The sequence below is a fragment of the Rhodamnia argentea genome, chromosome 11 (genome assembly GCF_020921035.1).
Source record: "Rhodamnia argentea isolate NSW1041297 chromosome 11, ASM2092103v1, whole genome shotgun sequence".
Classification (NCBI taxonomy): Eukaryota; Viridiplantae; Streptophyta; class Magnoliopsida; order Myrtales; family Myrtaceae; genus Rhodamnia; species Rhodamnia argentea.
In genome coordinates this window covers 12727863-12799951 of record NC_063160.1, presented here as the reverse complement: position 1 = coordinate 12799951, position 72089 = coordinate 12727863, and the positions used below count along the sequence as shown (strand labels likewise).

The window sequence follows — 72089 nt, the reverse complement described above, 5'->3', positions numbered from 1 at the left end:
ATTCTGCAATAAAATCTTAAAATCACACGTTATCACCTATTCACCCCCCTCTACGTGAATTCACTAGCCATCAACAGACTTCACACCTAGCGTTCAACACTCTTTGTACACCTCCACACAATTACAATGGATGGATCAAGAAGTGTGTTTGAAATGGAATACACTCTATCTAGGAATTATGAGCACTTTTCTCCCTTTACGCCGATCTCTCTTCCCTTCATCTTCGAGATGTCTTTTATACTCTTCCGCCTCCAATCTAGCCGTTGCAAGGCATCCCGAAGAGATCTCTCCAAATCTACCCTTTTGGACGAGATGTTTGCAAAAAGAAGATCTCTTAGCCTTTGGGGATCGCCAAAGGAAAGTCTTCCCCGTTTGGATCAAATCACCCCTACAATTATGATCCCGGGTTTCCATAGATGGTTTCTTCCATTTAGAAAGTCTTGAATTGTCTTCTTGGTTCCGCATTCTTGATTGATCTCAATCAATGAGAATCTTTCAAGGATGATCCAGCTCGATGGCGTCCGTTGATATGCATCAATTAAGCTCGGTTTGTATTCCTCTTGAAATTCTGATTCATGCTAGTGAAGTACTTCTCTCGGAGCTTGAGCGTCATTCCAACGTCCGAGCTCGAACCAGCATATGAGACTCTCAGAAACAACATATGAGCCAAATCCTTTTGCTAGATTTAATCCTGTGCATCCCCGCACCAAAGGATAATCTGCAAAACATGTAAATCACAGCATTATCTCAAAATACAAGAGTACTAGGATTGTTTTGTCAACTTCAAAACCGTCTAGGGATTTTTTCTCAACAAGCTCCCCCTTTTTGATGATGACAAAACGATCCACTATAGGAATGAAGAAATTGAATTTAGAAAAGGATGAGCAACTTCAACAAAAGTTACTCTAGTGATAATCTTGCTAAGTAATAATTTTGGAGTGTCGTTCCTTGTACTTTTAGCAAGAATTAGTTCCGAGAAAGAATGCATTTATATGCTATGATGAGTAATCTTCAGAACTTGTGTTATCTCAATCGATAAGTTTGTATTCTAAGTGCTTTGAGATATTAAACAGTTTCAAATAAGAACAAGTATGAAGATTGTAACTCCTCAAGTCATCACACTTTATTAAAAACTCAGAACTTGTCCTGTTCGATCAGAGCTTTCAAATATGTGATTTTGAAAAAAAATGGAACTTGTTCACCTGTTTTGTTTAAGAGAAGATGAGAAGATGTTCCTTCTCGGATGATGTCTCCAACGTTCATGCTTTTGTATTTCGCAGAATATACTGAAATCCCGTATTTAAAGGATACTTGCTAGAATACACACGCATATAACAGATTGATTTCACACAATCATATACGATTATGAAGTGTATTAGTGTATATCATAACACCATCAAATATATCTCAATTGAATCATAACACCATCAGAACATTATCACAAATACATAACAATTATATGTCATTTTTCTCCCCCTTTTTGTCATCAACAAAAAGAAGCATGCTGCATAATCAGATAGTGATAAACATTGCTCCCCCCGAATTCAATGCTTATTCAGGTCATTTATGCAATCTACTTAAAACATACTAACATTCAGAAAATAATGAATCATTCAATCGGATGCTAGCATTCAAATTGTCGATCTTTCAATCAAAGAAGAATAGAGTGTGACAGATGAGGTTCTTATTTAGTGCTACGAGGTTAAAAATGAAGAAAATTGGAAGAGAGCTTTAGTAGATTTGAAACACAACAGCTAGTGTCATGTGAGACAGCTTTTCATTGACTGCAATTGCTAGCCTGTGCAGATCCTTTTCAGCCTGTTCGAGCTCAAAGCCTGTAAGATGGTATTTGTTGTTCATATTTTCTTTGAGGATCTGTCTCTTCAAACTTAGCCGATCTTTGATTGCAGTCATTTCAATGTTGAATTCTATGCTGAACTTCCTCGGATTATCTTTGCATTTACCCTACTTAAACAGAATATCGTATAATTTGTCGTTGTCGGAGATTTCCGGTTTCTTTGTGTCCCAACAGTGACACCAATCTCCCCGAATGTGATTGTTTTTATCTTGTTGAATCTTCCGGACGATATCCCTGTTTATCTCCGTAGATAGCTTTTCAAGAGCCCGTATTCCGGTCAAGATGTAGCTTGGATCTAATTTTCGTTCTTCCACCACTGCTCTTGCACATTCCGCTCGAGCAAAGTCTTGCTCATTTTCCATGCAAAAGCAAAGAAGATCATGAATGTGGAAATCGTTTAGATTCAACTCGTTGTCGGTTTGAACTCCTTGCGGTGAAGCCTTCTTCAATTCTTCCTCGGTTGGCTTTGTTGCATATTCAATCACTTCTTGCTCAGAGACAAACCCATTGTGCCTTATCAAGGCTTCCACGGATTCCGCTTCATCTTCTTTACGTCGAGCTATAAGAATTGTCTTTCTAACAACTTTGGCCAATCTTATTTTCCTTTCAAGATAAAAGGCAGCTCTTTTGGCGGTGAGAGTCTTTACCGGTTCAGAATGTTGGTTAGTTTCCTTCCTTGTTGGTTGTAAGGAGCTACGTGGTGTTGTGGATAATTTGAAGTCTTGTGGGAATTTCATCAGCACCGGTTTTAAGAATTCTTCCAACTTTTAGTTGATGGATTCTTGAAGTGTATCCACCGTCTTGATTAATCAGTCGGTTTTGAAGAGAATTTGTCTTGCTTTCTCCGAGAGTTCCGGTGCCGGTGCACCGAACTCTTCCATCAGCCTTTCTCTCATTTCTCCTGTCTCCCGAAAAAGAAAATTGTACATTCCAGTGATTTGGTATTTCATCTCGGTTTGGTAGTACAATACGTCCTCCAACAGCCCTGAATCATTATTCCGATTCATTTCTTCTTCTTCAATGCCTAGTTCTATTTCCATGTCCTCCCCCTGAGATGTTTCTCCTTGACTTACAGACAATTGCGTTGGATCAGCAATTTTTTCTTCACGATTCTCAACCGGAGCGTCATGGTATTCTGCCAACATCTCTTTATGATAGATGTCTTTTTCTTCCAAAATTCCATGTTTTGGTTTTATGACTGCTGTTCCTTCCTTTCTGACTTTTTCAACGAACTCGTTGAGAGAAAGATGATCATCATTCTCTATATCACTTTGAGAAAGATCGGGGTAGTTTGTTGAGGAAGGGATGTTTTTGGGCTCCATGAGGATTGTATGGCGATGAAAGTTATAGGAGACTGAGATTATGAAAGAAGGTATTGGGAAAAACAAGTGTGAAGACCACCCCTTTTAAATATGAGGAAATGACTTCGATTTAGAAAGAAGGATTCTGTAAAAGATGATCCTAATCTTGATAAAATAAGAAATTCTTTTGATAATAATTTGAGAATATTTTCAATTCAACCAACTTAAAATCAATCAAGGCAATCAAATATTCAATCAGAGCAATCAGCACAATCACATAATATTTGCCGAATATTTAGGAAGATTGTGTTGATGCGTATCTTATTTGTTGCCAAAAATAAAAACGACTTACGCGCCAAGATTTCGAACGATCAAATCTTTTGTCGTATCTGCTCAGAAGATGTTGTCTACAGATGATTTTCCACTTTACGAGATCCGTAAGTTCTTTTAGAAGATGCTTTCAAGCTCTAGAGCTACCGAAGGTCTTCGGATGATACTTTCTAAGTTACGAGGAAATTTTTCCCGACTAGATCTCAGCTCAAATAGGAATCATGGTTATACCCAACTCTTGTCTGATGTACTCAAATGTATTTTTATTGAGTGCCTTAGTGAATATGTCAGCTAATTGATGTTTAGAACCAACAAATTGAATGTTGACGTCACGATTATGCACATGATCACGAATAAAATGATGCTTGATTTCAATATGCTTAGCTCGTGAGTGCAAAACTGGGTTCTTTGTGAGGTTGATAGCACTTGTATTGTCACATTTGATTTCCACATTGTGAGCTTCAACACTAAAGTCCTTCGATTGTTGCTTCATCCATAGTATTTGAGTGCAACAGCTTCCTAGTGCAACACATTCAGCTTCTACGGTTGATAGAGCTACGGTGTTCTGTTTCTTGAAGAACCAAGACACCAGCATTGATCCCGAAAGTTGACATGTACCCGAAGTATTTTTTTTATCCAACTTACAACCCGCAAGATCAGCATCCGAATAGCCATGTAATATAAGATCCGAGGTTTTGGGATACCATAATCCTAGGTTTGGATTAGTTTCTATATACTTGATGATTCTTTTGACAACGGACATATGCGATTCTTTAGGATCGGATTGAAATCTCGCACGCATGCATACACCGAATATAATATCAGGTCGAGATGCAGTAAGATATAACAAAGAACCAATCATGCTCCCGTATAGCTTCCGATCAACCCGTTTGCCCTGTTCATCCTTGTCTAGTTTGGATGAGGTAGACATAGGTGATTCTATTTTCTTGCAATTGTTTTGACCAAACTTCTTCACTAGTTCCAAGGCATATTTTTCTTGATGTATGAATGTGCCCCGATTAGTCCGATTTACTTGTAGCCCTAGGAAGAATTTAAGTTCACCCATCATGCACATCTCGAACTCATTCTGCATGTTCCGAGAGAAGTTCTCATAAAGATGTTGGTTAGATGAGCCAAAGATAATATCATCAACATATATCCGGATAAGCAGAATGTCTTTACCTTCCCTTCTGATAAAAAGGGTTGTATCGACTTTACCTTTTTCGAAACCTTTTTCGGTTAGAAAGTTACTTAACCTTTCATATCAAGCTCGAGGTGCTTGCTTCAGCCCGTAAAGAGCCTTCTTCGGTTTGTACACATGATCCGAGTTCTTTGGATCTTCAAAACCTGGAGGTTGTTTGACATAAACATCCTCCTTGATGTACCCATTGAGAAATGCGCTTTTAACATCCATCCGGTACAACTAGAAGTCATGATGGCAAGCGTAAGCAAGTGGCAACCTGATAGCTTCCGGTCTTGCCACTGGTGCATAGGTTTCATCATAATCAATCCCTTCTTCCTGTGAGTAACCTTGTGTAACAAGCCTTGCTTTGTTCCCGACTACTTTTCCTTTGTCATCCAACTTATTCCGAAAAACCCATTTGGTTCCAATGATAGGATGATTCTTTGGTTTGGGTACAAGTTCCCAAACTTCATTTAGTCTGAATTGTTGTAATTGTTGTTGCATAGCTTCGATCCAGCTTTCATCTTCGATAGCTTCTTCAATTCTTTTGGGTTCAACTTCAGAAACTAGAGCAAAAGCATTTATTGTATCCTTGAGTCTAGATCTGGTTCTGACTCCTTCATCTATAATCCCAATAACCTGATCTGCGGGTGACTTGATTAGTATTTCCAGCTTCTATTTGATTTGTCATGTTCGGTCTCAGTGGGGTCTTCATCATTTGATCCTTTAGATGATGTGCCTTGCAAGGTGTTTTCCATGTTCTGAAACGTTTCGACTAGTTCTGCGTCTTCAGATGATGGTTTTTCTTTTTCAAATGGTGTGTTCCGAATTTCAGATCTTGTTGTTTCTTGAGAATCCATCGTCCGAGTAATCCACTCTTCTTCAAATTTCACATTCATTGATTCTTCAACTGGCTAAGAGTTCTTGTTGAAAAGTCAGTATGCTTTACTAGTAGTGGAGTAACCCAAGAATACACCTTCATCTTATCTTTCATCAAACTTACTAGTCCTATCACTTGCATTCTTAAGAATATAACATTTACTACCAAACGCATGAAAATATGAAATATTTGGTTTTCTTCCCTTGTAGAGTTCATAGGGAGTTTTCTCAATCAATGGTTTGAGGAAAACACGATTGATTACATAACATGCGATCGAAACGACTTGAGCCTAGAAATGAGGTAGAGCTTTGCTTTCAATTAAAAAAGTTCGTGCCATTTCTTGCAAAGATCTATTTTTCCTTTCAACTACTTCATTTTGTTGAGGTGTATATGGGGAAGAAAAATTGTGTTCAAAACCATTTTGATCACGAAATCGATAAAAGTAGTTATTTTCAAATTCTCCTCCGTGATCGGTTTTGATACTTGTAATTGAATAACCTTTTTCATTTTGAACTTTTCTAGAAAAGGTTTTAAAGAATGAGAATGCATCACTCTTGTGAGTAAGAAAGAATACCCAAGTGAATCTTGTATAGTCATCCACAATAATAAAGCAATACTTTTTACCTCCAATACTACGTGTTCGAGTGGGTCCGAAGATATCCATGTGCAATAGTTGCAGAGCATAGGTAGTGATGACTTCATTAATGGGTTTGTAAGAATTTCTTACTTGCTTTCCGAGTGTGCATGTTTCGCAAAGTTTTGTCTTTTCAAATCTGGCATTTGGAAGTCCTCCACCAGCTTCTTTTTTGAGAGCTTGTTTATCCGCTTGAAGCTTATATGTCCCAACTTTCCGTGCCATAGTTCCGGATCTTCTTTGACGGATAAAAGACATTTTTCATTTTCAGATGATGTGTCTAGAAGGTACATGTTCCCATATCTTCGTCCGATAAATGATGACTTGTTGTCTTGGCTTGTACACGAGCACTTATTTTCTGCAAAAGAAACTTTGTATCCAATATCGCATAATTGGCTAATACTAACAATATTGAAATTCAAACCCTTAACTAATGAAACATCTTTGATGAGTAGATTGCTAATCTTCACGGTTCCTTTGCCGATAATCATTCTTTTGTTGTTGCCTCCAAAGGACACGTTTCCTCCATCAAATTTTTTGAAATCAATAAACATGGATGAGTCACCAATCATATGTCTAGAGCACCCGCTATCAAAGTACCATTTGTTTCTTCTTTTGTTTGGTACCTGCAATGATCAAAGATTCTCACTTTTTCTTTGGTACCCAAATTTGTTTGGGTCCTTTGAGGTTAGTCGTAGAAGTGTATCTAAGAATGTCAAGTGTTGATTGATTGATCTTTGAGTAGTAATCGTGACATTCTGAATTCCGACCCCATTTCGAAGTTTATGAATAAAATGAGCATTGATGCATTTCAGTAATCTCACTCAGAATTGATCACTCTAGAGACGATCGACCGAAGGGGAATGGCCAAATAGGATAGTACGCGGACTAAAGAACTCGGCTACGGACTAGTAACCCGACCATAAGGATCGCCGAGGGTACCTTCTAGGCCATGCGGGTCGATCTAAGATTAGTGTAAGAATAATCTGCTAGCGTCGTGCAGATGGACCGCGGGTGATTCCGCTTTACCATAGCATGATTTGCGGATGACCCCGAACCGATTCCTGACGATCGCGCCCTGCCAGGATCGACAGTTTCCCTCGCGGTTACATGACAACCAAGATCGCCGTGGTCCGAATAATTCTTAAACGTGATAAAAATCACGGGTCGATACACGTAGCTCTTGAGAGCCGCCCGTCGATCCGAGATGCACCGAAACCGCGATCGGCTAATTTTAGCGCGAAGTGAACTTCGAAATCGGCGGCCGGATATTTGAGAATTCCAGTGCAAATAAATTGGACGTCGCCTCGCCGTAGTTAATAAGGATTTTTATATCGCAGTATGAGTCAGAAAAAGTGGAAATGAAACCGCGAAACGGGAAGTGCACCCCGGTCCCGAATTTCGTTCAGCATCTTGAGAAACCGCGAAGGAAAATTCGGCCACTTCACCTACCCCATCACATCAGCCGAAATATTAAGATTGGATGGGAAAAAGTGCTCTTGAAAGTTCAAGTTCCAAGGAGCAATTAAAACCCCAAAAATCCCTTCACCTAATGCAACTATTCACACTATTATTCCATACTATTCATGTCATAAACCTAAACCACCATCTCTTCTTCCTTGGAAATTGGAGAAACCACTCCCTCTCTTTCCCCATTTCCCTCTCTTTCCCCTTAGCCATTTTTGAGCTCTTCTTCCACTCTCTCCCCATATACTTGACCGAACACCTCCATTTCTCTCTCTCTCATTTTTGTTCTCTCATTCACTCTCACAAGCTCATCCCCTCTCTCTCGGCTCTCTCTTCTTCGGCGTGCAAGGAGGAACACCATCGCCGCCCCTTCCTCTTTCCTTTACGGCCGTGAACCACCGGAGCTCCATGTCGGCGGACCACCGCCCTCTCTCTCCCTTGGACGTCGGAACAGCAGCCCGTTGGAAAAAGGGGCTGCCTTGTTCGGTTCCTTTGACTTTCAAGGAGGTAAATGTCTTGGATTTGACCATAGATTATGGAGGAACGAACGAGGATGATTATACGTGAATTTTGTGAGAGTTTCATGGACTAAAGTTGGTGTTTTCTTACTTAAATCGAAGGGGACATCTTTGGACAGATTCTGGTCGCGCACGGTGGAGGCTTGATCGCCTATTTTTCTTCGCCAAAAAGAACTCGTAAGTGGCTCTAATCCTTCCTTAGGACTATGGGTTACTAAGGAGCTTGGTAGTTTATGGATTAGGTTGCTTTATGGGCTGTTTTGGGCATGAATCAAGGGAGACCGGTTCTGAAAACTTAACTTGTTGTGGTTCAAAGTTTCGGGTGATAAATGAGCATGTTGGGGCTGGATTGGGTATGTAGTGATGGTCCAAAATAGTGAAGACCGAATATTGCATGATGAGTTAGAGTTGGGTACCATTTGGATGCAATTGTGCTAGATATTGCGTTGATTGTTAACATCGTTCGAGTTGTGGAATTGCGGAAAATTATGTACTTTGGGAACCATATTATATTCGGCCATGTGAGGGAGGTGTGGTACCGTAGGTTAAAATGTGTTTCGGACCGGTGAGAACTTGATTGGAACAAATTGAGGGGTTATGTGACTTAAATGGGGCTGAATGGAATTGGTGCATTATGGGTGTGTCATGGTGCCTTAAATTGATATGTGAACCTTGGAACGACTCAAGGTGAGAATCGGCTAATTTGTGATGCGCGAACCATGTGTTAGGTAGCGCGATTGAAACGTTGTGTTATTGGGCTTTATTTGTTACACTCGATCATGAAGTTTATTAACGAAAGCCTCCGGATGTGAATTATGAGTACTGGTACCCTGATGCGTTAAACGCGGGGTTTATAGCCGATTGTATTATACTATGACATATTTGTATGCACTCATACCCCGATGCGTTAAACGCGGGATCGACCCGATGCGTTATTACGCGGGTCTATGAATTGAGCTCATTAATATGCATATGTTAGCCCGATGCGTTATTGCGCGGGCCAGATTATGAAAATGTATATTTTAAGCCCGATGCGTAGTTACGCGGGCTAAATGACCGAGAGTATGTGTTATGAGCCCGAGGCGTTGAGACGCGGGCCCGAGAATGGATCGCTTGATATTGATGCCACGTGTGATTGAATTGCGGTAATGCCCGAAGTCTAAAGTGCCATAGTATAGTCGTTTGATTGCTGGATTAAGAACTTGTGTGTCGCCAGATTTGGATTGATTTCTTATTGATTTGGGTTGTCTGTGTGTGCTGGGTTGTTTATCTTAGTTTGATTTGCTCGGAGGTACCATACCCTAAGGTTGGCTTAGATCCACCTTACTGGGATTTTTATCTCACCCCTTCATGGGACCCACTTTTCGGACCACCGACCTTGAGGATGCCGACACTTTTTGGACTGCCGAAGGATTTTGAGTCCGTAGTCACCGAGTATCCAGTAGGGCCGAAACGGGTGTACTATAGGAGGGCTAACACGTTATGGGTTGACGAGGGAGGTGAGAGTTGGATACCGCACACCTTCTCGTCTTGGACGTACAAGGATGGGGACATACTTTTTGGGCCATTGAGGGACTGCGTCATACCGAACGAGGTCTTGAGAGCCGCGAGACGGATGGAGGCCGTTGTTCTCGAGGGCGAACCCGTCGAGCCGGAGCTTCCGGAGCTTGAGGACCCCGGAGACGCTGGAGAGATCGTCGAGCCGAGGGATGCTAAGGACAACCCCATGGACACTTCTGAGTCCGAGCTAGAGTTGGAGTTCGAGGAGTCAGAGTCCGAGTACACCCCACCTGCCGCCGAGTCCACGGATGGCGAGCTTGACCCTTAGGATAGCATTTTGGATGTTTAGGTAGTAGTTACCCCCTTGAGTTGTATCACCCTTGTCGAACCCCCTTTTTATGTGTATTGCTATGTTATTATGTTGTATGGATGTTATGCCTTTATATTATTGAATCTCTGGTTTCTTAAGTCATTCTGTTGAGTTTTATTGTTTGGGTGTTGTATCGCTTCCGCATGTGCATATCGCATTACGTTAAGTTTATCGCCGTGTCGATCCCGGGAGAAATAAGGCGAGAATGAGGGATGTTGGCGCGCCACAAGGACACGGGGCGTGACATTAACTCCTAGAGTGTTTTGAATCACCACAATTTCAACATCCCGAGGGATGTTGTCATTCAAATCTTACAAATTGTTTCCTAAAATGACTTTGATAAGCGTGTTTGGAAGGTCGCCGCTTGAGTCTTTCTTTTACGGTTGGAAAATAATTTTTCTCATCACTTTCCTTTTGAAAACCAAGTCCCGACTTATTATAGTAGGGAGCTTGTATGGAAAGTATATGCTGCAAAGATTTTGAACCAGATGAGAATTTTTTGTGTATTTCAAAAACTTCCTTTTTCAAAACAGAATTTTCTTTTCCGAAAATATCTTTTTCTTTTTTCAGAGAAATGTTCTCCTTTTCAAAATGATTTCTTTCCTTTTTCAAGAAATCGTTTTATTTTTCGAGACATTCTATCCTTGATTTTAATTGCGAATTTTTGCAAGATATAGAATCGGATTTCTCATTTAGTTGACAAAATTCCTTTTCGAGAAAGCTGATTTTATCTTTTTGCGAAATATCCTTCTGTCTAAAGACAACAACTTCCTTTTTCAATTCAAAAAGTCTCTTAAGAGTAACCTTGTATTCTAAACATAACTCATCTATATACGCAGATATTTCAAGAGAGATGTTTGGGTGAGTTACCTCGATATCATCATCTAAATCTGCCATTAGACAAACATTTGCGTATTCTTCATCACTTTCACATTCGGTGTCGCTCCAAGTTTCTGCTTTCAAAGCTTTCTTGGATTTTTCATCCTTGTCTTTCTTCTTTAACAGAGGGCAATTGGGTTTGATGTGGCCTCTTTTCTTACATTCGAAGCAAATGACTTCTTGGCCTTCATTTTTAGTCTCAGATGATCTTCTATGATTGAATCGTCCGAGATCCTTTCTGTTTTTGAAGTTCTTGCCTTGTTTGGCCATTCGTCTGAATCTTTTGACCATGCGTGTTAACTCTTCATCATTTTCGACTTCAAAATCTGAAACATCACAATCAACATTAGATTTTAAGGCAATTGACTTCTTACCTCTAGTTGTGGTTTCATCATTAATCCTTTCTTCTTCATAAGATTGAAGAGTTCCAATGAGCTCATCCATTGACAACGGAGATATTCTTTGAGTCTCTCGAATGGAAGTTTTAACATTGTCTCATTCCTTTGTAAGAGCTCGTAGTAGCTTGTTGATTCTCATAGGTCGAGAACCTGGTTGCCCGTGATATGTGAGACCATTCACTATTTCGGTGAACCCGTCAAACATCTCTTTCACTGTCTCATCAGGCTTCATTTTGAATGCTTCATATTGTCCGAGTAGAAAGTTGACTTTTGTCTCATTTACTCTGTCTGTTCCTTCATAGGTGACGTGAAGCTTATCTCAAATTTCTTTTGATGAAGAGCAATCTGCAATACATCTATATTCAGTAGGAGATAGTGCATTATAAAATGAATAGATAGCCTTTGCATCAAGAGCATCTCTTTTGGTTATCTCTGTTGCAGTTAGAGCAACCATCGTGTTATCCCTTGCACTTGCAGTCTCTATCGCTGGATTTACTCCTCTTTCTACAACAACCCGGATTTGAGGATCCCGGCATCCGAGAAATGCTTTAAATTTGTTACGCCAATCGCTATAATCTTTTCCTTCAAAGTATGGTGGCCTGTTGTTGCTTCCACCTTCGATCCAAGAAGGAGAAAAGTTGATAACCATAAAGATCGTTAGCTCATAAGTAAAAAACACTTCACAAAATATGAGCACCTTGCCCCGATACCAATTGTTGATGGCTAGTGAATTCACCTAGAGGGGGGTGAATAGGTGATAACGTGTGATTTTAAGATTTTATTGCGGAATTCAAATCACATGGTGTAAAACAGAAATCTCGGATGCTCAAGCAATTCAATTGATGCTAGATATGTAATAGGATCGATGCGTATTGATCGTGTGCGGTTTAGATATCACCAAATATTTAGAGTGATCAGAGTAAGAGATAAGGAAAACCGCACATAGGGATTATAGTGGTTTGGCTTTGGTTAAGCCTACGTCCACTTCTTTGGCTGATAGCTAATCGGTTGGATTCCACTATTAATGTGCTCAGAGGTTACATATCGGTGATCTCCTTGACACGCAGGACTTCACACCTAGCGTTCAATACTCTTGTGTACACCTCCTCACAATTACAATGGATGGATCAAGAAGTGTGTTTGAAATGGAGTACACTCTATCTAGGAATTATGAACACTTTTCCCTCTTTATGCCGATCTCTCTTCCCTTCGTCTTCGAGATGTCTTTTATACTCTTCCGCCTCCAATCTAGCCGTTGCAAGGCATCCAGAAGAGATCTCTCCAAATCTACCCTTTTGGACGAGATGTTTGCAAAAAGAAGATTTCTTAGCTGTTGGGGATTGCTAAAGGAAAGTCTTCCTCGTTTGGATCAAATCGCCCATACAATTATGATCCCGGGTTTTCATAGATGGTTTCTTCCATTTAGAAAGTCTTGAATTGTCTTCTTGGTTCCGCATTCTTGATTGATCTTAATCAATGAGAATCTTTCAAGGATGATCCAGCTCGATGGCGTTCGTTGATATTGCATCAATTAAGCTCAATTTGTATTTCTCTTGAAATTCGATTCATCGCTAGTGAAGTACTTCTCTCGGAGCTTGAGCGTCATTCCAACGTCCGAGCTATCCCCACTCAATGTCCGAGCTTGAACCAGCATCCGAGACTCTCAGAAACAACATCTGAGCCAAATCCTTTTGCTAGATTCAATCCTGTGCATCCTCGCACCAAAGGATAATCTGCAAAACAAGTAAATCACATCATTATCTCAAAATACGAGAGTACTAGGATTGTTTTGTCAACTTCAAAACCGTCTAGGGATTTTTTCTTAACAAAGTCCATTGTGTCGAGGAGATCACCGATCAGTAACCTCCGAGCACATTAATAGTTGAATCCAGCCGATTGGCATCAATCAAAAGAAGTGGACGTAGGCTTAACCAAAGCCGAACCACTATAATCCCTCCGTGCAATTTTCCTTATCTCTTACTCTGATCACACTAAATATTTGGTGATATCTAAACCGCACACGGTTAATACGCATCGATCCTATTACATATCTAGCATCAATTGAATTGCTTGAGCATATGAGATTTCTGTTTTACACCGTGTGATTTGAATTCCGCAATAAAATCTTAAAATCACACGTTATCACCTATTCACCCCCTTCCGGGTGAATTCACTAGCCATCAACACCTGATACGTTCATACCAAAGGTACTTGGAACCACACGGCTTATCAAATACCTTTCGCGGCAAGATGGGGACCTACACTCGCTACGGGAATACTTGACTATTAGTCCATGCTGATGGTACTTGGAACCACATGGCTTGTCGGTCGCTACTGCCGAAGGAATGAAATGATGCTTGGTCCTGCCGGAAGGGCGTGGTTTTGTTGTAACTGGAAACGGTCTTTAATAACTGGAATACGTGGGGTACATTGTACATGCAAGTTGTGATGAGTATTCTAATTTTGTGCCTTGGATTGTGTGCAATTAATTGCATGTTATATACTGTTCAATGTGTGGACCAATGCGGGGTAATATTGCATGTAATTGAGGTTTAATTGTTAGGATGTGCCCGATCCCGTGATAGTTAGAACGTGGAGCTAGTCGCACGTTATTGATTTGTTATCGACGGTTACCCTGTGTATTTAGGCCGCCCTGAGCCAATCAACGCCATATTTGGACTTAAACGTTGACTTACGGAGATTTTATATCTCACTCGTTTGTTATTGAATCTTTTTTAGGACCAAGGTAATAGAGATATGTGGATGTAGAGGACGAGGGTAACGTAGCTTCTCTTTTGGCATAGATATGACCTTAACCCTACCTTGAATTGGTATCTTTTTGTTGGTCATAGGGAGCAGCCCAGAGTGTGGACTTGTATTTATTGCGCTTCTCTTAGGGTTAAACATTATCTATTAATAAAAATAGTCTTTTGCTGAGTTGTGATGTAACCGTCTGTTTTACCATCCCTATTATCTGATTTGATGCTTGGGAGTAGCACATTCCGCATATGCCTAATAAAATTATAAAAATAATGGGTCGATGACGTGCTTGGGACATCGTCCTTTTATGACTTGAGGTGAGTTAGTGGCGTTGTTGCGTCCCCGGGGATTGGGGCGTCACACTCTTTCTCTATACACGAGCTTACTTGAATCATATGCTGCACACAACCTTCAAATTACATAATATACTTCCTTATCATGTTATCCATTCAAAAAAGAAGTTTTAATGTCCATATGGTAAAGCTACTTATCATAGTGAACTATTAATACCATAATCACTATGAAAATATCTTTAGGAGAGACCGAATGGTAAAATTATTTTAAGTCTACTCCTTCTCTATGAGTGAAAAATTTGGCTATAGATTTGATTTTAAACTTCTCTATCTTTTGTTTAGAATCCCTTTTTGTTTTATACAACCAATTACAGCAGATGGACTTGTGACCTTGAGGTATGTCAACAAGCTTTCAAACACCTTATCTTTCATAGTTTATATGTCATCTATCAATGTAGATAAGTGCAGTACTGATTGAGGATAAGAAATAGTATTTGTATAAATTACTAAGTCAATCATATAGCCGATACTGTAGTCATGCTCTCCGGATAGACTATACAATGCGATGGTATAGGGATCGTCTCTGTATGATAGATCTATTTAGTGGAACTACTTCAACCTTATTGTGCGCTTATGGGGTTTGAAAAAACTTCATCGGGAAATGTTACATTGACATGATCCCGAACCCCAACAATTTTAGTTTGTAATTTATGAGTCTCCACAATCCAAGATAAGTTGACAAAAAACGACCCAATAATCCCTACCGATCTGTTATCTTTAATAGTCTATAAGCAACTACATTTTTCGGCCACATCAAGCTCTAGCAATTTAATTATCTGTAATTCCACAATTCTTGTTCTTCCACTGGGATCACAAAATCAATACCCCTTTGAATGATTTGGGTAAGGTACGGAGTAAAACTAAGCGATTATGGAGTTCAGCTTATCTAATGTTGGATTATGTAACTTTACTTCTGCAAGAACAACTTGAATCTTAATATGGTTCAAACTATATTAACATCCGGTCCATGACTCAAAGGAAGTCAATGAAACATTTAGATAGAAATGCGGTTCACAATGTAAAGGGTTGCTTTCAAAGTTTCACCCCACGTAAGACCATATAAATTGATTTTATAAATCATACTCTTCATTATATCTACAAGGGTGTGATTGTATCTTTTAGCCACAACTTTTAATTTAAGACTCTCACAAATAGAAAATTGAGTTACTATCCTAGAATCCTTTTAAGTATTTGGTAAATGGATATTTAACTTATCCAACATTATCATGCCTGTCAAAATACTCACCACCTTGGTCAAAATTGACAACCTTTATGATTTTTTTCCCAATTGTTTCTTAATCGTAGTCGAAAATATCTTGAACTTGTCAAGAAACCCAAACTTTTCTTTAATCAAGTACAGATAATCATATGGAGAAAAATCATCATTCAAATTGATGGTATATGGATCTTACGGTGTGCGCCCATGTGAGCAATCACACCCGCCCACCATATATAACTGCAAAAGCGGTTATCTGCTAATTCAAACGTGAAAAATCACGTCTCTTCAAAGACGTAAATATACGTTCTCCCCCTTTCATCGGTGATATGTCACATTCAAGAGAATAGAAAAGAAACGACGATGACACTCTCTCCTCCTCACCGTTGAATCACGTTCGACACGAAAGAACTCTCGAGATCGCAAAGGGGCATCTAGTTTGTGGCAATTACGGTATGTCCTTGTGATATACTCGTTCTGATCGACGATACAAGTGATGAATTGGGCATGTTTCCGCGAATTTTTTTTTAGATGATAGGATTTTGTATCCAACAATGGTATCAGAGCCGAATTCCTAGTTTCCTGATCATGATTTTGTTTCTTTGCAACAATTACATGTGAAAACCTTTTTTTTCGTCGCAACTGTTCATGTCCAATTAACTATGTTTTGTGCAGCATGAAGGGGTTTCGGGATTGGTAAATGCAGCGGAATATATTTAAAAACCAAAACCCCAAATAGGATCCATGCGTATATTGAAATCAATAGGTGTTCAAAGCGTACATTTTGCGGATCGAAGATAAATTAACAATCGGTTGTGTCTGGATTAGCGCTTCAATTGTTACACCTCCACCGATATCTACACACACGAACCGAAGTCTCCAATGATCCAAGTGCTAGCTTACAAATCTTGGAGCTCCTCTTCCTTCATTGCCTTTGATCCGTGAGACTCTCTCAAAGATCTAAGAGCAGAGAACGATTCTTCGTGTTTCTTTTTTTTTTCCTTCAGAATAAGACTTTTTTATTCTCATATGCCTCTCTAGGGTTTTCCCCTGTCTATATATATAGCCTCAATATTTACGCGTAACAAAAGAAGTGGGGCCGGGTGATTTGGGCTCGCCAAACCGCCTATCTTTAATCGTGCGTTCAATCGTTATCTCATAACATGCACGATCACGTAGATATTTAGAATATGAGAATAAATTAAAATCTACTTCTTAAGTAGATTAAGACGCAGAGAAAATATAAACTCGGTTCGCTATTGTGTGCGACCCCGTATGTTCACTAAACATTAGCAGTGTGCTCAAAACTCTTTTTGGCCCACAAGTCATAAGTGGTCTATAGCAACACATTATAACTACCTAAGTATAGTGAAAGTCATTTTTCGACACAACCTAATCCACAACTAATGTTAGAGTATCAACCTTGATTAGTTCCTAGGGTAGACCGCTAACAATCTCCCACTTGCACTAGAAGCAATCTTACAAATTAAGTCCCTTTGTCACTTGATGTTCGAGTTAAGCATAAGGCGGGACAAGTGTCATCCTTATATAGCTCAAACTCATTTTCTCGATACCGTAGCTATATTGTCAAACCAAGTAGTTGACTCTTCAACTCACTTGAGCATAGCCATGCATTTCACGATCTCAACTCTACGGGAGGCCAAGACATCATACTCTCGTTATATGAGAGGGACAAATCCCATCTTGTCTACTCACATCCCTCGGCACGATTCATGACATGCTCAGCCATTGCTTTTATAATCACCTATCACAGCTGACATTTGGTAATGTTAAAGTATGCCAATCCACGTTTAGGAAACAACGGCGGACTCGGGTCAAAGGACTATACTCTATAGCTGTGATGAGAAATACCGATAACATTATATAACAATCCTACAGTATTCTCATGGTGGGTCTGTCCAATACAACGTTCTCTAACATGTATTCCATGTGATCAACTTTATATCTCTATATTTATGACCCGTGAAACTTGGTTATCGGTTGACTCACATGTTAGTTTCAAGCACCTTTAGCGTCCCAATGCTTAATGACAATTGACTAGAGACATTTAGAATATTAATATCCATTCTATTAATAGAGTTTCATGATCAAATCACGCAATTGATTATCTATTAAGGATATTCAATATTCGGGGGACTAAGATTTCGCGTTTAATCATATACTCAAATTAAATCAAAATCAAATATAACATATATTTTATTAATGAACAATGAAAATGTTTATTTCATATACTCCCACTTATATCAAGACCAATCACTAATGTGTCTAAGGCCTAAAGCATTACAATGACGCTCATGCTTAGGTTGTGGAAGAGCCTTCGTCAACGGATCAGCTACATTCAACTTTGTTGCAACTTTGCACATCTTGACATCGCCTCTATTAATGAATTCTCGAATGAGGTGATACTCTTTGAGTATGTGTTTGGTCTTCCGGTCAAACCTAGGCTCTTTAGCTAAAGCTATGGCCCCATTGTTGTCACAATAAAGGTCTATTAGATTCAAACTAGTGGGACCGATTCCCGGTTCTTCTATGAACTTTCGAATCCAAATAGCTTCCTTTGATGCTTCTGAAGCAGCAATATACTCGGCTTCTATCGTAGAATCTGCAACAGAGTTCTATTTGGAACTCTTCCGGTACACCGCTCCACCATTCACGCAAAAGACAAATCCTGATTGCGATCGAAAGTTGTCTTTGTCGGTTTAGAAACTAGCATCAATGTAACCACTTATAGTGATCTGTTCCTCACCTCCATAGACTAAGAATAAATCCTTAGTTCTTTTCAAGTACTTAAGGATATTTTTAACAACTATCCAGTGAGGTTCTCCTAGATCTGACTAGTATTTGCTTGTCATATTCAATGCACAAGCAACATCGAGATGAGTGCACAACATAGCATACATGATGGATCTTACATCGGATGCATAAGGAATCCTACTCATGCGGTCTCGCTCATCTTGTGTTGAAGGACACCGAGTCTTGCTAAGACTTATGCCATGTGTCATCGGGAGAAAACCTTTCTTGGAGTCTTGCATATTAAACCTATTGGTGACTTTGTCAACATATGTACTTTGACTCAGTCCAATAAGTCTCTTTGATCTATCTCTATAGATCCCGATCTCCAAGATATAGTTTGCCTCTCCCATGTCCTTCATGGAGAAACATTTTCCTAGCTAAGTCTTAACCGACGGAAGCATAGGAATATTGTTTCCAATTAGTAGTATGTCATTCACATACAACACTATAAACACAATTACGCTCCCACTAGACTTCTTATATACATAAGCTTCTTCTTTGTTTCTGATGAAGCCAAACTCTTTGACAATTTCATCGAAACGAATATTCCAGCTCCATGATGCCTGCTTCAATCCATAAATAGAACGTTGAAGCTTACATATCTTCCTAGCATTATCTAGTAATGTAAAGCCTTCGAGCTGTGTCATATACACATCATCATCTAGGTTTTCGTTAAGGAAAACTGTCTTTACATCTATTTGCCATATCTCATAGTTATAATATGCAGCAAATGTTAGGATAATTCGAATGGACTTAAGCATAGCCACTGGTGAATACGTTTCATCATAATCAATACCAAGAGTTTGTTTGAAACCTTTAGCTACTAGCCGTGCTTTATGGATGTGAACCTTGCCATCCATGTCGGTTTTCTTCTTGAAATCTACTTCTTAAGTAGATCAAGGCGCAGAGAAAATATAAACTCAGTTCACTATTATGTGCAACCCCGTGGGTTCACTAAACATTAGCAGTTTACTCAAAACCCTTTTTGGCCCACAAGTCATAAACAATCTCTAGCGACACATTATGATTGCTTAAGTATAGTGAAGGTCATTTTTCGACACAACCTAATCCACAACTAATGTTAGAATATCAACCTTGATTAGTTCATAAGGCGGACCGCTAACATGGTAAAAATGCCTTTTGAATACATCATGAGAATGGGCTCGAGGAGACGAGGATTTTGAGTTGCCACTCGTCACGAGGCGACACCGGCAGTGGCCGTACGCTCTCCACATGTTGCCACAGGGGGGACTCCCTCGAGGCCGCGGTGTTTCGTATTTTTTCATCAATTTTTGTTTAAAAAAAGTTAGTTTTGAATGTACCATTATGTTTGTATCAATGAGATGAGCAATTTGAGGGGTGGCTCGTTGCGGGAGGCCACCCGAGTAGCCCGCACGCGCTGGAGGGGTCTAGCACATGTGGGCCTCACGTGCCAAGTGCGTGGCACGTGCGGGGTGCTCGGTTTCCAATTTTATCCTATCCCGAGCTTGATTTAAACTATTCCAACCATGTTTTAGAATTTTCCTAAACTCGGTTCGGGACGTCCTATATGCGATTCTGTTTTTAGTTGAACCCGACCCGTGACCCGACCCATTAACACGTTGGCCGTGGACCCGTTGATTGTTGACAAAAAAAAAGGTTGTTCAATCCATAGGGGCTTATATGGTATTTAATTTAGGTGTCCTTGGTTACGATATGTTCGTAATTATTACATAATTGATGAATTTTAGTAATCCACTTTATTCTGCATTCGTTGTAGAAACAATGTCATTGAGGCCGGGACCTAATAATATATGGAATGTACGAAATGCAAAAACATCTTCTTGGAGTACGAAGACCTAAACAAAGACGAGCCCTTAATGTGAAAATTGAGGCATTGGGAAATTATCGATGGGATAATGTTTGTGACATTATAACCCATGTGAAAATGGTCAACAACAAGATCCAAGAGATCATTTGGGATATACAAGAAGTGACCCCGGATGGTGCGTTTTATGCACTGAGGAGCTTCATGCCCGAAGAATGGCATGAATTGATCACTCGTACATGGCTTGATCACATCACATACAAGAAGTTCATACTACATTTCTTGCATGAATTCATAAGGGTCGGGACGACAAAGACATCGTTGGTTGGAATGAATAGGTCTTGGCGCAGGCAGAATGCGTCTTGGCGTAAAACAAAGGGTTCTCGGAGGGGTTTTCCAAAGGTGCCGATATGGGTTTCTAATTTAATTGAAAATCCTCCTAGAGACCTTGAGGATTCTCTTCCTTGTACGAGGGAAGCTACGGGGGTCAATCTTCAAATTAAAGATAGGGTGATATCACGTGATTATATTTAAACTTTTCCTTTGATAGTTTTATTCCTATATATGTATAGGAGACTTTTAGGAACTTATTTTTGTTGCATTGATGTTCTTTTTGGAACTTGAAATTTGCTATTTAATGCAGTGATATATATATATATACACACACACACTTTTTTTTTTATATATTTGCGTGGGAGTGTTCATAAGTTTTAGTAACTTTATGATGAACATAGTTGAATGATTGTATTGATGTTAGTTTCATATTAGAATTCCTAAAAGATGATGGGAAACTCACTGAACTATTGATTCTAGGGTCTATTATGAAACTGTATGTTAATACAATTAAAATGCATGAATATGATGTATTTGTTGCATTTAAACAGACTTTAATAATCCGTGCAAAATGTCTAAATTACCTCATATTTAGATACAATGGCAATGGCTTTAACGAATATTGTGGCTGCGTTTAATAAAGGAGAGAATTAAATGGTGAAAATTATGAGATCCGGAATATGAAAATCCAGTATATGTTAGAAGAGTTAGAGGTATTGGAAACTCTTAACCTAATCATGATCGAGCCGGAGGATGGAACTACTGCACAACATAGGAGGGATAAGGAAGCCTTTACTGCTTGGAAGAAAAAGAACTCAACTACTCGCATTACGTTGTCGAGCAGTATGGATAATGATATCATACGAGAGTTCGGGCGGCATGAGAATGCAAAAGATATGTGGGATGCATTAAAGGCTAGATTTGGGTAGACTTCGATCACCAAGCCGAGGCAGCTTACAATCAGATTCGACACATATAAGATGCCACATGGGCATAATATGAAGTAGTATTTGAGAAAAATGTCGGACATGATTAGTGAGTTGAAGGATGCGGGTCACACATTATCCGATGAATAATAAATGCAGGTAGTGATATGCTCTTTGCCCCATAATTGGGAGCACATGAAAGTTAACCTAACCCACAATGAGAATATCAAGACCTTCAAGGATGTTATGTGCCATTTGGAGCTGGAGGAGGACCACCTTCTAGCGGCTAAGACACAATTTGATGTGTATTTTACTAGTTCTAGTTCACATGGAGCTTCGGGTTGCAAGCGTAAGCATCCTGGTAGGTTCATGAAGAGGACAGGTCAAGGAGCGGAACTATTTGGCAAGAAACCGAAGTTTGATAAGCATGGAAAAGGGAAGCGTCCTTTTAAGAGAAACATTTCAAGGGTGAAATGTTATAATTGTGGCAAGAAGGGTCACTTCGCTAGCGATTGTGGCAAACCGAAAAAGGTAGAAACCCTTAATACACTTAAAAGTGTTAGTTATGTATCAAGTTCTATATTTCTAATTGAAACTCATCCTTTGTAGATTGTAGACTCGGGCGCCACAGACCACGTAGCTAGAGATAGAAATACTTTTGTGGAATTTCGACAAATTCCACGTGGAGCAAAGTTGATCTATGTGGGGAATAACTCTAGAGTGGAAGTAAAGGAATTGGCACCTATCAACTTATCATGCGCGGTAGTCGCACGTTGTTCCCGTATGATGTCCTATATGCACCAGAGATTCGTTGGAATCTTGTCTCTATATTGATTTTAGTTAAACTTGTCAACTTATCATGCGTGGTGGTCGCATGTTGTTCTCGCATGATGTCCTATATGCACCAGAGATTCGTTAGAATCTTGTCCATTTATTGATTTTAGTCAAACTTGGTTTACGTATGAATTTTCATGACAATGGTGTGGATTTGTTATTGAGTACAACTATCTATAGTTCGAGTTATTTTGTTGATGGCTTTATTGTGTTGGATGTTGAAAACACTAATGTGAACGTTTATTATTCTCTGTTTACACCTTCCCATTCTAGTGATAATGATGTGAACGTGTAGCATGTTAGGCTTGGTCATATTAGCCAACAACGTATGAATAGATTAGTCAAAGAGGGCTTAATGGGCAATATTGAGAAAATTGAATTGCCCACCTGTAAGCATTGTCTAGTGGGAAAGACAACTCAAAAGCCATTTGAAAAGGAACAAGAGTTGAATTTCCGTTGCAATTAATTCATACTGACATCCGGCCTAATGAATATAAGAGCAAGGCATGGGGCTGTATACTTCATCACTTTCATAGATGATTACACTCGATTCGGATATATCTATTTAATTTCTCATAAATTTGAAGCATTAACTTGCTGTAAGAAATATATGACTTTAGTGGAAAATCAATTAGATAATAAAATAAAAGCATTAAGATCCGATTGAGACCATGAATACTTATCCGATGAGTTCAAAAATTTGTGTGATGAAATTGGAATAGAAAGACAATTGTCTATTCAATATACTTCGCAGCAAAATGGTATTGCAGAGAGAAGAAATAGAACCCTAATGGAAATGATTAGGTCTATGATGGCACAGATCAATTTGTCTATCACCTTTTGGGGTGATGCTTTGTTAACTGCCGTCTATGTACTTAATCGTATGCCTTCAAAATCAGTCTATTCTACCCCATATGAGTTGTGGATAGGTTGAAAAATTGATTTGAGCTTTCTTAAACCTTAGGGTTATGTTATCTGTACTTATGAGTCCACTCATAAATATGAAAAATTGGGACCAAGAGGGAAAACGAGTATCTTCATTAGATACTCAGAACACTTAAAAGGGTATGTGTTCATAGGCGAGCAAGAAAGCGAAAGTGTAACTGAATTTGAATCTCAAGATGTCACATTCTTAGAGAATGAATTTCCGAGAAAGGGCGAAATAGGTGAAGATTACTCCCTATCGGGATAATGGGACAATTGGATATAATGATCCAAGCGAGAGCAATGTGAGAAGTGGGGAGTTGAATATGAACGAGTCTCAATTGCAACCACTTGATGAAACGATATCATTATCCGATTCAAGTAGGAGCTTAATGGAGAATGAAGTACCATCGGTACAATCTTATCTACGGCGAACATGTCAGAAAAGCATTCCCCGTTGATGCTTCGAAATTGAAGGGGAAGCTTTCATGATCACTCCACTAGAAGAGTATGAGCCAAAGAATGTAAATAAGGTTCTATCTTGCCATGATAAGGAAAAGTTGATGAAAATAATGGAAGAAGAGATGGAGTCAATGAGATCAAATCAAGCTTGAGAACTCATCGATCTTTCGAAACGATGCAGAGCCATTGGGAACAAATGGGTTCTCAAAATAAAGTGTAAGGCTGATGACTCAATTGAGAGATATAAGGCTCGCTTTGTGGCGAAGGGGCATAACCAACAGGAATGAATTGACTATGAAGATACCTTTTCTCCTATGGTAAGATTCACCTCAATTCGCCTTATTACGGCAATAATGGCTAGTTTGGATCTTGAATTATATTAGATGGATGTAAAAGATGCTTTTCTCAATAGAGAATTAGAAGAAGAGATCTACACGGAACAACCCATTAGGTTTGTTAATGAAGGCCAAGAACATAAAGTATGTCGACTTCTGAGATCGATATATGGCATTAAGCGATCTTCACGGCAATGATATATACATGCTTTCGTAACGATGTAATGGCATATAACTTTAACATGATTAATGAAGATAATTGTGTGTATATCAAAAGGTCCAAATGTCATTTTGTAATTTTATCATTGTATGTTGATGATATACTGATTGCGGGAAGCAATATAGAGTTTATCAAGACAATCAAAAGTTGGCTATCTTCTAATTTTGAAATGGAAGATATGGGTGAAGCTAGATACATTTTAAGAGTTAAAATTTCGAGAGATCGTTTGAAAAAGTCGTTGTCTCTTTCGCAAGAGACATATATTAATAAAGACCTTGAATGATTTTGTATGTAAGATAGCAAACCCATTGATACTCCTATTGCAAAAGATGAAGGTTTGAGCTATAGAATGTGTCTTAAGACTATGCAAGAGCAAGAACGAATGAAAAACATTCCCTATGCGAGTGCTGTTGGAAGCTTAATGTACTCTATGATGTATACAAGACTTGATATTTGTTATGTAGTTAAACCGATAAGTAGATACCAATCCAATCTAGGTCAAGCACATTGAACCGCCGTTTAGAGAATTCTGAAGTATCCGAAAGCAACCGTCGATTACTCGCTAATATGTCAAGAAAGTGATCTACACCTTGAGGGCTACATTGATGTTGACTAGGGATTAGATGAGAGGAAATCCACTTTTGAAAATGTATTCTTACTGAATAATGGCGTCATATCGTAGAGCAGTAATAAACAATAATATATAGCCTTATCTACCATGAAAGCCGAGTTTGTAGCATTATCAATGGTAGCACAATAGGGTGTTTGGCTTAGAAGATTTTTGGATCATTTGAGTGTTACTAGAGATGTTGCAAATCCTGTAACGGTTTATTATGATAGTCGACAGACAATGGCTTACAATAAGGATCCTAAGTTTCACTACAAGACCAACAAAAAGATATTAAGGGTGCACATGAAATCATTTCTGAAATTCCATTTCTCCGCCGAAAACCCATCGGCGAGAGAAATGTGCTTGATAAAAATCTGATTGAACTAGAAATCCGTTTGGTAAAAAAACCGACTTACGGTAGGATTTTTCACTTATGGCAAGATTTTTTACTTATGACAAGATTTTCGGCCAATTTTGAGAAGTAAAAAATTTTAACTTCTCGGTTTCAGAATCATTTCTTGGACCACATCCGCCTTCGCCGGCCACCACCCACCCACCTTCGCCGGCCGCCCACCACCGTTTGGCTGCCGCCCCCGCCGGCTACCCACCGCCGCCGGCCATCGACCGCCGCCGCCTCCAACCGCCGACCACTGCCGCCGCCGACCATCGCCGTGGCCGTCGACCACCTCCGCCGCCGACCACCGCCACCGCCGACGGCCACCGACTATCGCTGCTACGGCCGCCAACCGTCGCCGCTACCCACCGCCGCCCACTACGGCCCACGACTACCGTTGCCGCCGACCATTGCCGCCGCCGCCGACCATCGCCGCTGAAAATTTTGTTAATAATGTTTCAAAAATAGAAATTTTCAACCGTTACCAAACGAATTTTTCTAATTAGAAGTCAATCCGGAGCAGAAGTAGAAAAATCAACTTATACTTTTGAGGAGAAGTAGAGAAATCAATTTCTAATCAGAAGTTGATTTCTTGGAGAGAAGTGTTACCATGTGCGCCCTAAGTATAACTATATCAAGGACATGGTAGCATGAAAGGATGTGAACCTACAGTATATATCTATGCACAGAATGTTAGCAAATCCTATAATAAAGCCAATTCCTAAAGATGTTTTCTTTAGTCATGTAAAGACTTTAGAACTGCGTAGAGGTTGATGTATTAAATATTTGTATTTTCCTCTAAATGTTCACAGTTGATGATGTTGCTTATCAATATAGATGTCTATAAGTCTATTTAATATTTATGCATATTAATGCTTGGTGTATTATATTGAGAAGGTATGTCGGACGGATGAGAGTTAGCCTACTCACATGGGAATTGGCCTCTATTTACTGTGTGATGAATGGAGATGAAACAATTTTAAGCTTATTATCTAGGTGATAATTAAGAGCTCAAGCTTACAATACTTATGCCGCATTAACATAGTGTTAAGATGATGACTTGTTGTTTATAATATCCAGAAGTGAAATAACCTACATATTTCACTTTATCTGTCTTTATTGCCGGATGAGAGTTCTAATTGAAACTTTAGGCTAGAGTTGTTACGTGAACTCAAGTTAGACATTGAGTGTGTCTAAGCTATCACTTGTATAGTATTAAATAGAAAGACATACACTTCATGAGGAATGAGAAATTACCGTAATAGATATTTCATTTTATGTATGCATGAGTTGGCCAATGAGAGTATGTAAAAGTTCAAATCTCAACTTTTTTAAGCCATGTGAGACTCTCGAGGATAAGGATTCCTCATTTGGTGCCCTCATGAGTCTTCATTATTCTCGAGATTTTTATATAGTGTTCGCTATCTTAGAGTGTTGCATATTGTCATGAAATTGATTCGATCTAAAGGGACACTTCTAGAAAAGCGAGCTGAACCGAGATTGATATGTCTAATAGAGGAGGAAGATTGATTTAGAGTTTTAAGTCACGTTATAGATTATATTCACGGATCGGTCAATTATGATTATTTAGTATGATCATAATTGTGAATATAACATATCATACTTAAATGAGATCGAAAGAGAGATATATATGTGACTGATCGATCTAGGGAGCAACATACAAAAAATTCACCATTGATTATGTCCATTTTGAGCTGTCATATACTCCCAACGGATGTATGACAATGAGCTCTCAGTGTATGTTTGTCGCACGGATTATTTGTCAATATAAACTTTGCAAAGATAAAGAGAGTTATGGTTGGCTCTATGTGGGCGAGTGGGAGTTGTAGGTCCTCCGTGGGCATGTGGGGGTTGTTTGCCCTACATGGGTGAGTGGGAAATGATGGTATATGGGTCTCACGGTGTGCGCCCATGCGGGTGATCACACCCACGCACCATAGATAACTGCAAAAGCAATTATTTGCTAGTTCAAATGTGAAAAATCACGTCTCTTCATAGACGTAAATATATGCTCTCCCCCTTTTCATCGGTGGTCTGTCGCATTCAAGAGAATAGAAAAGAAACGACGACGACACTCTCTCCTCCTCACTGTTGAATTGCGTTCAACACGAAGGAACTCTCGAGATCGCAAAGGGGCATCTAGTTTGTGGCAATTACGGTATGTCCTCGTGATATACTCGTTCGATCGAGTGATACAAGTGATGAATTGGGCATGTTACCGCGAATTTGCTTTTAGATAGATAGAATTTTGTATCCAACACAAACCGGTCCAACTAGTTTTCTCCAGTCCAACCGCTCCCCTTGGTCGACCCGGCGAGCTAGGCCATGCGATCTGATCGGATCGGTCAACGACTGGTTTGACCGGAAGGCCCGAGTCAACAGTCAACCAGGTGTGGTCGGGATCACGGGTTGGGTCGGACACGGACCGCACCCTCGGCTCAACCTGATGAATCTACCCAACCCTAACCGATGACGCCCTCGTCCATTGGTAGGATCGCAGCCGGAAGTTAGAGTTACTGGACCAACTATGTGATAAGGATTGTACTAGGGGTGTTAGCAACATTCACATTCCAGCTGCTCTTCTGAAACTGAGATTGATGTGATTGGGGAAAAAATGGTGACAAAATATTCTGTAAAAGAAGGCTTGTCTTTGTAGACAGTTGCCTAGATTTGCAAATGGATCAGGAGAGTTTTTGGAAGTTGTTGTGGAGGATTTTGAAAACTTCATGAGAGGATAAAAGTATTCTGGTGGCGCGAAGCAGCAGAGGCCGCCTTCCACGATGCATGCCGGAGATGTGCCCGATATGCCCGCTCTGTAACACGATGACGAAAACAACGGTGCGGTCCTGTGGTCCGTATCTTATGGCGATAGGCCGCATGGTGGTCTTGCCATCGAATCGACTCAAAAAACGGATGTATACCCACCTTCTTGAATGGTTTTCCTCAGGCTTAACATTTGCATTCTATTTACACTGTGCTTTAGGTAACGAAAGGTTCAAAGGGAAGAACTTCTCAGAAAATTCTTATGAACAACTGATGAGAAACCCTTCTCTCCCCCAATATCTACAAACCAAAGAAATCAAAATCAACCCCAACTCACACTGCTCACCAAACCAACTGATCTTGCTTAATATCCGCAGGCGGCATAAAGTCCTCGGCCGACAACCCCCACACGTTGAAGTCCACGTCCTCGATCTTCCACGTTTCCTCGATCTCCCTCTTGTGGTTCGACGACTGCTCGCCGTACCTGAACACCGTCAAGCTCGTCTTCCCCCGGTGTGCGATGTTGATGCCGTCCACGTACCTGTACTCCTCCATCACCGACTCGGTGCTCGTCTCCCAGAAGACGTCCGCATCCTCGCCATCGGCGGTCTTCATGCGGAGCAGCCGCGAGTCCTCGAACTGGATCAGGAGGCCCGACCGCTGGCTGAAGTAGCCCCAGATGGTGTGGTGGATGATGTCGAAGTTGGGGCCGCTCTGCGCCTCCCGGAGCGCCGGGCTCGTCTCCAGCTTGAGGATGAAGCAGTCCTCGTCATTAATGATCTTCTCACCGATGCACATCCCGTCTAGGAACAGGTTCGCCGTCGATCTTGGATCCAATCCCTTCACACAAACAAATGAAACACTATGGTTAGCATCGTTGCAACTAGGATAGGAGAAAAAACCAAGTACGGACATGAAAATTATGTTTTGATGTTGCCAAATTGACTGCGAATGCAAAAGCCAAAGTTGATTGTACAATGTAAACCGCAGCTATTTACTGTACAAATTAATCTGTCCTGTAGATTGCACAATCACTGTCCAAAACGTTATGAGAAACAAATAACTTGTACCTGAAGGAATCGCCGCAAGGGCCGAGGGGGCCCCTTGGAGACGGGCGCCTGCTGATTTGAGGAGTGCCGCCACGAGAGCTTGCCGTTGCTGCCGCAGCTGACCTTGCAGCCCGAGACGATGAGCTCGAGGCTCCAGAGGTCGGGGTTCTTCTGCCACAGCACAAACCCCCCAATCTCCTGCGTGCTCCGCGCCTCCACGCTCTCGTCCCCTTGGTGGAACTCCGATGCGCATATCTTCACCTGGCCGGTCACGCACATGCTGTGCACCGCATTTACCGCTGCCTGCCCTCCCGTTGCCGCTATGTACTGCTGTACTATGTACTTCGCCGTCGATGCTTCCTGCAAAATGATGCACATGGGTTAGGCTGTAAAATTAGGATAAGGGAGATTGTATCCAACCGCGAGAGTTTCACATAGACCCGACTTGTGAAAATTGATGAATAAACTCGACTCAATGCGATCAACGATCGTGGTCTAGTCCTCACACAAGATGATCTAATGACATCGGAATAGTTACGGTTTCAATGGAAGTCATATTGCTCGTGGGGTCGCCTAGAAACCAAGTGTCCCTCGCCATTGATGATCTAATGACATCGGGACAGTTTCTAACCAGTCGCCCTTATTGCCCGATTGAAATTGTGGCCAGGAATGCTAATCTGAAATAAAAATATTTTTCCCATCAATCTATGAACACTAATCTGAAGTTTGCGACCTAACAAAATTTCATTTTCATGTGTCGCGAAGTGTTGAGTTCATATCTCCAAATCGCCGGTCTAATCAAGTACGTATAGAGAGATAAAAAAAAAAAGGGTCTCACGTACGATGGAGCTATCGCGAATGGGGCGGTTGACGGAGTGGTCGAGCTGGACTTGGAGGGGGATGAGGGGCGACCCGACGAGGTAGAGGAGGAAGCGGAGCTCGTTGATGCGGGCGGCGATGACCGGGGACGACCATTTGTCGGACGTCTGCGCCTTCATCCATGTTAGCATGTTCTGCATCCGGAGCGCGACGTCGCTCCCCATGCTTGCGAACATCTCCTCCGGGATCGGCACCTCCAACACCGTCTCGAGAGCGTCTTCTCGGTCAATGTTGGGACACAGCCTCCTCATCGAACTCCTCTGCATGGCTGGTTACCCACGAGATCGAAACCCCCTGCCCCAGATAGAGAAATCGACACAAGGAGGAGGAGATGATGATGGTCTGCAAATTTTTTTATGCAGATCGATTCAAAGTAGAAGAAGAAAGAGGACGATGATTATGGTGGATGTGTATATGGATGCATGCACGGGAAACGCAGTCAAAGGCCAGACATGTGTGTCGAGGGAGGGAAGGAAGGAGACTGGAGAAAATTGCTTCTTTCTTTTGATTTTTGCTTGGTGCTTTGGAGGCTGGCCTTGGTCGTAGGTGTCCTAAAGCCAAATCGTGTGGGCACGATTTGTCTTTGTGGGGAGTTTCTAAATTTGGTTGGTCCAATAGTCTTTTTTTTTTTTTTTTTTGTCTTTTAACCTTTTTCTATTCTTTTTTTTTTTTTTTGTAATGCTTTTTCTATTCTTTTGTTTTCACTTTTTGGAAGTATTTCACTTTTCTTTTTATTGTCAAAAGATTCTTGAGTTGACTGTAGTTTAGGGATCATCTATTTTAGGATGGCTCGGTTTCCATCTTGAAATTTGATATCGAACAGGATAAAGTTCGTTTCTAATTTGTAGAATCGGAAATTGGCCCACCTGATCCTACAACCAGGCGTATCGTCCGGTCCAATTCTGATTTCGAAATCGGTAATTTATTTTTAATTTGCTCTATTCCCTACGTCTTGAACTCCAAAAGTTGCTACCACCATCGACTAGAGCAATTGTGCATGCATTATGTTCCGCTGAATTCAAATGGTTTCACATTTCATTTTGTTCTTTTCTGCATCAATTTCTGCTTATCCCTTCCATATGTAGCTCCTCGGTTAAAGAACTACAAGTGGAAGTTTCCCAATGTTAAAATAGAAAAAAGAGCATTTTTTTTTTTCGGTTTTTTCTTAAATAAAGGTTAACATGATCGGGGGTTCGACGGTAATTGATGATCCGCTAATCTTCCACTGGATTTTTTAGCCATTACTATGTTGCAAGGCACTGTATCAATATGTTAACTAGTTAAAAGTAAGTACATACATTGACATATATGCATATGTATAATATATGAATACAAATTTGTAGTCATTACTCTACTTCTGCTGAATGTCAGAAAGAAGTGGAACGCAAGTATGTTTACTCTTTAAGATAAAAGAATTATAATAAAAAAGCATATTGGTTTGATCTGGTCCGAGCGGTCCAAGCAATTCAAGGGAGAATTACCAAAAAAACCTTAAACCTATTGCAATTGTGCCAATTCCGACATAAACTTTTCTTTTTTTGCTAATTGAGTCACAATTCAGTCTATTTTGCTAGCCAGTGTTGAAGTGGCAAATTTTTAATAATATTCTAATACTTTTCAAATTTTTTAATTCTTTTAATAAGTTTTTTTTCTTTTTTTGGTTTTGTTTGATAGGGAGCTGCTGGCCAAGGGCGACCTTCGCCAGCTCCCTTGCCTAACGACCAGCAAGGGCTGCGAACCCTTGCCTAGCTATAGCCTCCTACTGGCCAAAAAAAAAAAAAAAAGGATAGAACAAGTAATTAAAAATTCAAAAAATATTAAAATACTATTAAAATTTTGCCACGTTAGTGTCGGCCGGCTAAATGGACTGAATTGTATTAAAGGTTTAGGAATCAATTGGCAAAAAAGAAAAATTGGGACTGAATTGGCTTTAGGACATTTTTGATAATTTTCTCAACAATTCAGTACCACACCTCAAATCGGGAACTATCGGTTTCAAATTTTGGGAATCCAAAAATCACCTAAAATAGGCTGATTGGATTTGGAACCAAACAGATCGTCATGCCTACTTTAAATTTAGTGGTGACACAGTTTAAAGTGCTCGACTGATATAATCGAATTTCAACGGTCTCTTCTTTCTCTTTGAAATAATTGGATGATGGACTATGGAGGGTGTTGTAAAACCAAAAGTTATTTTGTTGAGACTCGTATCATTATCATGCTATCTTGAGACGTAAATGTAAATGTCAAACTGATTTGACATAGAAGAGATTGAGTGTTCCATGAAATGAAAGCTGGTTTTTCATGTGGTTTTAAAATTAGAATGAGAAACGGGAAGCCGGAGCGTACCTAGATCCTTTTCAAGCAGCCGGATGTGAATAATACAAATTGTTATTACTTAAGGTTCTATTTACTTTGCAAAAAGTAAATAGTTTAAAAAAAAGTAATAACTATAACTATTTTTATCATTTATAATAATTTACGTTTAAATATTTTCATGCGCGATATTTTTCATTCATTCATTTTTATAAACTATATAAGTAATTAATTTGAAAATTTATTTTTATTTATTTATTTTATGCAAAATAAACGAAACCCATTTTATTTTTAAAGGTACTTCTAGATGTGTTGATTTTTTTTTTTTTTTTTGTTTGGTCGGAGATGTGTTGATTGTTCGGGACCTCTGCTTTTGTACATTTGACTTTCATTTCCTCCAACGGTGGTGACAAAAGTGAAAATACCTGAGAAAACAATTTTCACTTTTGTTTTTTTTTTCTAGAATAGGCTTACTGTTGACAACGTAGTTGATTTGACAACACAAAGTCCTATATATTTTCTACTTTATTTTGGGAATAGCCTTTGTAGGAGTTTTTCTCTTCTGGTCGGCCAACAAGTCGAGGACAAATAAAATGAAACATTATGAGGAACTTTGGTAGGAGTTTTTCAAGTGAGTCATTAAGATCAAGCAAGAGCTGTACAATCTAATGGTACAAGTAAATTGGGCTAACATGCACTAGGAGTACCCAAAAAAAAAAAAAAAACTTGAGCGGCAATGTCGCTATTGCTCATGCACTATGAGCACAGGGGCACAAGAATTGACTAATGATACTCAAGAGACCTCCACTTCTCTCTCTTTCGCCCCTTCTTTTCTTTATGTGCAATGCTAGTCATACTAAATAGTATATCATGATCGAGATACTCAAATTATATCGCATTATGTATGGATGTTTCCATGACTAGGGTTTGAAGCACGAGATAGTGGTTTCTCATGACATCCAGCATGAAAATATCATCATCTGTAAATCAATCTTTGTAGACTTTCTCGGCATGCATAGTACATCTTCTATGGCATACACATATCTAATGTTCTCATTGTTTCTAGTTTAGCTTCAACCAAAGGAAAATGAATGAACCGCCCCCACTCTTTGTGGAGCCATTTCCAAAAGCACACTGGCCTGAAAAAGAAAGGAAGAAGAACAAGAAGGAGGAGGAGGAGGGGGGCAGGAAACCTAAAGCTCATCTAAATCAAGGCCCTAAAATGCAACTGATAGTTTTAAAAGTTTCAAAACTTGAGCCGTGAGATTTAGTGGACAAAAGCAAATCTGACCCGACTTGGGTGTTGATCAGAGAGGGCCAGAACAGTGGAGAAACAGAAGAGAGGAGAAAAAGGCCAGTTGCCGGGACGACATGATTTTGTTTCCTTGGATGCCCCTAACCCATACATCTTGATTGCAAAAGAGCGGAGAAAAAGCTTCTTTTGGATTGACTTCATAATGGGTGTGTCTTCTTCACCTCTCCTTTGAAGAAAGATTCTCGTCTATCTAAACCCTAAAAGCCAGGTTCCCTTTTGGGCTGTGCAAAATTTGGCTTCAGGATTGATGCTAGGGTTTGGCTTTTCTCTTTTTGACTGCCCCTCCGCCAATTCTATTTTTTTTTTTTCAAAAGGAGAGAGTGATTTAAGGAGCCTTGAATTGGGAAAAATGGGAATAGGGATGTAGATGTCCATATGCACGCGTTTCATGTGAGTTTGGTATGTGCGAACACATCATATAGGCATTGGGTGCGGTTCAACTAGGGAACCGGCACAGATAGGCCGACTCTGGGAGAACCTGTTCGGATCCAAGTTCCTCAAACCTAGAACCGGCCTATAATCGGTTTGGTTCCCATTGGGTATTCACAAGATCGGTCCTTGATTCTAGACCGAGAACCAATGCACCCTGAAAACCGATTAACACTAGATTAGGTTGGTCCCATTAAGGGCTTGTTGAATAAGATGACTCCCACTCATATTTTGAGGATGTCTTTCTTGGAGGAAATTATCAAAAAAGTCCTAAATCAATTGCCCTTTTACTAATTCATTCATAAACTTTTCAATTGTGTCGGTTTAGTTCTAAACATTTTCATATTTTTCTAATTGAATCTATCGTGTCGCTTTTGACAGAAAATCACCGACGTTGACGCCGATCGTCCTATGTGACACAAACGGCACCGAGGTGAACATTTTTCAATAAAGTTTTAAAAATTTATGAAATATTGATAATTTTTTATTCTTCTCTTTACTTCAATTTTTTTTTGATCGAGGCCGGCAAGGGTTGCTAGCCAACCTCATTGGCCACAAGCTAGGGACGAAATGTTCTCCTCGGAGATGGTGAGGGCCCCAATGCCATTGGTTGATATGAGCGTTGTCGTCTTAGTCCAAAAAAAAAAAAATTATAAAGAATTCAAAAGTTTATTTATAAATTTTCACGTCGGCGCTATCTGTGCCACAAGGGATGGTCGACGTCGACATTCACGTCCACGTTAGTGATTTACGGCTAAATTGGTCAAATAGATGGCTCAATTGAAAAAATGTGAAAAGAACCAATCCAAATCGGCATAATTTTCAACAAAAAGAATCGATAAAATTGAAAGATTTAAGACAAAGTTGATGCAATTGAAAGATTTATGATTGAACCGATATAAATATAATAGATTTGTAACTTTTTTGGTAATTTTTCACTTATGCTTGCTTTGCACAAGTTGAGATATCATTTTGAAGATGAATCAATATTACATGATCAAAAGCAGATCACTACCTCCTTTAGTGAAGAAGCAAATTTAATCTTTCTTCTTTGTTGTTACCTGTGCATTTACCTTTTCATTAATTATTCGTCAAAATTAGCGATCCAAAATATTTTGCGAAGAAAGCAATAATATTCTTGGAAGTTAGAGCCCCTTCTTTAATATTTTAAAAAAGAAGAAGACAGAAATCAATTCTTTCGTGCCATGACTTTTTAGGGCTTTTTTTAAAAATGGGTAAATTTTTTTTTTTACGAAAATGGGTCAAATTTAACTCTCGCACGGAGCTAGGTGCTTGCTCCTGAGCGGGCGCCTGTTCACGGGCACACATTGAAGAGTTTGTTCACGGCTTTGCTCTGCTGTAAAGAGGAAAGCTGGTAACGAAGAGGAGATCCTCCCTCGCTTTTGTTCTCCCTTGCTCTCGTTGTCCCTCGCCCTCTCTCTCTCTCTCTCTCTCTCTCTCTCTCTCTCTCTCTCTCTCGTTTATTTTCCCCCACCCTTGTTCTCCCTCGCTCGGTATTATTTTTTCGTCATCCTCGCTTGCCTCAACACCTTTATAGGTATTAAATATTTTTTTAATTAAGTATTAATTTTTTCATGTAATTTTATGTTATGTATAGATTGTTAGTAATATGTTTTTATTTTTCATTAATATTTTCGTAATGTTTAAATTAATTTATGAATTTTTTATTTAGTAGAATTTGAGATAAAAGCAAAGTCGCCTCCTCACTCGGTGCTGCTCTCCCTCGACAGTTTGAGGTAAGTTTTGGTATAGTTATTTTTTTTTTCAATTTCTTAGGTATAGATTTATTTATTTTGTTATTATTTATACATGAATAATTTATTTGCAGGGATAAATTATTATTGTTATTATTATTTACAAATTTAAAAAACTCTTTAAAAATATTTACTGATTTAGGAACAAGAAAAGGCTATTAAAAAATTGATAAAACAGAAAAATTAGAAAACCCCTAAAAAATGGTATTTATTTCATTTGCTATATTAATGGTTATAATGTTAATTTGTTAATGTGTAGGGGAAAATATTTATTAAATTTTAGATGCAAAATAATTTGTTATTTCTTTATTTAGTAGAATGTCGTCTACATCTTTTGCGATCGTGTACTGGAGAGGTAGAATATTAGGAAATGAATATGGACATGATTACGAAGGTGGACAATCTACTATGTTTGAGTTTGGAAACATATCCACATTTGATGAGTTATGTGCTACGATTGAGCGCGCGTTGAATATAACAGAAAATCAGTATATTTATAGTCTGATGTATAGACACTCAATTCTAACACGCCGTTGTGTTATATATGACATTGTGGAGGTGCATAATGATGATGTAGTTAGGATGATCCAGCGGTTTGCACTTCGGTTGGTTCTATGAGGTTTTTACGGTTTTACTGTAGATGAACACCAAGTGATAAATGATTTAGTTGGGGGAGATTCCAATGTTAGTGAAGAGAGCGTTGGAGTGGATAATCGATGCGTGAAGTATGATGATAATGATGATGATGTGATGAAAAAGATGATTTTTGGATCGATAGTGATGACAATGATGAAGAAGATGACGGAGGTGATAATATGGAGGCTTACTATAATACCTATTACAATAATCCCATTTTGCCATTGGTACATCCATTGCCCTATTTAGGGATCGACTTTGATATGATGCAAGTTGATACAAGAATCAAGCCGGGCCGTATGTTGTTTGATCAATTAAAAGAATTTGATGTTGAGATGTTATTTTCATCACGGGATACGGTCCAGTTGGCTACGAAATAGTATTCTCTGAGAAAAAATCATCACTTTCATAGTGATGAGACAATGAAGACAAAATATGTGATAATGTGCGATAATCCAAATGGACCGTGTGGTTGGTGGCTCCGGGCAACTAATAAAGCGGGCACCATGTTTTGAAAAATAACTAAGTACAATAGGCCACATACATGTAGTTATCCTCAAATGTCACATGATCCTCGACAACTTGATCAGAAGTACCTCTACAGCCAAATAGAAGCAATGATTGCCACCCAACTATATATCAAAATCAAGCCATTGATGGCGGAGATTAAAGACAAGATGAGCTTCGAACCTATTTACCGTAAAACCCGGGCAGCTAAACAAATGACGATTCCCAAAATTTTTGGAGGATGGGATGAGTCGTACAATAGGTTGAGGAAGTACATGAATGTAATGGAGTTAATAAATCCAGGTTCTCATTTTGTAATCGATAATTACATGAACCTAGATCAGAGCTGCACGGTTTTTAACCGGATGTTCTGGACTTTCAAGCAGACGATTGAAGGCTTCAAAAGTTGTCGTCTTGTGATATTTGTTGATGAAACTTTTTTGTACGGAAAATACTGAGGAACACTCCTTTGTACGGTCTCATTTGATGGCAACAATCATATATTTCCGTTGACATTTGCTATGGTCGATAGAGAGAATATTTACAATTGGACTTGGTTTATAGATCCGTTGCGGAGATATGTTGCTAGAGAGAAAATATTTGTGTAATATCAGATAGGTATGTCAAGATTCGGAAAGCAATTGAGACAAAAGGGTAGCATCCTTTACATGGCCACCATAGATATTGCATTTGGTATGTTGTCAATAATTACAATAAACAATTCAAAAATGCCGAAGGGAAAAGACTTGTTGAGATGGCGGGTAAATTTTTAAATTTGTAAATTTGAGGAAAATACGTGTTCATAAATTTGTGTGAGAAGTAGTTATTATTATTGTAATGTACAGCTTACGAGAATCAACAATGGAAGTTCCAACACATCATGAGCCGAATTAGGGAGTGGGATTGACAAACAGATGACTGGTGTGACTAGATTCGAAGGGAGAAATGGATGAAGGCTTATGATGGCAAGAAGAGATATGGATCGATGATAAAGAATTTAATTGAATCGGTTAATGGGATGTTGAAGGATTTTCGTGCTCGGCCAATAACAGCTATGGTGGATAAGATATTCTACCGGTTGGTCCACTGTTTTGACATGCGAAGAACGACATACGGGAGGCAAAAGGACCACTGTTGGGTATATACTCAATTTATGGGTGAAACGCTCGAACGAAATAGTCAAACTGCAAATGGGCATGATGTGATATGGTTTGGCTCAGATAGAGAGGTTTTTGAAATTAAAACTGGATACAATAGATCCGGAGGATCGGGGGGCCACAAACATAGAGTAAGGCTAGACTCGCGAACTTGCACGTGTAGGAAATTTTAGAAGATGAAAATCCTATGTTCTCACGTAATTGCAGCATGTCAAACACATGCAATTGATTACCATGCGTTCGTAGATGAATTCTATAGGTTGGATAGAACACTTCAGTACTATCGGTACATGTTTTATCCGTTGGGATATCATGCTTACTGGCATGAACCCGATGAGCTACCATTAGTGCCAATCCCGAACCGTATTAGGAAGAAAGGAAGGTCCTCGTGCTTAGGGGTGGCCACGGGCTGATTTGAGCCTGGAATTGGCTCGTTCACCAATCGGAATCGGCCCATTGACCGGGTCCGCCGGTTCCAAATCCGAACAGGCCCTCATGGGCCCGTTAAGATTTGTCCAAATTCGGAACCGACCAATTAGCCATTGGACCTAAGCCCAACGGCTAGCCTAAAAAAAAGGGGTGGCTCTTTCCCCCACGGGGCTTACCCGACCGTTGCATTACAACGGATACCCTCCTTTTTTCTTAATTTATTAAAACTATCCTAAATTTCTATAAATACTCCTCTCCCTTTTATTTTTTCTTACAAATTCTCTCAATCCCGGCTCAATTCTCTCAATTTTCTGAATCCACTTTTCGCTCGATTCTCTAAAAAAAAGGGCAAGTGGAAGCAGATCCGGTGACAGAAGAAATAGCGCGATGTGGATGGGGGAATCCGATTATCATCTTCCTCATGAATATGATCCTCGTGAATTTGCATGTTGAGTAGATGATGATGATAATGTCAACGTTATTCCCAACGCAAGAAAGTTTTCATCCTCCTACCGGTGTCGAAGAAACGTCGATAACACAGGAGCCAGAATGCGATGGTACATCCAATATATAGAAACACTTCACGAAGGAACATTTAGGTGAAAACAAGTATCGGGTAAAATGTAAATATTGTGGGACAACATACAGGTTTTACGATGGAGGTGACTATGGAACATTTAAACGGTATTTAAGGTCAAAACATGCAACGCAAGCGGGGATCGACACCGACCAACAACAAATTTCTAGGTATGTCAATCCTAACACACCTCCTTTATTTCGTTACAATGAAAATGTTTATAAAGAAAAATTTAACTCAATATGTTGCCATTGATCGTTTACCGTTTAATATTGGTGAAAATTTTTGTTTTAATTTTTTTTTATAAACACTACATGTACTCAACAAGTAAAACCCGTTCCGAGAAATATTTTTAAACGGGAAATTTTTGGGCTTTATAAAAAAGGAAAAAAAAAGATTTGAATTTTTTTTTTACAAATTTCAATGGACGTGTGCATATAGATAGCGACATTTGGAGTGATCCTTGGCAAACTCATTCTTATATGGGTATTACATGTCATTGGATAGGTGACGATTAGAACGTTCAAAAAAGAGTTATTGCATTTCGAGTTTTTGATGATAGGCATATGGCTAATAATATTTATAGAGTAATTATAAAAGTTTTAGAAGAATATAATTTGATTAATAAAATTTTTTCAGTTGGTTTTGATAATGTCGCAAAGAATACCGCTTCCATTCCCGATTTAGAAAAGATTTGTAAACCCGCTTTTGGTGGACAATTTTTTCACATTATATGTTCTTGCCATGTTTTAAATTTATGTGTATAAGATGATTTACAAAATCTTGATACTTTTCTTAACCCAATAAAGAAATCAATTCAATTTTTATGGAAACATCCCCAAATTATGAAAGAATGGGGTAGATTGTGTAAAGCAAATAGAAGAACACCAAAAGTTTTTTCAAAAGATATTCTAACTCTTTAGAATTCTACCTACGAGTTGCTTAATCAATCTTTTGATTATAAAGATTTATTATGTGCGTTTATTTTGAATAATATTTTCGAAATTAATTTATTGCCACAAGATTGGGATATTGGCAAAAAACTTTTAGATTTTTTAAAATTTTTTAATGATGCAACTTGTAGTTTATCTGGTATTTATAATCTTATTATGCATTTATTTTTAATAGAGTGTGTTAATATTGCTGGTGTTTTTGAAGAATAAAAAAAAGATGATCAATTAGCTCCGACTATTATAGCAATGCGGGCAAAATGACTGCTTTATTATACCGAAATTCCTCTTCTTCTTTTTTGGTTGTTTTTATTTTCGATCTACGTATGAAATTAGATGGTTTAGATGATTATTTGAATAGCTATTATAAATATTTACATTTGAATGAAACAATAAATGTTGGAACTATACAAGCAGCTATTAAAAACGCAATAGTAGAATTGTATAGTAAATTTTATAGTACATATAGTTTAGGTGATAGTGGATTTTCCCAACCTAGTGACGTACAAAGCGGATAGAGTAGTAGAATTAATAGAGGGTACAAAATGCTGATAAGTAGGTAAAAAAGACAAAAATCGAAACCGGAACCGGCCCTTGAACTCGCTCGAAATTGCCTGTTCCGGTTCAAGGGTGGCCACAAACCCGAACCGGTCGATTCCGAACCGTGGCCACCTCTACCCCGTGCATCACGGATATGTAATGAAATGGACTGGAGTACGCTGAGCAGTAGCACTTCGCGTAACCATTACACCAACTGTGGAAAGTCGGGGCACAATAGGCAAACTTGTGAATACGGATCGGCCCGTAAATAAAATTTATATAGTTTGTGAACATTGAATGTAATACATCCGATTGCCATACTCAATTTAATTGTGTGAATTATGTAAATTAGATGTATGATTTTTTTGTAATGTTATAATATCACAACCGTGCGATATTTATGAAGTTTTTATGTTCCATTTGTAGACATGGCACGGAGAAATTACATTCAGCCAGGACCTAAGGATGATTCACTACTTACACGGCAGGTCATTTGGGACGGATCGGTGCTCAAGAAATTAGCAGTTGATTTGTAATTTGTAATAACTATATCGTAATAAAATTGCTACTAATGGTTAATGTAACATTATATAGATAGATGAGAATCAAGTTCTTAAATGTCGGTGAGGTGGATCGACGCTAAATGTACCCGAACTTGATGATTGCATAGTACTGTATCTTTAAGCTTCGAGATTTTATGAAGTTTATTCAATGGGATTTTGGCAACTTGATTGGCATTTGATTACAGCTTTGGTCGAGCGGTGGAAGCACAAGACTCATACCTTCCATATGCCGAGAGGTGAATGCACGATCACATTACAGGATATCGCGGTTCTAACGGGGCTTCCTATTGATGGAGATGTAGTTATTGGCTGCACTAATATGAATTGGGGCACTCTTTGTGAGAATCTACTTGGTGAGCGCCCACCCCATTTGCGTGGTTCGATGGTAAAGTTAGGCTGGCCGAGAGAACACTTTGGTGTAATTCTCGACGATGCCGATGAGATTACCGTATTGCAGCATGCTAGGGCATTCATTCTCCGATTGCTTGGAAGATCTATCTTTTTAGATAAATCGGGTGTCGGGGTTAGTTTGATTTTTCTTCCACTACTAGAGCACCTTGAGTATCCTACGTAGTACGGTTGGGGTTCAGCAGCACTTGCGTAGTTGTATCGGGGAGTTATGCAATGCGATTGATCCATCAGCGAACCAAATTAGTTGTGCCCTACATTTATTACAGATTTGGGCGGGGGATCGCTTGAGTTGTGTCTCCCCATCCATCAAAAACCATGATTCTTTACCGGATACACCTCTTGGTAGTTGGTATGTGATCTATTGCTTTTTCAGTTGGTGAGTTATAAATTTTTTTCAATGAGTATAATATATGTAATTGTTCTTGTTTTTTTGTTTATGTAGCTGGAATCAAGCTCGACAGACAACAACGGTCCCCACACCCACTTTGCCATATCTGTGCTACTAACTTGATAGAATGGCATACGTAGATGTAAGTAATGATAGCAACCAACAAGTTCAATGTAATGATAGCTTTTAAATTAATTCTTCATTTAATTTGATATATTTTAATACGATAACAGATTACTTCGGAGCCCTACATCGATGACACTCTGTAGACCCTACCGGATTACACGCTGTACGGACAACACATTTGGCGGGCTCGTGTCCCACGCATTTGTTTCCACATTATTGAGTGACATTATCCAGACCGAGTATTTTGTTAGTTTGGTATGCAGCAGGCAATACCTACTCTTTCCCGTAATCATACAGCCTTTAATGACATAGAATTAAGGCCAGTTGCAAGGGATTGGGTCGATTTGCACATATAGTGGATTGATTTATGGGATGCTCGTCTTCAATATATAGTCCGTGGTGCTCCCGCAATAGAGCCACTTCACTATCATTCGAAATATATGGAGTGGTATCGTAGACACAAACGGAGGTGAATTTCTTACAAATGAGGTGTAATTGGTGCAACGGTTCATGCAAACACTTTTAATTTACTTAATTAATTATTTTTTTAGCAACATAAGTTATTGGCATTTGATAAATTCTGTTGATTTTGATTTCATGAATAGGGTGATAGCATCGAATAAATCATATAATTAAGTTCCACAAGATCTTTAGAGAACGTGCGGGCTATAGCAAGGATAGCTAGAACAATGCTATACGCCTACAATGAGGAGAGATGGATAACATTAGTACCACCACCCCAACTAGCACCTACAACAGCACTCATTAGGCCGCACGAGAATGACCTACCCGATCTTGTTTAGTCCATCCGGAGGACCACTCGAGCTCATCTAGTTAATGATGTCGTTCCCTACCCCTTGGCCTATTGTATGACAGATTTCACTTCGGGATGCACTCCAAGGTTCAGCCAGGTATATTTCAATGCAGGGGTTCGCCTAGTTTATCGGTCTATTTCATGAGGGATTCGCTTTTACATTTCGTGACAGTTGATAGCCACAGACTCTAGCAAGTTTTCCTAGTTCATATGGATCCGATTTCTCTCCTCTTTTTCCATACCCTCCTATAGTAGGATATGTATCGTCCGAGCATAGGATATTTTCTCACTTTGTTGATGCATCCATATTACAGCCACGCTAGCCATCACAGGATATGCCTTCGTCATCTACATGTTCTACTCATTCGGAACCTCGTCCTCATTCTCGGTACAATACTAGACCCGCCGAACAATAGAAACAACCCTGATTGCGAACAAGAGACCACTTAGAAGGACGATAGCATCGGTGAATGTAATTGGGGTTGAGGATTGTTATCTATTATTACAATTTTGATGTGCTGGATTTTTTTAGCTCATTAATTGTTATCCACGTTCTTTAAATCTGCATTTGTTATCTTCATATATCTTACCAATTTTATTTTATGAATATTTTTTTATTAATTATTTGCATACTAAATAAATTAATTACATAAATACTAAATTAATTATTAATTATATATCTTAATAAATTTTCGATTAATTATTGATAATTATTTACAAAGTTATATAAATATAAATGTTATAAGTATAAAATAATTAAAAAATACATAAAAAATACCAAAGTAAAAAAAAAAAGGGTCGGACACGGGGCCGTACGGGACTCTAGGCCCCGCACGAGGCCCATACGGGGGTTAGACTCTTGCATGAGACCCCTTTTGGTAAATAAAAAAAAAAGAACCATTTCATAATTTTTTTATTTTGACCTATTTTCGAAAAAAGCCCTACTTTTTTCATAATAAGAAAGTGGTGACGACAATAAACATTTGACATATCGCCATTCTTCAGGATGGGAAATTTCTTTAATTTAATGCGTGGTGATTGATATGGATACCGGGGTAGAGGGGGATGTAGTTTTCTAAAATCGAATTTTTATCTTTTACAATGTATTTAATAAGTCTAGACGAAAAAAAAAAAAAAACATGCTTTCCATAAACTCATCGTCAAGAAGGACTCTAAAATTATCACCGAACTTATTAATTAAGAGAGGTACTACTTAAAGATATTTGAAGACTCTTGGGATAGCTTTTTGAGTTCAAAATTCGTCTTATCTTTCGGAAAGGCAATCGACCTGCGGATATACTTGCAAATATAGGTGTAGCGAAGCGATTAGATACCACGTTCTACTTGCAGCCTCCAAGGAAATTATTCCATGTTTTGTTTAGTGATGAAGTTGGGATTGCTGATTTTAGACTATAGTTTCTTTTAGTTTGTACCCTCTATTTACCAAAAAGAAAAAAGAAAATAAAAACATTTGATAAGACGATGAAGATTCAGCTGTGCATTCTAATAATCTCTCCTTAATTTAGATGTCCACTTGAATCTCCAATGTCCACCTTCATCCTTAGTCCTAATAATCTCGGTCAAGAGGGCGTTCATGTCCGCACTTGTCAATATATTCAATTGGACCCAATTTTGCTCAAAAGTTTAAGCCAATGAATTATGAGTTAACTATTATATATTAACTGCTAAAAACCAGGTCAATTCTCTAATGTGCGACTTCTCTAGCACAATCCACACGTGCATCCTAGCAAATCCGACTTAAACCAATTCCCTATTATTGTCGTGGACTAGATAAAATCTCTAACTGTCAATTCCTAGAAATGATAACTTGCATCGCTTATAAAAAATGAACGAACGAAATAATATTTTCACCATCCATGAAAATATTTATAAACATGAATTGCAAGAAATATCCATCTTTCTGCTAAACAGAACATTGTCCATAATAAAAGTATTTTTCATTAATTAATAATTTTAGGCCGTTCAAAATATTTTCTAAGCTATTCATTTTTTGCGCTGAGTATGTACTTTTTGGTGGGTGTCTAACAAAGCCTGTGATCATATCTAGCTGCATCAATGAGGCTGACTCGTCTCTGCAAAGCTTTTGCTGCTATCCCACCCACGAGATAAGACTGGATAGATATGGTTGCTCCTTTCAGGTGCCTGACTTGTGTCAGCAGACGATAAAAGGATCGTTTTTTTACCTTTAGGTGGAAATGGACAGCCCTGGAAAAGAGATGGATGTTTGGGATTCCTCTTTTCATTAATCTCCATGGAAATCTTGTTTAAAGTCTATATAGGTTATTTGGGTTTTTCTCCTAAATCACCCAACCGTACGTTCAAGATGTATCTTTTCAAGGCTGCTGCCTGATGTTGATTCTTGGTATAAGTCTACAAGAATAGTCTACCATCTGGAGGAATTCACAGGGGAGGAAGACGCTGCAACTTCTCCTTTCATACTTGTACTGCTCCGGCATGCTCTTTTTTTCCAAGGGGGTGGATTCTTTTTCAAGAGTTCTTCGTAAGGGATGCATAAATTTAGAGACTGTTCGGACGGAATCGCTAAGATAATTGATAATAATACCAAGAAAGTGTTGAATTTGCTTACGAGAAGGATTTTCATTTCGAAAAACTTTGAGAATTCTTTTTCGACACGATCAATCAGGGTGGTTTGTGTAGCGACCTAAAAATTAATTTAGGTTAATGGATTATTAGGTTAATTATGTGAATTAACTAAGATAATACGGACTCTCTCAAGCCCTACTAATTCGCAACTTAGGTTTGATTTTTTTTAGGAACCGCCACTAATCTTTTTTTGGTATGTAGATTAGATACCTAAATAAAGTACGGAAGAATACTTTATTTTCCGCTAACCAAAGATTTAAGGCTCGGGGATTTGATTATGTTAATTAATTTTTTTAATTAACACCCTTTCGGTACCTAATTCCATGAAGCATGTCTTTTTGATTGATTTTTGTGATTTAAATTTTTTTTAAATTTTATTTAAACGTAAATTTGAAAAAAATTAAATAAAAATACCCATAATATACCTTTATTTTCCGAATTTTTCGATGAATCTTCTCATTCTCGAAGATCCGGGCTAGAGCGAGGTTCTATCCGCTGCATTCTCGGGGATTCGAGCTAGTATGCGGATAATGGTATAAGATGTCATCATCCCTTCTCGCCAAAGGGCAGAATACGAAATCTTATACTAAATTGCCATCCCATCCCATCCCATAAGATCATGGTTAAGACTTGCAATTTAATATTCCGAAGGGTCGGGCTCAAGGGAGCATATATTATGGGCAGTTTTATTTAAAAAAGTTCAAACATTTATTGAATTTTCGAAAATCCCTAAAAGATTTCTAAATTTTCAAGAAAATAAGCTCCTATCCACGAATGATTGATATCTTTTAAAAAGGGAAAGCTTATCTTCTGAAATTTTCAAAGTATATTAGATAACTTCCCAAATTTTAAAGATGCATTTAATATCTCCAGAAAAATCCGATTGAATCTTGAGTTATCCGAGTATTTTGAAAATCAATATTCTACAAGATGTGATTGCCTCAAAATCTAGTGTGACCTTATCCTTTAGTATTTTATTTTTTCGAATTTTCCAAATCAGATTAGGTACAAATCCGAAAACAGGGGATATGCTTCAATTCGGCATCTATCAATCCAAACAGACAAATATCCGAAAATTCACCTCATCCACAAGCATTCAAATCAAACGAACAATTTCCAGCCCAAGCATGGCAATTTGCATGAATTTGATGAACAGTTTCAAAGCAATTCGACTGAATCTATGCAGAATAACATAAACAAAACGTTGGAGCTCCATCTAGAGGACATGGAACACGCAAAACAACTTAAAAAAAAAAAACGTGCAAACAATGCATGACAACGCTACAAAGCAGCAGCTTCAATTCTATCAGAAACGTGATAGATCAATGATCATGAAAACAACGAAAATAGGCGTGTTTTTTTTTTTGTCTTGGATCAAACGTGCACATGGAAACAACATCAACACGGTGATCAATCCATGTAGAAAGACACATGCGACGAAAATCATGAATATGCTCGGGATTACCTCAATTCACGGCGCGAAACTCGGACTGATCCGATGCAAAAGCTCCTCCGGACAGCAGCTCGGTACAACAACTGAGTTATTCTCCAAATAGCAGCGAATTCTGCACTAAATGGGGGCTGAATTTGCGCACGAACAGAGTTGAAAACAGCTCGGACAGCAGCTCTAAACACGCCCGGTCGGTGGCTTACGTACGAGAATTTTGAATGGCTTCTTCTCGGATCCCTCAATCTCACGTGAATCTGAATTTTCTGAATCAAAATTTGCCGACCCCTTAACCCTAGGCATAAAGATGTATTTATAGAGAAAACTAAGGCTTTGAGTTGAAGGGTTTATTTTTTACCGTCGGATTTGAGAAATAACGGTCGTTGGATTGAAATTTCTACCTTTGATGGGCTTATTCTTCAAAATTTTGAAATTTAATGGGGGTAATAGAGCTTGGCCAAATTCCTCAATTTAATGGACTTATATGCACGAATTTGATGCCTAATCGGGCTTTAATTAGTTAAACGGGTAATTAATTAAAGCCCATTTCATTTAAAGAGCTAAAATGGGCTGATTTAGCTTTGAATTATGCCCAAACTCATAAAAAATTCGAAAATCCCCCTTGGTGGTCAAAAAATTGATATTGATGCCGAGCTACACCCGCCTCTGACCTAATTGCGGGACAGAAAATAAGCGTGCAATGCATGAAGATTTAATTTTTGTGAGAATTATAGTTAATCCTCATTTTACGCTCATATAAATGATTCTCCGAAAATCAAAATTTAGGTGTTAACAGCTTGTCCCGTCTTAGATATGCAAACTGTCTTAGCAAGCTGCAATGAGATGCTTCATCTAGGCTAAACGACTTAAACTCGGAATTGGACTAAAGCTTTCCCAAACAAATGGAATTTGAACTTAGAAAAATATTCCAACATCCTCTAAAAATAAATGAAACACAATTCAACCTATCATGATTGGCATCATGATAAGTAAGGGTGATCGGTTTCAGAATAAGTGGTTCCCTCTCCTTCTAGAATTGAAAACCATCTGCTAGGGACTAATGCCGTAAAATACGAACCGTGAACTACCCGCTTGTTCCATGAATCTATCTGAGAATCGAATAGCCGGTCCGGTCTAGTTCTTGAATGTATTCGTGGAACTGGTCCTATCGAGCATTAATATCAATTAAAAAAGATACGCAAGTAAATTAATGAAGTCATTCTCAATTTTCCGTGGGATAAAGAGACAGACACGTGCTATGGTGGCGCAATTGCTGATTTCTTCGACGGATTCATAGAAAAAATACGGCTCCGCGGGACACCGTTGCCCCCACCCAAGTCCCTCCGCCCCGTGCCCGTACCTAAACCCGGAGGGCACCGTGGCATACGCTTCGAAGGCATTTTGAGATTGACCCATTTGAAAATGGCCCTAAAACTTCACGTTTTGGCTTAATTATCCACAAATTCCTTCTCCCTTATACCATATGGTTTGGTCAGCCTTTTATCCGAACGTGAGGATTCGTGTGCGATGACGAGTGCTAAGGAAGTGAAAGGAGATGAAGGCTGCGTTTGGTTCCACTTTTGGAAAATGCAAAGTCATTTTTCCAAGGATCTTTTAGCGAAGGTGCATTTGGTGAAAGCTAATGGTGTTTGGATAACCCATTTTCATGAACATTCTGCAAAGCACATGGCGGAGGAGGCACGAAGGCAGCCAAAGGAGATCCGTCGGCCAGAAGCAATCGCCGCTAGAGGAGACCGCCGGCCAGAGGCCACCGCCGGCCAAGTGAGGCGACAGAGCTTGTCGCAACTCCCGTTGAAGCTCGGGGAAGCCCAAGGGTCGAAGGTGAATGAAGTTTCGCAAAACCTAGGCAAGGCCTATCGCTGACATCACGACCCCAGGTCAAGGCCGTTGGGGTAGATTGACCTTAAGGGATGAGATGCCGGAGTCACGCGACCTCGGGTGAGGTGGCGCTGCGGATGCGCGATGCGGAGTGAGGCGATGCTGGGGTTTGCAGATCTGCGGTCAAAGAACCAGATTTGGGTTGCTCGATGCTCGATCTCGACTTCGACCGGCACCAAATCAAACAAAGGCAATAGCTTCGGCGAAGACAGCGGCTTGATGGCCGCCGTGACCCTCGATCTCAACCTTGGCAACAAGTGACCTCGCCTTGAACAAGAACCGGTGAGCACGGGAAGACGTCCGGGCGTTGGGAAGAAGATGAATAGTTTTTCGGGGCAAAAGTGGAACAAAAAATTATATGTGGGGGCAATTTAGGAAGAAAAAAATAAATTACTTACCTTAAAAATAGCTTGCCGAGAATGCTAAAAGTCCAAGGCAGGTGAAGACCTGCCTTGGGCTTTTAGCTTTGCCAATGGTTGGCTTTTTCTCAAAGTGGCTAAAAAAAAATTGCCAAACACTTTAACTTTTTCCCATAGGACTTTCGACCTCCAAAGTCCCTTGGGAAAGCTACTCCCAAACGCACCCGAACTTGCCGGCTTTCCGAAAGTGCTTCAACCGGTGGAGTTCTCCTGTGTCAATGAGGAGATAGCTTCAATTAAAAAAATATATCTATCTTATATAAATAGCTCCGATCCGATTAGATGGTTCCTACCTGAATTCGGAAATTGAGTCGGTACTCACCGATTTTAGCAAATTGGAATCGATAACCAAATCGGTAGTCGATAGGAACTATCCAAAATCAACCGATTGAGTACAGACCGGTTCGAATGGAAACCTTCCCTATAAGTGAATTATCGATCGTTAATTAGCATCAAACACCCCGGATATCCGTGAAGACAACGAAACATAACTTTTCTTTCTTATCTCGAGATTAGTCGAATGCTTAGAGAATCGAACACACCCAATGAAATGATATTTAAAAAGGAAAAAAAGACAAAAGCCATAAAAAAAATCGCCACACATATACCCTAAAAATATTTTCCGTGACACGAAAAGTCTTAAACTTGTACAAGTGTAATACGTTTATTCTTCATCGGGATTCCGTCAACAAGCACCGTTAAAAATCTATCTACATGAACACCGAAAAACAAACGGTGCTGATACAACGCCCGTGTCACTTAAGTAGAAAGAAAAAAACGATATTGTTTTGATCGAAAAGCATCTGACGAAACTTTAGGGGAGGGTAAATGAGTTACTTGCACAAGTTTGTGATTTTTAATGTCACAAAAAAAAGCTTAGGAAAAGAGTGTCATAATTGTTATAATTTGAAATTTTTTATGTAAAAAAAATTAAAATAAATTTGTCATAATGAATAAAGTTCGAGGAACTTTGGTGATTTTTTCTAAAGGAATTTTTTTATATATAAAAAAAAAACCTCGTTTACTCCCCTATAAAAGTGCACCTCTTCTCTCTCCCCCAACTATTCTTCATACATAAAAGAAAGAAGGCTGAGCGACGGTGAGCGAGTCACTTCAAAAATCGAGAGAGAGAGAGATGGCGAAGCGTTTGAAGCTCCGGATCGCCCGAGCCTTCCAATCCTGCCGCTCCAAAGACGCTTCCGCCCTCCCCTCCGATCCCGTCCCTTCCTTCCTCCGCCTCCCACCTGTCGGGCCCGCCCTCATCGCCGTCGACGTCTCCTCCTCCCCACGCAAGCCCCACCGCTCCTTCCTCAACCGCCACCTGCCCCACGCCCTCATGCCCTACGGCTGCGGCTGCGGCTGCAGGTCGCGACCGTCCTCCCACTCCCGCCTCTCCGACGACGACCGCACCGGGTCGCAGCCTCGGTTCCACTGGAAACAAGAGGGGGGCTTCCACGTTATGGCCACGGCGCGTGACGAGCACGCCCCTCGCAGGAAGATCTACACCTCCTCCGCCTCCGGGGGCTCCGACGTCGACAATGACGACGATGGAGCCGACGTTGTGTCGGCTTTGAGTCCCGTGGTGGCGAAAAAGAAACGATGCGCCAAGAATAAGAAGAAGAAGACGGGGATCAGACTCCGTGGTCGTCTCAGCACTTCCTCGAAGGATAGCGGGCTCTTCAGCAGCGAAGACCGCGGCGGTGGCGGCGCCAGCGCGGACTACGACGACGACGAAGAAACGGAGACTCTAGTCTCCTCCTCCAGAAGCTTCTCCACCACCGAATCCTCGTCCGACCACGCCTTTAATCCCCAGCTGGAGACCATTCGCGAAGCGCCGAAACGGAGGAGGAGGCGGAGGAGGAGAAAGAAGACGGTGGAGGTTGAGGCGGAGGCGGCTCGGCTGTCGGTGTTCAGGAGGATGATGCCGTGCGGGGTGATGGAAGGGAAGGTAAGGGAGAGCTTCGCGGTGGTGAAGAGGACGGAGGACCCGCGGGGGGACTTCAAGCGGTCGATGGTGGAGATGATCGTGGAGAAGCAGATGTTCGGGGAGGAGGACCTGCAGCAGCTGCTCCGCTGCCTCCTCTCGCTCAACTCGAGGGACCACCACGGCGTCATCGTGGACGCGTTCTCCGAGATCTGGGAGGCCTTGTTCGGTCGGAGATCGTCGGTGGGTGGACGTTGACGGCGAGGAAGACGATGAGCTCGCAGAGTCATCCCTTCCGACTCCATGAATTTTCATTCTATTCCTTAGCTTCTCGCTCTTTTCACTGTTCTGTCTAGTTTTCCAGCCAGTAGTCACTACTTACTATTTACGTTGTAGACCTTCTCTCTCTCTCTCTCTCTCTCTCTCTCTCGGGTCGGGTCGGGTCGGGTTGGGTCGGCATGGCCCATTTTGACACCCCTGGTTTAGAACGTAGACGTGATAGGGTTTTGGGAAGGAAGGACTGTAGAGGTGAACAGAGCGCAAAGACGGGAGACGCCATGGATTCTGGAAGGACCTAGAGGGAAAAGAGGGGAAGAGAGTGATTGATGCAGGGTTTGGATCGTCAAAAAGAGTCGCTTAGCTTTTGCAGGAAGTCAACGAGATCACCATTATTCATTTCACTTAGATGCCTCCAAAATCACAAAAAATAAAAAAGAAAAAAATCATTATTCGTGGCATGAAGAACAAAAAATTTACTCAAAATTTAGAAAAAAAAAAATTGGGAGAAGGATGCAGTCGGTTTATGCTTTTTCTGTTTTTTGTTATTTTTCTGTTCTCGGGAAGAGGTTTGAAGCTGAAATTCGTTCCGTAAAATAATTTCGTTTTTCTATTTTCGAGGCAATGGAAGAGAAATGAGAAGTGAAAATTTTAAAATTTTCTATTTCTGTTATAAAAATTATTCTCATCGCTTACTCCCTCTCTCTCGTGTGTGATATCTCTCTCTCTCTCTTCCTTGGTTGTCGATCAAGAAGGCATTCTATATTATCAAACGAATTTCCTATTTTGAAAAAAAAAAGAAATTTTATATTATTATCACACGCATTTTACTATTATGTAACTCGTTTATGGAATAAAAATATAAAAATTTATTTTTGACGAAAAATAGCTTTCGAGATCATAATAATTATCATTCGCACGCCTGTTAAGAGATATAACTTATTGTATTTTTTTTCACAATTTTCTCGGGTGAGGCCCCCCTCGTTTCTTTGAAATTTGACCAGCCACTTGGTTGACTGGGATGGACTGATGGCCGGGGGTCCCTCCATACACCTTCATCATTCTCGTGCACATGTCGATTTACATCCATGTCGGTCCACAAGATCCACGCTTTAAGACAATAACGTTAAATTATCGTCATTTTCAACCAGATGCGTGTCCATTGTACCGTAGCACGTCTATATTTTTATTTTTCGGTTTCAGGGAATTGATCTGGAATAAAAATTCGTTAGGTGACGCAATTTTTTATTTATTTATTTTCCGGACAAATTTTTTGTCAAAAAATAGTATGGAAACAGAAATAAGGAGTGGAAATTTTCTAATTTTTTAGTTTTGAAATAGAAACAAAAATGAGAATTCTTCTTATTATTCACTCTCTCTCTCTCGTCCTTGTCTTCAGCCGCCATGGGCCACCAATTGCCTTTCTCGCGTCTCTGCCGTCGGTGGCGGTTCCCCATCCGTCTGCAGCTATTTGCTAGCCGCCGGTCGCCCACTGTCGATCTTCGATTGCCTTTCACCATTCGCCATCTGCAGGTTGGCAACCACAGAAATTTTATGCCATTATCAAATGAGGACATAAATTTTGTTTTGTTATTAAACATGTCTTTACTAAAAAATTTAGTCCAAATAATAGAAATAGAAAAATTTATTTTCGGCCAAAAATAAAGTCTCGAAAGAGGATGGTTGTCCTTTGCGCGATAAAGGACCAATTATTGGGATAGCAACGAAGCTCCATTGCACCGGAACCCTTTCCACGTCGCCTCTATTCGGTCTATGACCCCGCCGGGCCTGGTGGGGCTGCGATCATCCACCGATCCTTGCCCGCCCAAATGAACACGTTCTGAATGCATTTTGCCTAAGTTTTTATGCAAGACTCGTATGCATCGACGGTCTAGAAGAGCGACGGGCGGGTGCAGGCGACGCGCCCAATGATTACCTCAAGACAACTTGGCCGATCCCTTGCCCGGATCCATCCTTTTATCTCTCGGGACTTCGGCTGTGTAGCAACGTGACAAGAACAGGGGGATTCGCCATTTTGCGGGTCCCTCACCCGTCCCGTGGGTCCGAGTCCGGACAAGAATTTCACGACGTCAGGTCGAGCTCGGCTAGTGCACACGAAAGCAGTCTGTCTGTCTCCATGGGTCCATCGGAAGCCACAGCTCCCAAACGGAAACACATGGCTTAAGGAGAATGAAAATCTTACTGCAAATGGTTGGGTTTCAGTGGGGGAAGTGGATGGATCGACGCCCACACGGCATCAGAGATTCTTTCCCTTGGCCCTAAAGTTGGGATTGAAACAGGACACCGGCAGACAAAGGAATTCACGCTTCCTTTTGGTGCCTGACGTGAGCAATTTCAGGTATTTCCTTGGTGGACACACTGTCGTTTTCCGCCCGAAACAGTGTGTGTCTTGTCAGCTCGGGAGGAAGAGAAAATTTTTTCAGTCATTGACTTTGGATGGAGATGGGCGCTTTTTCATGCGAGGGTGAAACCGAGTGATCTACGATTTGCCCGATTCCGGTCGGCATGATTCCCGGTCGAGTTCGAGCTATTTGAACATAGCATCGATGCAAGCTCAAGCTCGATCGTATTCGGCTCCACACGCTCGCTGCCCTAATCAAGCTTCCATTGCTTTCTGAAAAATTTTGTACAGGTTTTCAATCGAAGTCAAATAGGAAAATTCGATATCCTGTCGAGCTCGAGCTTGAATTTTTAGGGCCTGATATATGAGTTGAGTTGGGACAACAATGGCCTGTCATTCATTTAAACTGTTTAGGACAAGCTCAAATCTACTTTTACTCGTCTCAAAACCTTACATTGAGCAAAGGAGACTGAGCAAGCCAGCCTTTCGGGGTTCTGGGTCGGGCCTAACTGCGAAACCAGGCCCAAGATAGGAACATTTGCCTGTGTACCACACAAAGCTCGGACTTTCATGGAGCCCTTGGATGGACTAATATGGCAGAGGACCGGCCCTTTGCCTGTAAATCCTTCTTTGCATCAAGCTACACATTGCCTCATGTACAGTCATTTACAGTCATTTCCAAACTTGGCTCCTTTTCGCTGAAATTGGGAATGTTCTCTTAATCGTGCTTACCGTGAAGCAATTGCGTGAATAGACTCTTGCACCTGGGCGGCAAGGGAGGCTACACAAGACGCTATTTTGAGTAAACTCTGATTGGTCTAGATAGCACTTCTCTTGCAGATTGGTGTGGCCATATCATTAACCAGAAATGTTAAACCAGTGTACCTTGCTTGCCTCCTTCCCTTGTGAAAAATGAAGAAGGAAACCCAACCCACAGCAAAAATCTGACGGACCCCAACTTGGAGAATTTTTCTACACGCATTCACAATCACAACATCTGACGGACCCAACAAGCAAACTCGACTGAGTCTGTAGAGAGAGGAAAGCTGTCTCTTGCACATCCTACAAGAACAACAAGAAGCCCCATGAAAGAAAAATTCTAGTTCAATGACATTTGCTCCTTTTCTCTTTCAATCCATCCAGAGTCGGTGCAAAGGAGGGCTTTCTTCTTTCTTCCCTCCCTGAATCTAGTGCATGTATTCTGCAAGAAATTGGAACTAGAGGGCCCAATTTAGAATAAACCAGCTCATAAAATTATTTAACTGTGACGGTGATCAAGAACTGGTTTCACTTTACTCCCAACAACCCAGTTCTGTATAATCTCATATGGATCTGATTCATAAGACACCCTTATCTGCATGATCATACACTACCATATCAACATTTTCTTTAGTTGCTTCCAGAGAAAAATTGAAGTCTCCCAGCAGAGAAGACTGTTAGTGATCTAATAAGCTAAGAGCAACCGGTCCTCCGTGGATATTTCAAGATGAATGCATGCTAAACAGCAATGGGTAGCATTAGAGTGCCTTTAAATGATTGAATAACTCCGGATAGGTATAATGATAATCAGCAAACGAGCAGTGAACAAACTTGAACAGTCTCATAGATAAGCTAGCATCGACAAAAATGTCTAGAACTTGCATAGAGCCAAAGAGCTGTGGCGAGCAATAGCTAGCCGCACTATAAAATATATATGTTTTACACCACCAATTAATCAGCGAACCAATGCAAAACAATTATATTCCCTTGGATGTGAATGATGGTTGCTCACTACAGGCTCTGAGCAAGGCAAAACCTGACTTTAATCCACTAAAAATTTCACAGACTAAAAGAAGCACAAATTGAACCAATGGATAACTACCAATCCGACCACCATTAGGCAAACCTCATAATTTCTCCGGTACAGTTCATCATGTATAACCAAATCCTTCTCCAATTTCCGCCATTACCAGAACTGTGATCCTAATGTTCTGTGCGTCGACATTCAATCTAATCAAGTCGATTCCATCGTAAAAGACGCTATTGGAACTCAGTCAATATGTTAATTGCAGTGAGCTTATGACTTACCCAGTTGCCTCTTTATCCTCTTCAAGAGTCAAAGATGCATCGGTATCATTGGCAACCAAAGCCAAGCCAAGATCATCCTCAACTTTCTTCCACGCATTCAAGAAATTAGGAGGGAACTTCTTCTTTATGGTCCTAATCAATCCCTTCGCCTCCTTGGTCATCTTCTTCTGCACCAATCCTTCAACCAAGCTCCTCAGTGTAATAAAATCAGGAATCTTGTGCACCTTCACGCTCTCCTTGAAAATCTTGTACCCCTTTTCGTAATCCCCATTCTTACAAAGATAATGTATCAATGTCCTAAAACTTGCTGCATTTGGCTTACACCCGTTGCCCTCCAACTCCTCGTAAACTTTTATTGCCTCGTCCATCATCCCAGCCTTCAAATAAGAAGTCATCAGGTAGTTGTAGCTGATCGTGTCCGGCTTAAACCCTGCATTGTTCATTTCCTGAATCAGCTTCTTCACGTCTTCTGCCCCCGAATTCTGCGCATTCATAATCCTAACATTGTAAGCAGCAGAATCCAACACGCAGCCTCCTTTGACCATCTCTTCCCACAGCTTCTCCGCTTCCCCGCCCCTCCCTCTCTTATACAGAGAATCAAGTATTGTCGTGAACGTGACCGCAGTGACTTCAATGCCTTTCTTCTCCATTTCCTTCAAAACCTCGATCCCCTTCTCGGGCGACCCCGCCTCGCAGTACGACTTCACCAATATCCCGTAAGACACTCTATCCGGCGAAACGCCGTACTTGCCAGGCAAAACACCGAACAACTCAGGCACTCTATCAAATAGTTTCGATGCATTGCACGCGGACAAAAGAGCATTCAAAGAGAGCACTGTCCTAGGCGTGCCTAACCGGTCCATCTGCTCGAAAGTCCGCATCGCGTGGTCGAACATACCTGCAATCCCGTAGGATCGGATCAGCGTGCACAGGTAGGGCTCCTGCGTGATCTGGGGTTCCTTCTTGTGGGACTCGACGAGGGCCTCGACGTCGGCGAAGCGGCGGGACTTGGCGAGACGGCGGATGGTGAGGTCCTGAGCATAGCGAGAGGCGACGGGGGAGGAGTAGTGCTTGGAGACGGAGGAGTAGATTTGTAGGGCCTTGTCGGGGTCGAACTCGGAGCGGAGCTTTGATTTGGCTCGGGATATGGAGATCGAGGAAGCCGAAGCCGAAGCCTCAGCGCTGGTTGTTGCGGCGGCGGGAGCGGGAGCGGCGGCGGCGGTGGAGAGGCGGCGGACACGGTGGAGCTGACGAGAGGAAGACATGGTTGCCATAGAGGGTGTTCGATCCGGCGGTGAAGTGGGGGTTTAGGGTTGGTTTTTAGTGGGGGTGAAGAAATGAAGGACCGGCGTCAGGTTGTGGGCTTTTCAACTTATTAAGTGAAGAAGAAAAAAGAAATCTGCTTTTTCTCAAAAAGAAAGCACAAGTAAAAAAAAAAAAAAAAGATCACTTCATGCTTCCTTCGAGCTTGGAGATGGATAAAATTGAATTAAGTTACTCGCGAATAACTCGGCTCGATAATTACTCGAAGGTTGAGATCAGCTTGGCTGATTTGGAATCGAGATCGAATTAGACCTATTTGAGTATTTTGTCGGGATCAGACATGCCCGTCAATTCTCAAATTGGACAGGCCTGCGAGCCTAAATCAATCCTAATCAAATTTCTAATATCTTTTTCTAAAATATTATATACATTCATATTACATATATATTATAGGGAAAATGTTCAAGCTTAATGAGGTCCAGCTCGGCCTAACTAATTACTAGACGGTACCCGAGCAAGTTTTTCACGCGGAGGATGTGGGTCGAGTGGGAACTTGAACATAACCGTATCGGCTCGATATTCCCTGTCGTTCTCCGCCCAAATCCAGAACTCGAAGATCATGCGAAATTCTATAAGCTTTGACAATATGGTTTAGCTCCAATAGCCAAAGTTGAGTGATGTACATAAAAAGACATCCCCCGCTTTCAAAAGCTCCAATATATAGCCAAAGTTAATATTTGCCATTACCATCCCCAGTCGGAAGGTTTGCGAAGGCTATTGGTCTTTAAGTTCTATTAAAAAGAGCATAGGAAAAGTTTGAAACAGCAGGATGGAATACACGGAACAGAAGGGCTTGAAGGCCGTTAACGCTCTCTCTCTCTACAAGAGCCCGAAAGCTTTCACTGTGAAAAATTCACCCAGCGCGTAAATCATACCATTCACCCGCGTATGCTAAGTAACTCCCACCTCGTAAAATGGTTCAAAACGAGGAGCTCGATCAGGTTCAAGCTCATGCCCAGAATGGCGCTCCGATTTTCACAAACTCTTCTTCATATACAATTCTCACACAGCATAAACCTTTGAACCTGCTCAAGATTATGTTGAGAGAATTTTTGCACTACCGAGTTTCAATATGCAACTGCAGAATTTATATGTTGTTTAGGAGGGTTACACCGATCAGATCAGACCAGGTGTAGCCTGCATTAACATAACACACCATCTCTCGATTCCTAACTGGAACAACTATTAGCTGCATTAATTCAAGACATCAGGGCATGGAAAGAACTCCTACCAGATACCTCCTTATATAAGATACAGAAACATAGACGCAGCCGTCCAGGGCTAGCCATCATAATCGCACTGTGCAAACTTGTTTTCCGGGTAGAAGACAGCTTGGACAATATTTCCTCCAAATTTTCTTCCGTTCAGGCCTGTGCGTGCCTTGGCAGCACCTTCCACATCTGCGTACTCCAAAAACACCTGAAAGGAATGAAACGTATGATTACTAATTTGTAGTTAGGTCTTATATGGCAACAAAGCACCAATTTAATAGAACACCCCAAATCCAAATCCATCATTTTCCGAAGTCCTGCTGAGTGGTACACTGGCCGGGAGCTATAGAAAAGAATCAGAAACTAATCATAATTTAACATATCATTTGTAACTATGATGGGAGAACGAGATTTGGGTAGTGAATGCCTAATTACACAACACCGCCACACCCAACACCCCCACCCAACCCACCCACCCACGCACCCATCCACCCTCCCCCCCCTCTCCTCTCCCTCTTTTCCAAACAAAGTAAACAAAGAAAAAACAAAAGCAGAAAGGCACACAGGAGCACACATGTATTGCCAACATCCAAAGGGAGAAATACACAGATACCCAGGGAGGGAGGCAGAAGAGCATTGTCAATTGCAAGTGGCAGAATTACCTTTCCGACACCTGGGGAAGGTTCTCCATCTGGTCTGGGACGAGGTATAGCCACATTCACCAAATTACCTGCAAAACACAATTCATTAGACTAAAGAAAAGAGCTTAGCTTCCGAAATCTAGGAGAAGATATAAGGCCATAGAAACTTCTTTCTGTAAGTTAAGGCCCGATTCTTTAAGCAGTATGCGGAACAACAAAAGGCTGTAAAACAAAGATAAAGCAAAAAGAAAGAAGAAAATAATTAATAAACTTCGCGCGTTGAAAGATCAGAATAAGTGCAGAATTTAACACGAACTACATAGACAGAGGTCTTACCAAATTTTCCACCTTCTTGTCTCATATCATCCAATATATCTTCATATTCCCCATCATCTTTAAGCTCATCCTCAGAAACTACTTGTGTTAGACATACTACTTTTGTAGCAAGTGCACCAGGTTGATACATAAGCTTCTGCAGGCCTTGGTAATTAGACTTGAGGATATAATTTCAACAAGACAAATTAGAAAGAAGAAAAGGACACATCACACACTCAACGAATCATACTCAGTTAAAATCACAGATGCAGAATAAAATCTAAGTGGATATGACCCTAAAAATCACTACCACAAATGTAGTCGAGAATATGTCAACAATGCTGCCACAATTCACATAAATGAAATTGCTCCTCAACAATGAATGTAAAAGCCTTTCACCTGCAAAGCTATCTGCTGCTGTGCATGCAACAAAACACTCTCTTGTTCAGGTTTTGGTTGGTTTGCACCCTGGTTAGCACGCCTAACAGTGAGAGTCTTGTCTCCCATCTTAATGCCATTGAGAGCTGCACAAGCTATATCTGTAACTGAGAGATCTTGATAAACGCAAAAGGCATAGCCTTTGGAATTTCCAGTCTCCCTGTCTTTCACTAGATCAAAACCCCTAAGAGGACCAAAAGATTCCAGCAGCTCCCTCACTTGCACTTCTGTGAAGTAATATGGTAATCCACCCACAAAAATGCGGTCAGGACCTTCAAGCCCTCCAGCAGAACCAGGGGTTAAGCCAACAGCACCAAGATTTAGATTAGGATTAGGTTGGCTAGGACCAAGAGTTGCCGCAAGGGATGGATTGTAATCACTGGGCCTCCTGACCTTCACAGGCGCTCCCTGCACAAAAATTCAAAATAGTTCATGTTTTTTCTTTCAAACTAATGAATGTCATTGAAAAAAGAAGGCAGGTCTACCACGAGAAAGAAATTAAATTATGTTAAAAACGTAATTAAATTTACCTCAAAGATAATGCCGTCTAAGGCCATTGCATTGCTTGCCTCCTCAACAGATCTCATTTCCACAAATGCGAACTTCTTTTCATGGTTTATGTAGACATTGACAACAGCATCCCCTGTGCATATAAAAACAAAACAATGAGATTCACTACAGTAATAGAAACGTGCACCAAATAAATGATTAGCTCAAGGACTTGAAATGAAAGTCCTCCTACCTGGACCTGCAGTATTTCCTCCAATTGCAGCCATAACCTGGCTAAAAAAAGTTGCAACCGACTGCATGGAAAATTGGAAGACTACATTTATTTGCAAAAGCACCAACAACAGATCATGAACAAAATAATAGAAGTAAAGCTATATGAAGGGAAAACCTGCTCATTTGCTGTAGGTGGCAGACCTCCCACGTATACCCGCCTAGCATGTCTAGTGGCCTGCCAATAAAGATTTTACATACTATTCTACAACAAGCATCAACCTTGTAAAGATGGGAAAGGAAGTAACAAAATTTTCACACCAACCTGCTGAGTCATTGCTTGGACTGGCATAACAGGAAGAGTGCCAAACGGCTGCATGGAATGACAATTAACAGTGTCAACATCCAAGTGAAGTTCTGAGAGGGAGTGTGTGAGTGTGTGTGCATATATATGTATATATATGTATGTATATGTATACCTGCCCAGCTCCTAAAGGGAACATGTTTGGAAACATCCCTGGAAGGGGTGGAGCTGTCCCAGGAATTTGACCTGCCAGAAAGAGAGAGGGAGGAAACAATTTCTTCTCAGAGTGGTCAAATAAAGTTTTTAAGCAGTCAATTAATAGCTAAAGTATTTTTGTGGTTGAAACATCTTTCGCAAAATCCTTTTCATAATCCATCATAACATCCTCTAATGTGCATTTGCAAACCAAAAGAGAAAATACATAACTTATATGTTAAACGATTTTAAAACTACCGAAAGAGGCAATAGTTGCAGGTGAAGACGAACAAGACCCATCATACCGGTGAATGGTCCTCCTTGTACATAAAAGCTAGAGAAGTCGGCTCACGCATATTGTCAGCACAGTGGGGCAAGTAGCCCTACATTGCCTTCTTAACAATGGACAAGACAAAGAAACAAACAAAGCAAACACCAACACAACAAAAAACCAGAAGCCTCTCAGTTCCAGAAGTAATTTTACTAACAAAGAAAAAATTCAGTACAACCCAGTAAGACCACCTAAAATGCTACATGCGTAGTAGAAATTTAACATAAAGAATAGCTTACCAAAATGACACCGTCCTATTTGATAGGAACTTTCCACTCTATATCAAACAAGGAGAAAAAAGAAGTTATATGTACATAAACATCATAGATTTTAAGACAAAACATACCAGTGGCAGCGACAGCGGCAGCAGCACCTAACATTGCTGAAGGAGGGGGCGCCATATCAAAACCACTAATCCTTTTGCTGAAAGCAAAAATGTTAATAGGATTGCAAAAACCAGCCTAAGCAACCACAAGCCACATGAACTTTAATCTGACCCACGTAGGTATAAGCTCACACAGACAAGTTAAAGGAATCATTGTATATACATGGGTGCAAGTTCGTATTTTACGAGCAGTAATATCAGATTTCAGACGATATCAACAAATGCCAGTTATTTCTCAGTCCAATTTTCTACAAAAACTGCACCCCATTAGACTGGTGACAACTGATAACTTAAAAAAGCTAATCATTTTAATCTTCACATAGTGATGGAAAAAGGAACTTCAGCATTCTACAGCAGTAGCCCAGGCCTATCATATGACAATTTTTCTTTGTAACTTCGAATAGATGTTTGAGCGCTCTACAAAATGAGCCAACATACTATAAATAACGAGAAAATGACCCTGTGACACAATATTAGCAGATTATTGTACAGAGTGATGTAGCATAAACATAAATATTGTTAATAATGACATCACCCTACACTGGAAATCAGTGACAAGAATGCAAAAGACAAGGCAACATAATTCAAAGGTACATTTACAAGAAGTGGTGACATTATGGCATACCTCTTCGAGCGGGAGCGAGATCGAGACCTTGACTTGTGCTCTGACCTGCCCCGTGATCGAGATTGACGCCGGTGCCTGTCTTCTCTCTCTCTGTCAAAATCTCTGTGCCTGTAAATAAGGATGAAGAAGACTTCTAAACTTTCACCGAGAAATAAAATGTCATAGTCAAATATTCTCTAAGCACATTAGGGGAAGGTGAAAGTGTAGGGACAATAGCTAGGCTTGGCCTAACCCTCATCTTAAGCCAAGCTCTAAGGGGATTCAGCTGAAGATGCAATGGGAAACAAACATAAACACCAAAGGGCTATTGCTTCTATTACCTATCAAAATCTCGACTGCGGGGAAAATCATCATCATCATCCCTCTCTCGTCCCCGCTCCCTTCTCTCACTGCGATCCCTGTGCCGATCCCTGTGCCGATCACGGTCCTTTTCCCGATCACGATCCCTATCTCTGTCCCTGCTCTTTTCCTTATCTCTGTCTCTGTCACGACTCTTCTCTCTGCCTCTGTCCTTCTCATGATCACGGTCCCGCTCCCGGTCCCTCTCTCTCTCCTTATCACGACCTCTATCCCTCTCTTTGTCACTGCTCTTTGAAATCTCCCTTTCATAATCATGTGAGCCGCGCTGCAAAAATTTAAGTATGTCAGGATCTCCTCAGACTTAACAGTCCAAAGGAAGTAAAATGGCAAGGTGACCAAGGTACCAAAATCAGAGAAACCAAGCACTTAGAGCAGAAAGACAAATCACATTGGGCGAATTAGTTCGCTAAAAGGCATAATTAGTCATCTAGCTAAGTCAGAAATCAATTTCAAGGCCTACTGCATCATTATGCTTTTCCTACTTGATAATCTGGCAAATGTCCTCGCGGGAAACCACGTCAAATTTTCGCAAAGGGTTCGTTTTCTTGTTCACCCAAACAGCAAAAGAGAAAATAACCCACCTTCCTTTCGCCAGTAGAACAAACCCTGCCTATTTGGCAGATTGGTGTGAAGATAAAACGAGATCGATATTATCCCCAAAACACAGAGAAAAGAGCAAAAGAGCAAAAGGCGCAAAATTGACCCATGCACCTAGTAAAAATCGTCCAAGTAAGTTATCTAAAGGAAAAATTCTACCGATGTGTGCATATCGATCTATTCAAGCAAACAATCCTCCAAGAGTGATCTCAGCAAATTTGACCTAAAAATGACGTCGAAAGCGAGACCTAACCACGAATCGATCATTCCTGCGCCACACCAACAGGCAACCAATCCCTAAACAGCACTCCATAACTTGATTGCAAAAAAGATTTAAGCCTAAAAAACAAAGCGAAATGTGCTAATCACCTGAGATCTGGAGTCGCTGCGATCATCAGGACCGCGGGGAGGTGGAGAACCGCCGCGGTGGCCGTCGAGATCATCTCCGTTCCCTTCGTACCTCCCCTCGTAGTCCGTCATCTCGACCGTCGATAACAGTGCCGTTCGACCCAGTTCCGATTCGGTGACTGAACTGGCTACAAGCTCGAAGCAAGTTCGCGTTCTAGGGCTTCTTCATACGCAGCTTTACTGGATGCTTGATTTATATATGCCCGATGTGAGAGAGAGAGAGAGAGGGGGGTGAACTTGTAAATTCGGTTGCAGATTTTGATGTCGCCGCCAATGAGCGATCAATTACAATTATCATTTTTAATGCGTTACGCGAGATTTTTCCTAAAATCAGGATATGGAGAGAATTTGGGTAAGCCCTTAAACTGCTTATCTGAATTCTTTGAATATAAAATTCGGAAATATTCTTTTAAAATAAAAGAAAATATATATTTTCTCAACTTGAGAGTGACGGTAGAAAATGTAGATTCCATGTTATTTTCGAATGGCTACTATCGGATAGGCTCGTATAATAGAGACTCGCGCCTGGGATAAGTCATTGGAGTTTCGGTTCTTGCGTTGTTGGTCTATACTTACTGATAACATACCCCAGGTTAACAAGCATAATGTGAATCAAATATTTTTATGATAGTATAATTGTTAAAGTATGATACATTTTGCTAATAGGCATGCGGCTATCTTTGATAAATGGATTGGGTGGGGACACTAATATCATATGTGTAGGGTTCAACTCCCGAGCTCTGCAAAAAGACCTAGTAAAAGTAAAAAAAGAGTTAGAGATAAAAACAAACCAAAAATAGGTTTAGTTTGCCTAGTAAAATCTCAAAAAATAGGAATAAAAATTGACATACTCTAAAAATAATGAATGGACATCAAGCGGGACATACTTATGCTTAATAACTAGCACATAATCATAGATCAAATTATGTATAGCATTTTAGGAGACTCGATTTGGAAAAGGAGCACGGCACAAATTACGCATGACATTTTAGGAGACTCAATTCGGATAAAGAGCATGACCCAATTCAATTCCTCAAATAGCTAAGTACAAACAATTTCATGTTTGGGCGACATTCTAGGCTTTAATTATTTCAAAATAATGTGATTTTGTAAAATCCTACAAATGTCGGTATTGTTTGCATTAGAAAAAAATTATCTAAAAAGTCTTAAACCTATTACAATTATGCCAATTGAGTTATAAACTTTTGCATTTGTGCCAATTCGGTTAATTCGGTTTGTCGGTGTCGATGTGGTGTCGTCGGCGCTAATGTGAATAATTTTTAATAATATTTTAGTATTTTTCAATTTCTTTAGTTTTTTTATTTCACTAGGCGAGGGCCTGTGAGGGCTTGCTGCAGCTAGCCTTCACCCAGTGACCGATAGAGGTCGTTGGCCACAACTAAAAAGAAAAGAATAAGACACGAAAATTTAAAAAATAATTAAAATATTAGTAAAAGATGTACACGTCGGCGCCGGTCAACGAGATGAACCGAATTGACATAAATACAAAAGGTATGAGACTCAATTGGCTAACATACATTATCACAATTATAATAGGTTTATGACTTTCTTAATTATGATGATGAATGGGTGGACTCAATTCACATTAAACCTTAAGCTAAGTCTATCTTATTATTGTTCATATTAGGATTCGGCACACAATCAAGTTGAAGTAAAATGTAAAGTGAGAAAGAGAAATCGAGACACAATACTTTATCTTAGTTTACCCTTAAATTAGGGCTACGTCTAGCATAAGATTCCACTACAATTAGCACATTACATCTCTCGTCACATCACTTGATTACAAGCAAAAAAGAGTATGTATAGCATTAGTTATTCATGAGCCGAAGCCCAAACTATTAATGAAGAATTATGGGCTTAATTCGTAAAAGCCATAGTGCTTTCCTGTCACATGGGCATCTTACGTCGACTTATTTTCCATGCCCCAATAGCCTAATAGTTCCAATCAATAACAAAATGTATCAGTTCTTGGATTAGGGCAGCTGGGCATCTTATGTCGACTTATTTTCCATGCCCGCCCAAATTGATCTTTAGGTTATGTTTGGCTTTATAACTAAATAATGAAAAGCTAAAATTTGTAGCCAAATAGAATATTTTGTAGGTAAACTATAACCTATTTAATGACTAATCAAGCCCTCTTAGCAGAAAATCCGGCCAAATACAGCCCCCGACCGTAAAGGATACCGGAGTATGAAATGAATTAAATATTACCTAAGTAGACACTTACCGTCGATAATGTAATGATTTTTAATTTGTGTTATTATTCGCCTGCCTATTCTTTACCCACGGTGGGTGTCCACATAAGTAATGTTTAATCCATGTTACACTCCGACATACTCCGATAGGCATATCTACTAGAAGAAGGACTTGGTTAGATATTTTATGTCGATGACATTGCTTGATTGGGAAATTGTAAGTACAAGAACTTGATCAAAGAGTAATAAATCGACATGAAGAAAAATAGAAATTTGCCCACTTTACAATTTACACACGAGTAATCACTTATCAACTTCATCCTAGATCGTAACTCGTGTTATATGAAGTATGAATGAAAACAATGAATTGATTCTTTTCGTTTTTGCTTTAGGGTCAGATGGTTGTCTCCATCAGCTTTTGGGCCTTTCAATCACTCCATCCCCTTGGTGTTGCTTAAAAGGGAGCGCTCCCCCGCATCCACTAGGTGCACTTCCGATTTTAACTCGTGGATTGCTCTCAACAAGGCTCAAACCAAGAAAAAATATTGCGTACAATAAGTTTGCCACGACAGATTTAAAATAGACATTTCATATCACGATACGTATCAAGACATGCCCATCTGTCAGAAATTTTGAAATTCCCTCTCTCCTCTCTTTTTGTTTTCTCTCCCACTATTGAGAAAAGCTGTCGCTCTACTATCTTTGTGTGTCCTTCTCCATGACTTCGTGCTGCTCTCTCTCTCCCCTCCCACGTAGCTCCAATCCATCTTCTAAGTCTAGTGAGCTTGAGTTGAACCTTTCGCGCGCTTCATTCCCATTACCTATGTAGCAATGACACTCTTCGGGGACCTCCATATCATGTTTGGCACTCTCCAACATGTGACCAACACATGATTAGCACTTCAGACACCCAGCAACACACGAGTCTAGTATCTCAGCACGCTATTTTAACACACACGGGATTAATTTTAAATATTTTTAATAAATTAGGGATCAAAATGTAGATTTATCAAAAATATATATACTTAAGTCATATATTCAGTCATTTCAAAATTAATATGCCTAGTCGGCAAAAAAAAAAAAAAACGTGAATCCCTAACAAAAGAGGAAGACGTAGAAACTCACCTATATATATATATATATATATATATATATATATATATATGAATATATGACACTTCATCATGTATGTATTAAAATATATATTTAATATACAACGTGTTCGGACGTGTCGGAATTCTCTATTTTTTGAGAAATCATGTATTGTGTCGTGTCGTGTCACATGTCGTGCCGGTGTTACATGGCTCATTACTACGGAAGTGTATTTTTCTTCACTTCCGACCACGGCATTGCATTCCGGAGCCCCATTGGCAACTCTGGTTTGTCTTTTGCATTCAACGAGCTCAAGTTAGGGTTTTTCTCCTCTTTTGCAATCACATAACAATGAGCTCAAACTAGTTCTAGATACCTCTACGAATTGTATGTTTGTCTCCAGCTCGTAGAATGTGTATAAAATTGATAATGCGCTCATACTGATTACTTCTAGTTTCAATGAAATATTTGTAGACAAATGTTATCTACTACGTACGTATAGGGCATGTTGCACGAACAATAAGTAGAGAAGAGGGCTTATTAGGACTTCACGATGGATTTGGAGCTGGCTCCTTTGGTATGTGGTTAGTTTTTATTCTGGTTAGTGCTTAGGTTGCATAACTCGATTCTTGACTATTTGTGGCAGTCTTTCTGGTATTGCATCTTCAACAGGTGAGTAATCCGCATAGCTAGAATATTGCATACTTATGGATAGTACATAAGAGCTGCTTCCCAAAGTGCCATTTCACTTCCTTTCCATTTTCCTGAATGTCATCCTCAAAGAATGACTCTCATAATACTAAATCATACGGTTATGAGTTTAAGGAGTTGCTGAGTTCATTTCGTTATGAGTTAAATGATTGCTTCTAGCGACACCTTTCTACAACAAATTTTATGACTATTCATAGATCTTATATCATTTGCAGTTTGCACATCTTCAGATTACATAGTTTTAACATAAAATTGAGTAGTTAATTCGTGTAACTTATATTGTACTTGTTTGGTGTTTAAATTTTTCAAAGCCAATTTTAAACGACCGGAGGAAGTCATTATGTCATGCCTCGCATCCATCGGGCATGTCAATATCCCTTCTCAATCGTTAAGTTGTGATGTCCCGGGACGCGTCACCGATCCATTCAAAATTTTATCTTTTAATTAAGCGCATGTGGAACGTGATACTTTCCCGGACAATAAATATACAATAGGGATAGAATAGCAAGATATCACATCAATATTAACAAAAGATCACTTTTATTTATTTATCTTGTTAACCTTGGGAAATACGTATATACAAGTCCTACCTCGGGGCCACTTTCTACAACCATAAAAAAAAAATACTAGGTTTAGATTAGGGTTAACGTAACTTCGTACTAACTCAAAAAGGGATCCATGTCCACTTTTAGATTTCCATAGCTAAGGACCTGAAAAATGGTTAACAATAACGGGTGAGATATAAAATCTTAGTGGGTCAACGTCTAAGTCCGAGTAGGGTGCCGATTCGCTCAGGGCGGCCTAAACATACATGTCAATGTCGATAACGGATCAATAGTGTGCGACTCTCGCAACACTATAGCTATCACATGATTAGGCGCAACTCAACAGTTAACCATCAATCACATATCGGCTTACCCCGCCTTGGCTCACATATTATATAGTACTTAACATGGCATTCAACCACACACAAATCAATACTCACAACCAGAATACTGATCACAACTTTCATGCCAAATATGCAATAAATAAATTGCACGTAATCAAACATGTGGTAAATAAATTGCACGTGATCACCCGCACACAATTCAATCACCATCTTGAAAGTTGCCAATCAATTTATTACATAAGCTAATTTATATGGTTATTCCCAATATCGACATCACAATTCAAGCATAGAACGATCACAAACGAGTATTAAAACTACACAATAATATTAGTAAAATAATAAATAGATAGCTTATCGTCAAAACCTTGACGGTTTATCGTCAAAACCTCGATAGCTTATCGCTTAAAACCTAAATAGCTTATCGTCCAAGCTTCGATAGCTTATCGCCAAAGCTCGATAGCTTATCGTCCAAACCTTGATAACTCATCGTCAAAATCTTGATAACTTATAGTCCAAACCTCGATAGTTTATCGTCAAAACCTTGATAACTTATCGCTCAAACCTCGATAGCTTATCGTTAAAACCTTGATAGCTTATTGCCCAAACCTCGATAGCTTATTGTCCAAACCGATAGCTTATCGACCAAGGTTAACTAACCTAACCATGGTTAAGAAAAAATAACTATGGTTAACATAAAGTAACTATAGTTAACGAAAAGTAACTGCGGTTAACGAAAAGTAACTATAGTTAATTGAAAGTAACTATGGTTACTTTAACTAACTAGGATTGACTAACCCGACCACAGTCAACTAACCCAACCGTAGTCAATTAACTTAACCTAACCATCATTAACTAAACTAACCAACCATTAACATAAACTAATCTATCCCTAAACGTAATTAACGACCTAATCGGAGATTAGGGGTTAACTCACAAATAATGGTCGGTGACGACGAACAATCGGCGGTGATAACTTGAGCGTGACAATGGCACTCTCGGTCTCTTGGCTTGACACGGTGGTCGGCAGCTTGAGCTCGGGGGTGGCGCGTGGCTTGGCAACGACAACCCACGATAGCGCCGCAACGAACGACGAACGGCGAAGTTTGAATTGACGCCGAACGAACCGAGTCTCCATCAACCAACTTCATTTCTGCCCAAATCCATGAAAATTCAATGGTTTTTTTCGAAAATCAGCCCTCGGATCCGAGTTTCCCTTGATCTTACGGTTGCGTAGGAGAAAACGGAGCTCACTTCACCCTTCGTACGAGCTCAAACGAGCGATTTCTTCTCGGGCACGCGCAGAAAAGAGAGAGAGAGAGAGAGAGAGAGAGAGAGAGAGAGAGAGAGAGCTTGAGATGGGGGAGGCTTCCACGAAATTGAAGAGAGAGAGAGAGAGAGAATATTCCCTAAGCTTCTTGAACAAGCTATATCCAAGATAAAATCCCCTCAATAAATGCCATGCCTCTAAAGTTTTCATCCATAATGGGTTTTTGGCTTTTCTTAATAATGCAAGAAGGGCATTTGGTCATTTCACAAGCAATAGTAAGTTAGTCATTTGGCACAAATGATTAAGGGTACTTTGTTAATTTAGCATCAATGGTAAAATAGTAATTTTGCAAAGGGATAGAATGGTCATTTCAAAGCAAAAGGGTAAAACAGTAAATTTACCTTTAAGGGTAAAATGGTAAATTCACTTCTAAGGTTCGGCTAGGATTAGGCTCAAGCGCGAATTATCTCCGAGCTTCGATTCGACGACTCAATTATCCCGGCTTGATTTCCCTTGTCCAATGCCTTAAGTTTACACAATACCCTCCTCGGTTCGATAAATCAATGTCTAACGATTGTCCATTAATCCTCGAAAATTTAATATTATCAACCAGACTAAAATTCATGGTTAAAATCCATCGAATTTATTTATCTTACAAATGTCGAATTTTCGGGATGTCACACATTAGAATATCCATCCATTGTGATTTTTGTTCCATTGAACATGGGTTTTGCCGAGATTATTATTGTTTCTCTATCTTAAAGTCATCACATCAGTTCATTGCATGTGTAAAGTTATCGAATGGTTGAATCGGAGGGAATTCTTCTCTCATACTATGTGAAACATATTTTGGTTTCTTAATTCTTCACTTAGAGGTAAATTGTATTTATGTTTTACTAATTTAGTCATTCTTATATATTGATGCAACCACCATACATCATGCTGCCAGGGATTATGAATGGATGTTGCCCATTCTCCAGTCAAGTATTTAATAGTTTGGTGCATTAACTTATGTTTATCGACATAGTTTGTTTAAATATCCTTCAAGTTTTGGGAAAATTTCAAATAAAGGTCTAAAGTACCATCATTTTCTTAAATAAGAGCATGAAGTAGACTTTGTTTCAAAGAAACATGGCATAAAGTGCCCTATTTGTTTCAAGGGTTAATACCACAAAAAACTCTAAACTAGTACCCATGTGACAAATTTATCCGAAACTATTTTTTTTATCATAAAAACCCTAAAATTGGTATACTTGTGACAAATTTACCCCAAATTACCTTACCAAAAAAAAAAAATACCCCAAATTGGTACACCTATGACAAATTTACCCTCCGTTAGTTTTCGTTAAATTAACCATCAAATTACTAAGTTAAATAGCACGTGGCGGTTCATGGGTCTACCACTTTAGGGTTTTTACCATTTGCTTGTCACGGGTGTATCAATTTGAGATTTTTTGTCGTATTAACCCGGTTTAACGAAGAGTGAATTTGTCACGGGCGTATCGGTTTGGGATTTTTCGTCATAAAAAAAATTAGTTTATGGTAAATTTGTCACAGATATACCAATTTAATATTTTTGATGGTCAAAAAAATAGTTTAGGGTAAATTTGTTAAAGGTGTATCAGTTTAAGATTTTTCGTGGTAAAAAAAAAAGTTAAAGGTAAATTTGTCACATGTGTACCGGTTTGCGATTTTTCGTGATATTAATCCTTATTTCAAAGAAGGGCCTGATCAAAGTGCATTTTTGTCCTTTAACCATTTTAAGTCTTTTTCATTTTCTTCTTTTTGGGTTTTCCTTTCTTCCCTTTTTTCTTTTCTTTTTTCTTTTCTTTTCCCTTTTTCTTTTTGTTTCCTTTTTATTTCCCTCCCCCAACCAACGCCGACCTCGGGCGAGGGCATCTGTCGCGACCTAAAATTAAGCTAACAGATTATCGGGTTAATTAAATCAATTAGCCTAATTCGAACCTTCCAAGTCCTACCGAATCGCAACTTAGGTTTGTTTTATGCAAGATTGTTAAATTAGAGCCACCATTAAACATTTAAGGAAGGTTAATTAGAAACCTTAATAAAATAGCGGGAGAACTATTTTAT

The 72089-nt window shown here is 39.8% G+C and overlaps 4 protein-coding genes and 1 long non-coding RNA gene across 11 annotated transcripts; 2 read left to right on the top strand and 3 right to left on the bottom strand.

Annotated features, from left to right (window-relative positions):
* Nucleotides 1-28275: 28275 nt before the first annotated feature.
* LOC115736501 lies at nt 28276-30401 on the bottom strand. The gene is made up of 3 exons (XM_030668227.2): nt 29982-30401; nt 29161-29499; nt 28276-28930 (listed from the first exon to the last, which is right to left on the bottom strand). Exons 1-3 carry the CDS (start codon nt 30282-30284, stop codon nt 28433-28435), a joined length of 1140 nt encoding a protein of 379 aa, XP_030524087.2. The 5' UTR covers nt 30285-30401; the 3' UTR covers nt 28276-28432.
* A 7284-nt stretch (nt 30402-37685) lies between these two features.
* On the top strand, nt 37686-38118 carry LOC125312853. Its single transcript, XR_007196904.1, has 2 exons — nt 37686-37757; nt 37842-38118. It is a non-coding gene; the product is annotated as an uncharacterized LOC125312853 (long non-coding RNA).
* A 12311-nt stretch (nt 38119-50429) lies between these two features.
* LOC115736398 (transcription repressor OFP7-like) lies at nt 50430-51683 on the top strand. Its single transcript, XM_030668097.2, has one exon. It carries the CDS (start codon nt 50477-50479, stop codon nt 51521-51523), a length of 1047 nt encoding a protein of 348 aa, XP_030523957.1. The 5' UTR covers nt 50430-50476; the 3' UTR covers nt 51524-51683.
* A 3747-nt stretch (nt 51684-55430) lies between these two features.
* Nucleotides 55431-57323, bottom strand: LOC115736479 (pentatricopeptide repeat-containing protein At4g36680, mitochondrial). The gene has a single exon (XM_030668200.2). The coding sequence runs from the start codon at nt 57242-57244 to the stop codon at nt 55967-55969; it is 1278 nt and encodes a 425-aa protein (XP_030524060.2). The 5' UTR covers nt 57245-57323; the 3' UTR covers nt 55431-55966.
* A 1012-nt stretch (nt 57324-58335) lies between these two features.
* On the bottom strand, nt 58336-64006 carry LOC115736327 (splicing factor U2af large subunit B-like). 7 transcript variants are annotated; one of them, XM_030667967.2, is made up of 13 exons: nt 63785-64005; nt 62779-63083; nt 62459-62566; nt 61795-61871; nt 61098-61168; nt 60944-60991; nt 60797-60856; nt 60641-60701; nt 60429-60541; nt 59860-60306; nt 59482-59638; nt 59167-59234; nt 58336-58712 (listed from the first exon to the last, which is right to left on the bottom strand). In XM_030667967.2, the coding sequence occupies exons 1-13, from the start codon at nt 63893-63895 to the stop codon at nt 58575-58577; spliced, it is 1764 nt and encodes a 587-aa protein (XP_030523827.1). In that variant the 5' UTR covers nt 63896-64005; the 3' UTR covers nt 58336-58574. The 7 variants fall into 7 exon arrangements, with proteins under 7 accessions (XP_030523827.1, XP_030523830.1, XP_048128200.1 ...); XM_030667970.2 differs by having other exon boundaries at nt 59482-59617; XM_048272243.1 differs by having other exon boundaries at nt 61098-61173; nt 61797-61871.
* Nucleotides 64007-72089: the final 8083 nt, after the last annotated feature.

Bases quoted from the DNA above. Each gene is read 5' to 3' on its own strand.
- LOC115736327 (XM_048272243.1), bottom strand. From the start codon at position 63,895: ATGACGGACTACGAGGGGAGGTACGAAGGGAACGGAGATGATCTCGAC. The intron at 62,567-62,778 runs GTAATAGAAGCA...CCTTATTTACAG, and splicing joins CGCAGTCGAGATTTTGATAG to GCACAGAGATTTTGACAGAG. The intron at 61,872-62,458 runs GTATGCCATAAT...TTTTGCTTTCAG, and splicing joins TCTCGCTCCCGCTCGAAGAG to CAAAAGGATTAGTGGTTTTG.
- LOC115736398 (XM_030668097.2), top strand. From the start codon at position 50,477: ATGGCGAAGCGTTTGAAGCTCCGGATCGCCCGAGCCTTCCAATCCTGC.
- LOC115736501 (XM_030668227.2), bottom strand. From the start codon at position 30,284: ATGCAGAGGAGTTCGATGAGGAGGCTGTGTCCCAACATTGACCGAGAA. The intron at 29,500-29,981 runs GTACGTGAGACC...ATCATTTTGCAG, and splicing joins CCATTCGCGATAGCTCCATC to GAAGCATCGACGGCGAAGTA. The intron at 28,931-29,160 runs GTACAAGTTATT...GTTTGTGTGAAG, and splicing joins CCTTGCGGCGATTCCTTCAG to GGATTGGATCCAAGATCGAC.
- LOC115736479 (XM_030668200.2), bottom strand. From the start codon at position 57,244: ATGGCAACCATGTCTTCCTCTCGTCAGCTCCACCGTGTCCGCCGCCTC.